This window comes from Sminthopsis crassicaudata, chromosome 1 (assembly GCF_048593235.1).
Source record: "Sminthopsis crassicaudata isolate SCR6 chromosome 1, ASM4859323v1, whole genome shotgun sequence".
NCBI lineage: Eukaryota > Metazoa > Chordata > Mammalia > Dasyuromorphia > Dasyuridae > Sminthopsis > Sminthopsis crassicaudata.
Window position 1 is genome coordinate 710,844,846 of NC_133617.1, and position 72,089 is coordinate 710,916,934.

The window sequence follows — 72,089 nt, forward strand, 5'->3', positions numbered from 1 at the left end:
ACATTTTCTAACTATATTTTAAAACAAAAATGATGAGCAAGATGGTTTCAGAAAGCTTTGAAAGATTTCTGTGAACTGATGTAAAGTGAAGTGAGAAGCCAAGAAAAACAATGTTCACAATAACAAAAATAGTGTAGTGATAATCAAGTGTCAAATACTTAGCACTCTGGCCAAGATAATGATCCTATATAATTCTAAAGAATCCATAATAAAAAAAAATTCTAGACTCTTTTGGAGAGAGAGATGATGAATTCTGGGTTCCGATTAAATTTTTGTTGTGTTTTATTGTTCTTGCTTTTTCTTGTTGTGACTTGTTTTGTTTTGGTTTCTTTTTTTGTGTGATATGGCCAAGATGGAAAAATGTTTTGAATTACTTCAAGTGTATAATTGATATAGGATAGCTTCCCTTCTCAGTGGTTGAGGAAGGTGCCAATGGGAGTAAGATCATTTGTTAGCAAAAACAAATAAATGGTTAAAAAAACATAATTTATTGAAAGGGTTACGAAAAAAGCATAATATTGGATTTCTAATATTTCATTTTCTGATAAGCATTTTGAATGTATATACTTTCTGCATAGAAAAAAATAAATAGAATACTTCAGATAATTTATTAGCTGAAACAAGTCCTTTAAATGAAAACAAATATTAGCATTTAACTAATGAGAAGTTCTTATTTTCCCATTCTCTTACAGTAGGTATATATGTGTTTTCCATTATGTTGCTTTGTCTCTAATTTTCATTGTTATTTCTATGCAAATATTTCCTAGATCTATTTATCTAGCATTATTTTTTCTTTTAAGATTCAGTCCTGATAGTGGAGCCAAGATGGCAGAAAGAATACAAGTCTTCCTAAGCTCTCCTTTACCCTCAAGTTATTTTAAGAAATTCAGCCTCTGAATTAGTGCTTGACTATTAGAACCCATGACTATTGGGAGTACAACATGTTACAAACTGATGATAATCTTGAAATTCACCAGAAAAGGGCTGTTTTGCTTAAGCACGGAGATAGAACGGGTCTAGGACAGGTGCAGCGTCAGGCACATAGGCAGTGAGAGCACAGGAAACAGATCACACTAAGCAGACCCAAGCAGTGAAGGGTGTGGTCTTTGCTGATGGAAAACCTGCTGGGAGAACTCTACCACAGCACTGGCTACTCTGCCCTGTCAGCAAGCCAATAAATCAGCACAGAAGCTATAAACACAAAGAGTAAAGACTATAATCCCAGAATGTTAGAGTCTCTTGAGACTTGGCCACACCTTCACAACACAAGGAGTAACTCAGTGTGGTCCAAGGGCAGTCCCAGTTGCAGTTTCCAAGCTCAGCTGCAGTCACTGTTCCCAGCACAGTCCTAGTTGCTGTTCCCAGTGCAGATACTGCCTTTCTGCTGCTTCTGATTCCATCACAATTGTTAATCCCAGCACTGCCTATGGGTGCTATCTCACTGCCCCTTCACTGATACTTCCTGTTGTCTGTAGAGGCAGCTTGGAAATATGCACTGCCCTCCATAACCAGACTGGAGCTTTAAAAAATGAGCAAAAAGGCAAAGTGGGCTCTAACTGTAGATAGATTTTATACTGAAAGAGAGCATATTTCAAACCCTGAGGAGACTAAAAACACTTTGTCTATAAATCCAAAGGTGGATATGATCTAGTCCCTACCACACAAGGCTCTCATAGAAGAAATTAAAAAAGAATCTTAAAAGAGAGCTAAAAGAAAAATGGAAAAAGGAAAGGAAAGCTTTGCATATAACTTACTAAAAGAGCGGTTCTCAAACTACGGCCTGTGGGCCAGGTGCCGCCCACTGAGGACATTTATGAGGCCCACTGGGTTATGGCAAATGGGCTGAGGGGTGGAGACAGAGTGTGAGTTTTTGTTTTTACTATAGTCCGGCCCTCCAACAGTCTGAGGGACAGTGAACTGGTCCCCTATTTAAAAAGTTTGAGGACCACTGCCTTAAAAGATAGAGTGGAAAAAAAGTTTGTACATAGCTGTTCTTGAGTGTGCTAACAGATTTTTTTTTATTTATTTTTCCAAATTATCCCCTCCCTCCCTCCACTCCCTCCCCCCATGACAGGTAATCCCATACATTTTACATGTGTTACAATATAACCTAGATACAATATATGTGTGTAAATACCATTTTCTTGTTGCACATTAATTATTAGCTTCCAAAGGTATAAGTAACCTGGGTAGATAGTAGTGCTAAAAATTTACATTCACTTCCCAGTGTTCCTTCTCTGGGTGTAGCTACCTCTGTCCATCATTGATCAACTGGAAGTGAGTTGGATCTTCTTTATGTTGAAGATTTCCACTTCCATCAGAATACATCCTCATACAGTGTTGTTGTTGAAGTGTTATAGTGATCTTCTGGTTCTGCTCATTTCACTCAGCAACAGTTGATGTAAGTCTCTCCAAGCCTCTCTGTATTCCTCCTGCTGGTCATTTCTTACAAAGCAATAATATTCCATAACCTTCATATACCATAATTTACACAACCATTCTCCAATTGATGGGCATCCATTCAACTTCCAGTTTCTAGCTACAACAAAAAGAGCTACCACAAACATTTTGGCACATACAGGTCCCTTTCCGCTCCTTAGTATTCCTTTGGGATATAATCGTAATAACAGCAATGCTGGGTCAAAGGGTATGCACAGTTTGATACCATTTTGGGCATAGTTCCAAATTGCTCTCCAGAATGGCTGGATTCTTTCACAACTCCACCAACAATGTACCAGTGTCCCAGGTTTCCCACATCCCCTCCAACATTCATCATTATTTGTTCCTGTCATCTTAGCCAATCTGACAGGTGTGTAGTGGTATCTCAGAATTGTCTTAATTTGCATTTCTCTGATCAGTAGTGATTTGGAACACTCTTTCATATGAGTGGAAATAGTTTCAATTTCATCATCTGAGAATTGTCTGTTCATATCCTTTGACCATTTATCAATTGGAGAATGGTTTGGTTTCTTATAAATCGGGGTCAGTTCTCTATATATTTTGGAAATGAGACCTTTGTCAGAACCTTTACTTTTAAAAATATTTCCCAATTTGTTACTTCCCTTCTAATCTTGTTTGTATTAGTATTGTTTGTACAGAAAATTTTTAGTTTGATATAATCAAAATCTTCTATTTTGTGATCAATAATGATCTCTAGTTCTTCTCTGATCATAAATTCCTTCCTCCTCCACAGGTGTGAGAGGTAGACTATTCTCTGTTCCTCTAATCTATTTATGATCTCATTCTTTATGCCTAAATCATGAACCCATTTTGATCTTACCTTGGTATATGGTGTTAAGTGTGGATCCATATCTAATTTCTGCCATACTAATTTCCAGTTTTCCCAAAATTTTTTTTCCGAATAATGAATTTTTGTACCTAATGTTGGTATCCTTGGGTTTGTCAAAGATTAGATTGCTATAGATGTACCCTTTTTTGTCCTTTGTATCTAATCTGTTCCACTGATCTACCGTTCTATTTCTTAGCCAGTACCAAATAGTTTTGGTGACTGCTGCTATATAATATACCTTTAGATCAGGTACACTTAGACGACCTTCCTCTGACTTTTTTTTCATTAGTTCCCTTGCAATTCTCGACCTCTTATTCTTCCATATGAATTTTGTTGTTATTTTTTCTAGGTCATTAAAATAGTTTCTTGGGAGTCTGATTGGTATAGCACTAAATAAATAGATTAGTTTGGGGAGTATTGTCATCTTTATTATATTCGCTCGGCCTATCCAAGAGCACTGAATGTCTTTCCAATTATGTAAATCTGACTTTATTTTTGTGGCAAGTGTTTTATAATTTTTCTCATATAATTCCTGACTATTCTTTGGTAGATGGATTCCCAAATACTTTATACTCTCAACATTTGTTTGGAATGGAATTTCTCTTTGTATCTCTTACTGTTGCATTTTATTGGTGATATATAAGAATGCTGAGGATTTATGTGGATTTATTTTGTATCCTGCCATTTTGCTAAAATTCTGAATTATTTCTTTTTTTTTTTTTTTCCAACTTTAAAAAAAAATTTTAATAACCTTCTGCCGTAATTAAAATTTTTTTTTAGTTTGGGGACTTTGACCACCCTCTACTCTCAACCCTATCCCTTAGGGCTACACTCTAACTTTAGAGATATTCTAAAGTATAGTATGCATGAATGTGACTGATACAGGTTAAATTTTTGGTTCTGATGCTATTTCCAGGCTCAAATAAAGTGTCTGATGGTCAGTTTTACCAACATCATTAGCCACTCAGAGATGTGTTTCCTTTACATGCTTCAAGGTGGTTAGCACTTCCCCCCCCCCTTTTTTTTTTTTTATTTTATATATATATATATATATATATATATATATATATATATATATATATATATATATATATATATATATATATATTTTTTTTTTTTTTATAATATTATCCCTTGTATTCATTTTTCCAATTTACCCCCCCTCCCTCTATTCCCTCCCCCCGACGACAGGCAATACCATACATTTTACATGTGTTACAATATAGTCTAGGTACAATACATGTGTGCGAATATCATTTTCTTGTTGCACAATAAACATTAGAATCCGAAGGTACATGCAACCTGGGCAGACAGATATTAGTGCTAACAATTTTCATTCCCCTCCCAGTGTTTCTTCTCTGGGTGCAGCTACCTCTGTCCGTCATTGATCAACTGGAAGTGAGTTGGATCTTCTTTATGTTGAAGATTTCCACTTCCATCAGAATACATCCTCATACAGTATTGTTGTTGAAGTGTACAGTGATCTTCTGGTTCTGCTCATTTCACTCAGCATCAGTTGATTTAAGTCTCTCCAGGCCTCTCTATATTCCTCCTGCTGGTCATTTCTTACCGAGCAATAATATTCCATAACCTTCATATACCACAATTTACCCAACCATTCTCCAACTGATGGACATCCATTCATCCTCCAGTTTCTAGCTACAACAAAAAGAGCTGCCACAAACATTTTGGCACATATATGTCTCTTTCCGCTCTTTAGTATTTCTTTGGGATATAATCCCAGTAGTAGCGCTGCTGGGTCAAAGGGTATGCACAGTTTGATAACTTTTTGGGCATAATTCCAGATTGCTCTCCAGAATGGCTGGATTCTTTCACAACTCCACCAGCAATGTATTAGTGTCCCAGTTTCCCCACATCCCCTCCAACATTTGTCATTATTTGTTCCTGTCATCTTAGCCAATCTGACAGGTGTGTAGTGGTATCTCAGAGTGGTCTTAATTTGCATTTCTCTGATCAGTAGTGATTTGGAACACTCTTTCATGTGAGTGGATATAGTTTCAATTTCTTCCTCTGAGAATTGTCTGTTCATATCCTTTGACCATTTATCAATTGGAGAATGGTTCGGTTTCTTATAAATTAGGGTCAGTTCTCTATATATTTTGGAAATGAGACCTTTGTCAGAACCTTTGTTTTTAAAAATATTTTCCCAATTTGTTACTTCCCTTCTAATCTTGTTTGCATTAGTATTATTTGTACAGAAACTTTTTAGTTTGATGTAATCAAAATCTTCTATTTTGTGATCAATAATGATCTCTAGTTCTCCTCTGGTCATAAATTCCTTCCTCCTCCACAAGTCTGAGAGGTAGATTATCCTCTGTTCCTCTAATCTATTTATTATCTCCCTCTTTATGCCTAAATCATGGACCCATTTTGATCTTATCTTGGTATATGGTGTTAAGTGTGGATCCATATCTAATTTCTGCCATACTAATTTCCAGTTTTCCCAACAGTTTTTTCCGAATAATGAATTTTTATCCCTAATGTTGGAATCTTTGGGTTTGTCAAAGATTAGATTGCTATAGATGTACCCTTTTTTGTCCTTTGTATCTAATCTGTTCCACTGATCTACCGGTCTATTTCGTAGCCAATACCAAATGGTTTTGGTGACTGCTGCTATATAATATAGCTTTAGATCAGGTACACTTAGACCACCTTCCTCTGAGTTTTTTTTCATTAGTTCCCTTGCAATTCTCGACCTTTTATTCTTCCATATCAATTTTGTTGTTATTTTTTCTAGGTCATTGAAATAGTTTCTTGGGAGTCTGATTGGTATAGCACTAAATAAATAGATTAGTTTGGGGAGTATTGTCATCTTTATTATATTCGCTCGGCCTATCCAAGAGCACTGAATGTCTTTCCAATTATGTAAATCTGATTTTATTTTTGTGGCAAGTGTTTTGTAATTTTTCTCATATAATTCCTGACTTTTCTTTGGTAGATGGATTCCCAAATATTTTATACTCTCAACATTTGTTTGGAATGGAATTTCTCTTTGTATCTCTTGCTGTTGCATTTTGTTAGTGATATATAAAAATGCCGAGGATTTATGTGGATTTATTTTGTATCCTGCCACTTTGCTGAAATTTTGAATTATTTCTAGTAGCTTTTTAGCAGAGTCTTTGGGGTTCTCTAAGTATACCATCATGTCATCTGCAAAAAGTGATAGTTTGATTTCCTCATTTCCTACTCTAATTCCTTGAATCTCTTTCTCGGCTCTTATTGCCGAGGCTAGCGTTTCTAGTACTATATTGAATAGTAATGGTGATAGTGGGCAACCTTGTTTCACTCCTGATCTTACTGGGAAAGGTTGCAGTTTATTTCTATTGCATATTATGCTTACTGAAGGTCTTAAATATATACTCCTGATTATTCTAAGGAATAATCCATTTATTCCTATACTCTCAAGAGTTTTTAGTAGGAATGGATGTTGGATTTTGTCAAATGCTTTTTCTGCATCTATTGAGATGATCATATGGTTCTTATTAATTTGATTATTAATATGGTCAATTATATTAATAGTTTTCCTAATATTAAACCAGCCCTGCATTCCTGGAATAAATCCTACTTGATCATAGTGTATTATCTTGGAGATGATTTTCTGAAGTCTTTTTGCTAATATCTTATTTAAGATTTTAGCATCAATATTCATTAAGGAGATTGGTCTATAATTTTCTTTCTCAGTTTTCGATCTACCAGGTTTAGGTATCAGTACCATGTCATAAAAGGAGTTTGGTAGGACTCCTTCATCCCCTATTTTTTCAAATAATTTATATAACATTGGGGCTAATTGTTCTTTAAATGTTTGGTAGAATTCACATGTGAATCCATCTGGCCCTGGGGATTTTTTCCTGGGGAGTTGATTAATAGCTTGTTCTATTTCTTTTTCTGAAATGGGACTATTTAAGCAATTTATCTCCTCCTCTGTTAATCTAGGGAGCCTATATTTTTGGAGAAAGTCATCCATTTCACTTAAGTTATCAAATTTATTGGCATAAAGTTGGGCAAAGTAACTCCTTATTATTTCTCTAATTTCCTCTTCATTGGTGGAAAGATCCCCCTTTTCATTTGTAAGACTATCAATTTGATTTTCCTCTTTCTTTTTTCTTATCAGATTTACCAAAGGTTTATCTATTTTATTGGCTTTTTCATAAAACCAACTCTTGGTTTTATTTATTAATTCAATAGTTTTTTTTACTTTCAATTTTATTGATTTCTCCTTTTAATTTTTGTATTTCGAGTTTAATTTTTGGTTGGGGGTTTATAATTTGGTCTTTTTCTAGCCTTTTAAGTTGTAAGCCCAATTCGTTAATCTTCTCTTTCTCAATTTTCTTCAAATAAGCCTCTAAAGATATAAAATTTCCCCTTATTACTGCTTTAGCTGCATCCCAAAGATTTTGATATGATGTCTCATCATTATCATTATCTTGGGTGAAATTGTTAATTGTTTCTATAATTTGCTCTTTCACCCAGTCATTCTTTAAGATGAGATTATTCAGTTTCCAATTACTTTTTGGTCTATTTACCCCTAACTTTTTACTGAATGTAGCTTTTATTGCATTGTGATCTGAGAAGAAGGCATTTATTATTTCTGCCTTCCTACATTTAATTTTGAGATCTTTATGTCCTAATATATGGTCAATTTTTGTATAGGATCCATGAACTGCTGAGAAGAAAGTATATTCCTTCCTATTGCCATTCAGTTTTCTCCAAAGGTCTATCATACCTAGTTTTTCTAATGTTCTATTTACTTTTTTAATTTCTTTCTTGTTTGTTTTGTGGTTTGATTTGTCTAAATCTGAGAGTGCAAGGTTGAGATCTCCCACTATTATAGTTTTACTGTCTATTTCTTCTTGCAACTCTCTTAACTTTTCCTTTAGAAAGTTAGATGCTGTACCACTTGGTGCATATATGTTTAGTATTGATATGGCTTCATTATTTATGCTACCTTTCAGCAGGATATAGTTTCCTTCCTTATCTTTTTTAACGAGATCTACTTCTGCTTTTGCTTGATCTGAGATAAGGATAGCTACCCCTGCTTTTTTGGCTTTACCTGAAGCATAATAGGCTCTGTTCCAACCTTTTACCTTTACTCTGTATGTATCTCCCTGCTTTAAGTGTGTTTCCTGTAGACAACATATTGTAGGGTTCTGCTTTTTGATCCAATCTGCTATCCGTCTCCGTTTGATGGGATCGTTCATCCCATTTACATTTACAGTTAAAATTACTAATTCTGTATTTCCTGCCATTGTATTATCCCCAGATTATACTTTTTTCCCTTGACCCCCCTGATCCCCCTCCCCGATATTTAATTTACAGACCCCCCTTGTGACGCGCAACCCTCCCTCTTTTTTTTTTTTTTTTTTAGGATCCCTCCCCCCTCCCTCCTAGTCCCTTCACTTATTCTCCTTTTCCTTTCCCCTTTTCCTCTCCCCCCTTTTAATGAGGTGAGAGAAAATTCTCTGAAAAACAAATATGTTAATTATTTACTCTTTGAGCCTCTTCTCATGAGAGTAAGATTCACACAATGATTCTCCCCCTCACTAAGTTCCCTCAGATATGGTGTATTTTCTATGTCTCTTCCTGGGATGTAGTTTCCCTCTTTTTATCACTCCTTCCCCTTTTTCTGAACCGACCTCCTTCCCTTTACCACACCCCCCTTTTTTTCTTTTATATCAGTAAAATCAAATTATCCTTGAGTATTTTTTATATACCCACAACAGAGTTACAGTTCTCAAGGGTTCTGTGTACCTTTTTCTGTTTCTCTTCAGTCTTGTGGATGTAGATCAAATTTTTTGTTTAAGTCTGTTTTTTTTCTTAGAAACATATAGAATTCCTCTGTTTCATTGAATGACCATCTTCTTCCATGGAAAAAGATGCTAAACTTAGCTGGGTAGTTCATTCTTGGTTGCAGTCCTTGATCTTTTGCCTTATGGAATATCAGGTTCCAGGCCCTTCTATCTTTTAATGTGGAGGCAGCCAGATCTTGGGTGACCCTTATTGTGGCACCTTGGTATTTAAATTGTTTTTTTCTAGCTGCTTGCAGGATTTTCTCCTTTGTGTGGTAATTCTGCAGCTTAGCCACAATATTCCGTGGTGTTCTTTTTTTAGGGTCTATTTCAGAAGGAGTTCGATGAATTCTTTCCACATCTACTTTCCCTTCTGTTTCTATTATCTCTGGACAGTTCTCTTTGATAATTTCCTGTAAAATAGAATCTAGGCTCTTTTTTTGGTCATAGTTTTCTGGAAGTCCAATAATCCGCAGATTATCTCTCCTAGATCTATTTTCCAGGTCTATAGATTTTTCCAGTAAGTATTTGACGTTGTTCTCCAGCTTCTCATTTTTTTTGTTTTGTTTGACTGATTCTTGGGTTCTCTGTGAATCATTCATTTCTATTTGTTCCATCCTGACTTTTAAGGAGTTATTTTCTTCATTCACAGTTTTTAGTTCTTTTTGTAAATGCCCAATTTCGTTTTTAAATGAATTATTTTGCTCTATTGAGTTTTTTTCCATTTCCCTAATTTTTTTTTTGAGAATTATTTTCTTTTTCCAATTCAGAAATTCTATTTTCTTGAGACTTTTTTATCTTTTCCAATTCAGAAATCCTACTTTCCTGTGTTTTTTTAACCTTTTCTAATTCACTAATTTTGTTTCCCTGCATCTCCTGTGAATTCTTTATTTTTTCCAACTCCAATTTCAGGACGTTGTTATTCTCTATCATAACTTCCCTTTCTTTTCCCCATTTTTCTTCGATCTCCCTCAATTTTTTAAGAGCTTCTTCTAGCAGAGAGTTATGTGATGGGGGGCAGGAATCGTTCCCCTTTAGGTTGTTATCTGATTCTCTGCTGTCAACTTCCTCGGGGTTGGACACCCGCTCTTTCTCTGTATAGAAGGAATCTATGGTTTTTCTAGCTTTTTTGCTCATACTTAAAAAAAATCTTTTGGGGTCTGTCTCTGGGGTAGGAAATTATTTACTTCTTTACCAGCTTCCTCCAAGACCGGATGGATGCAGCGGCTCCTGAGCCTGAGCTAAGAGAGAGCTCTGGGAGAGAGTTCCCCACCCCCTCCCTGGAAGTGCTTCAGAGGTGATTAGCACTACTGTGCTTCTGAGGGCGTAGAATAGTGAAGACAGCAAGAAGCCCAGCCTATGTGTCCGGGTGGGGAGTGGATGTCTGCAGCAGGTGACGTGAGAAGCCCCTGCGCTCAAACTGGAAGTGTCTGCCAGAAACCGCGGTCCCTAGTTCAAAGGTTCCGCTTCTCTGGGACTTCCTGGAGCTGAGTTCCACTCCCTCCAGCTAAGCTAGGCAGTGTGTGTTGCCTTGGGCCATATCCACCCACTTGTCAATCTCTTAACTATTCTCAGGAGGTAGCTGAGGCCACACCCCCTGGTGCCGAGATCTGTGCCTGAGTCACCCCCAGGGTCCGGGGAAAATCTAATCTGAGTTTTAAAATATTTTGGCTTTCTCTTCTGAACTGCTAAATAATTAGCAGAGAAGAGCTAACAGCCTGTGCCAGATTCCTTTACCTCAGTGGCTTCTCTGATCCCAGAGCCCTTCCCAGCGCAATGGGCGCAGTGTGCCCCTACCCCACCGTCTGTGCTGGTCTTTCTTATTCCTCCCCTGAGAACTGACCTTTCCTGTTGAAACTCCAGATTCTCTTCAGCTGGTAAGTCGTGCTTCCAGTCCTTGTGGTATCTATCAGTCCTGAGCTAATTTTGAGACTTAATTTATCTAATTGGTTGTGAGGGAGTGAGGACGTTCACTGAGTCGTGTGTTTCTTCTCCGCCATCTTGGCTCCGCCCTGAATTATTTCTAATAGCTTTTTAGCAGAGTGTTTGGGGTTCTCTAAATATACCATCATGTCATCTGCAAAGAATGATAGTTTGATTTCCTCATTTCCTACTCTAATTCCTTGAATCTCTTTCTCGGCTTTTATTGCCCAGACTACCGTTTCTGGTATTATATTGAATAGTAATGGTGATAGTGGGCAAACTTGTTTCACTCCTGATCTTACTGGGAAAGGTTGCAGTTTATTTCTATTGTATATTATGCTTACTGATGGTCTTAAATATATGCTCCTGATTATTCTAAGGAATAATCCATTTATTCCTATACTGTCAAGAGTTTTTAGTAGGAATGGATGTTGGATTTTTTCAAATGCTTTTTCTGCATCTATTGAGATGATCATACGGTTTTTATTAATTTGATTATTAATATGGTCAATTATACTAATAGTTTTCCTAATATTAAACCAGCCCTGCATTCCTGGAATAAATCCTACTTGATCGTAGTGTATTATCCTGCGGATGATTTTCTGAAGTCTTTTTGCTAATATCTTATTTAAGATTTTAGCATCAATATTCATTAAGGAAATTGGTCTATAATTTTCTTTCTCAGTTTTTGATCGACCTGGTTTAGGTATCAGTACCATGTCTGTGTCATAAAAGGAGTTTGGTAGGACTCCTTCATCCCCTATTTTTTTCAAATAGTTTATATAGCATTGGGGCTAATTGTTCTTTAAATGTTTGGTAGAATTCACAAGTAAATCTATCTGGTCCAGGCAATTTTTTCCCTGGGGAGTTGATTAATAGCTTGTTCTATTTCTTTTTCTGAAATGGGACTATTTAAGCAATTTATTTCCTCCTCTGTTAATCTAGGAAGTCTATATTTTTGGAGGAAGTCATCCATTTCACTTAAGTTATCAAATTTATTGGCATAAAGTTGGGCAAAGTAACTCCTTATTATATATCTAATTTCCTCTTCATTGGTGGAAAGATGCCCCTTTTCATTTGTAAGACTAACAATTTGATTTTTCTCTTTCTTTTTTATTATCAGATTTACCAAAGGTTTATCTATTTTATTGGCTTTTTCATAAAACCAACTCTTGGTTTTATTTATTAATTCAATAGTTTTTTTTACTTTCAACATTATTGATTTCTGCTTTTAATTTTTGTATTTCAAGTTTAATTTTTGGTTGGGGGTTTTTCATTTGGTCTTTTTCTAGCCTTTTAAGTTGCAAGCCCAATTCGTTAATCTTCTCTTTCTCAATTTTCTTCAAATAAGCCTCTAAAGATATAAAATTTCCCCTTATTACTGCTTTAGCTGCATCCCACAGATTTTGGTATGATGTCTCATCATTGTCATTATCTTGAATGAAATTATTAATTGTTTCTATAATTTGCTGTTTCACCCAGTCATTCTTTAAGATGAGATTCTTCATTTTCCAATTACTTTTTGCTCTATTTACCCCTAACTTTTTACTGAAAATAGCTTTTATTGCATTGTGGTCTGAGAAGAAGGCATTTATTATTTCTGCCTTCCTACATTTAATTTTGAGATCTTTATGTCCTAATATATGGTCAATTTTTGTATAGGATCCATGAAATGCTGAGAAGAAAGTATATTCCTTTCTATTGCCATTCAGTTTTCTCCAAATGTCTATCATACCTAGTTTTTCTAATGTTCTATTTAGTTTTTTAATTTCTTTCTTGTTTGTTTTGTGGTTTGATTTGTCTAAATCTGAGAGTGCAAGGTTGAGATCTCCCACTATTATAGTTTTACTGTCTATTTCTTCTTGCAACTCTCTTAACTTTTCCTTTAGAAAGTTAGATGCTGTACCACTTGGTGCATATATGTTTAGTATTGATATGGATTCATTATTTATGCTACCTTTCAGCAGGATATAGTTTCCTTCCTTATCTCTTTTAATTAGATCAACTTCTGCTTTTGCTTGATCTGAGATAAGGATAGCTACCCCTGCTTTTTTGGCTTTACCTGAAGCATAATAATTTCTGCTCCAACCTTTTACCTTTACTCTGTATGTATCTCCCTGCTTTAAGTGTGTTTCCTGTAGACAACATATTGTAGGGTTCTGCTTTTTGATCCAGTCTGCTATCCGTCTCCCTTTGATGGGAGCGTTCATCCCATTCACATTTACAGTTAAAATTACTAATTCTGTATTTCCTGCCATCATATGGTCCCCAGATTATGCTTTTTCCCTTGACCCCCCTGAATCCCTTCCCCAATATTTAATTTATAGACCCCCCTTGTGACACACAGCCCTTCCTTTTTTTTTTTTTAGTATCCCTCCCCCCTCCCTCCACATCCCTTTCCTTATTCTCCTTTTCCTTTTCCCTTTTCCTCTCCCCCCTTTTAATGAGGCATTAGAGAATTCTCTGAAAATCAAATATGACAATTATTTACTCTTTGAGCCTCTTCTGATGAGAGTAAGATTTACACAATGATTCTCCCCCTCTCTAAATTCCCTCAGATATGGTGTATTTTCTATGCCTCTTCCTGGAATGTAGTTTCCCTCTTTTTATCACTCCCTCCCCTTTTTCTAATACTACCCCCTTCCCTTTACTACACCCCCTCCTCTTTTTTTCTTTTATATCAGTAAAATCAAATAATCCATGCATACTTTCTATATACCCACAACAGAGATATAGTTCTCAAGGGCTCGGTGTACCTTTTTCTTTTTCTCTTCAGTCTTGTGGATGTAGATCAACTTTTTTGTTTAAGTCTGTTTTTTTTCTTAGAAACATATAGAATTCCTCTATTTCATTGAATGACCATCTTCTTCCATGGAAAAAGATGCTAAACTTAGCTGGGTAGTTCATTCTTGGTTGCAGTCCTTGATCTTTTGCCTTACGGAATATCAGGTTCCAGGCTCTTCTATCTTTTAATTTGGAGGCAGCCAGATCTTGAGTGACCCTTATTGTGGCACCTTGGTATTTAAATTGTTTTTTTTCTAGCTGCTTGCAAGATTTTCTCCTTTGTGTGGTAATTCTGCAGCTTAGTCACAATATTCCGTGGTGTTCTTTTTTTAGGGTCTATTTCAGAAGGAGTTTGATGAATTCTTTCGACATCTACTTTCCCTTCTGTTTCTATTATCTCTGGACAGTTCTCTTTGATAATTTCTTGTAAAATAGAATCTAGGGTCTTTTTTTGGTTGTAGTTTTCAGGAAGTCCAATGATCTGCAGATTATCTCTCCTAGATCTATTTTCCAGGTCTATAGATTTTCCCAGTAAGTATTTGACGTTATTCTCCAGCTTTTCATTTTTTTTTTTTTTTGTTTGACTGATTCTTGGGTTCTCTGTGAATGATTCATTTCTATTTGTTCCATCCTGAATTTTAAGGAGTTATTTTCTTCTTTCACAGTTTTTAGTTCTTTTCGTAAATGCCCAATTTCGTTTTTAAATGAATTATTTTGCTCTATTGAATTTTTTTCCATTTCCCTAATTTTTTTTTTGAGAATTATTTTCTTTTTCCAATTCAGAAATTCTATTTTCTTGAGACTTTTTTATCTTTTCCAATTCAGAAATCCTACTTTCCTGTGATTTTTTAACCTTTTCTAATTCACAAATTTTGTTTCCCTGCTTCTCCTGTGTATTCTTTATTTTTTCCAACTCCAATTTCAGAACGTTGTTATTCTCTATCATAGCTTCCCTTTCCTTTCCCCATTTTTCTTCAAACTCTCTTAGATTTTTAATAGTCTCTTCAAGGAGAGAGTTATGTGATGGGGGGCAGGTATCATTCCCCTTTAGGTTGTTATCTGCTGACTCTCTGCTGTTAACTTCCTCGGGGTTGGATACCTGCTCTTTCTCTGTGTAGAATGAGTCAATAGTTCCTTTTGGCTTCTTACTCATGATTAAAAAATCTTTTGGGGTCTGTCCCTGGGGTAGGAAATTATTTATTTATTTCTTTACCAGATTCCTCCCAGACTGGATGGATGCAGCGGCTCCTGCGCCTGAAATAAAAGAGAGAGCTCTGGGAGAGAGTTCCCCACCCCCTCCCTGGAAGTGCCTCAGAGGTGACTAGCACTGCTGTGCTTTGAGGGCGCTGTGGTCTAACGGCTTCCCTGAGGTTTGAGACTGAACAGTAAAGGCGACTCAAAGCCTAGCCTATGCGTCCCGGTGGGGCGTGGATGTCAGCAGCAGGTGACGTGAAAACCCCTGCGCTCAAACTGGAAGTGTCTGTCAGAAACTGTGGTCCCTAGTTCAAAGGTTCCACTTCTCTGGGACTACCTGGGGCTGAGTTCCACAGCCTCCAGCTGAGCCAGGTACTATGTGTTGCCTTGGGCAGTATCAGCCCCCTTCTCAATCTCTTAGCTACTCACAGGTGACAGCTAGGACTGCCTATTATGGCCGCACCCACAGTGCCGAGATCTGCTGAGTCACCTCCGCGATTGGGAAGATCCAGTCACTGGCTTTAAATTTTTTTTTTTTTAAATTGGCTTAGATTTCTCTTCTGAACTGCTGTTTTCTAAGCAGAGAAGAGCTAACAGCCTGTGCCAGATTCTTCTATCTCAGTGTTTTCTCTGATCCCAGAGCCCTCCCCAGCGTGATTGGCTCAGTGTGCCAGCACCCAACCGTCTGCGCTGGCCTCTCTTCTTCCTCCCTGGGAACTGACCTTTCCTGTTGAAACTCCCGATTCTCTTCAGCTGGTCAGTCGTGCTTCCAGTCCTTGTGGATTCTATCAGTCCAGCGCTATTTCTGAGGCTGATTATATCTAGTTGGTGGTGAGGGAAGAAAGGAGCTTACACTGTCCCGTGTATCTTCTCCGCCATCTTGGCCGTGCTAACAGTTTTTAAACTACGTTTGTGAAATCATAGCCAGAGACTTCTGAAGACCTCAGAATGAGGTAAGTGAGGTAAAGTTGGTTTATACACTGCAAAGATCAGTGACCAGAGGATTCTCTGAAGCCCTGGGAATTAGGAGAGACTGGCAAAGTAAAGAGCTGCAGAATAGGACTAGGGCATTTGCAAATGAAGTGACTGCCCAGGGTTAAGGGATTCTGTTCTTTACATCTAGGAGCCATAATAAGAATCACTCAAGATTTAGCAGCATCTACATTAAAGGATCGAAGTACCTGAAATCTGATATTCTGAAAGGCAGAAGAATTTGGTATTTGGCAAGAATAACTTACCCAGCCAAACTGAACAGTTTCATCCAGGGAAGAAGATGGACCTTCAATGAAATAGGTAAATTACATTTATTTCTGACAAAAAACCCAAAGCTAAACAAAAGTTTGACTTCCAAATATAGTAGTCAAGAGAAGCATAAAAAGGTAAAAAGAACTCTTGAGAACTGTATTTCTATTATGGATATACATAAAGACTTCATGTATAATTTGGTTTTACTGTTACAATATAAAAAGAAACTAGAGGTGGAAAGGAAATTGTACCAGAAAAAGGGAAAAGTGGAGGTAAAAAGAGGAAACTATTATCTCATGAAGAAACTAAGGAAAATTATATCTGAGGGAAAGAAGGGAGGGGAATGAACATAGTGTGAATGAATCTTACTCTCATTAAAATTGGCTCAGAGAAAATATTAGACATATCTGGTTAACATAGAAACTTCTCCCATCTCATTGAAAAGTGTAAGGGGAAAAACAAAAAGGAAAGGGGTAGGCTAAATAGAAGGGAATACAGAAATAGAAAGGAAAAGGTTTAAGAAAGGGGAGGGACTTTAAGGGGAAGGGAAGGATTCTAAAGAGCCAGTGCTGCCTGAGACAAGTGGTGCTCTTAAGTGCAATGCTGAGGAGAGGGGAAATGGGGAAAACAAAAAGAGAAAAGCATAATTTGGAGATAAGTTGGCAGGAAATACAGAATTAGTAGTCTTAACAATAAATGTGAATGGGGTAACCTCCTCCATAAAGTGGAGGTGGATAGCAGATTGGATTAAAAGACATAATCCTACAATATGTTGTTTACAGGAAACACACTTGAAGCAGGGCTATACATGTAGAGTAAAGGTAAAAGGCTGGACCAGAATTTACTATGTTTCAAATTGAAGTAAAAAAAAAAAAAAAAAAAGCAGGGGTAGACATCCTGATTTCAGATCAAGCAAAAGCAAAAATTGATCTAATTAAAAGAGATAAGTAAGGGCACTATATCTTTCTAAAGGATAGCATAGATAATGATGCAATATCAAAATTAAACATATATGCAACAAGTGGTATAGTATCTAAATTCCTAAAGAAGTTAAGAGAGTTGCTAGAAGAAATAGGCAGCAAAACTATAATAGTAGGAGATCTCAATCTTGCACTCTCAGAATTAGATAAATCAAACCACAAAATAAATAAGAAAAAAGTTTAAAAGGTAAATAGAACTCTAGAAAAGTTAGGTATGATAGATCTTTGGAGAAAACTGAATGGAGACAGAAAGGAGTGCAGTTTCTTCTCAGCTGTTCATGGAACCTCTACAAAAACTGATCATATATTAGGGGAGAAAGACCTCAAATTCAAATGAAGAAAGGTAGACATAGTAAATGCATTATTTTTCAGATCTCAAAGCAATAAAAATTGCATTCAATAAAAAGCCAGGGGAAAATAGACCAAAAAGTAATTGGAAACTAAATAATCTCATCCTAAAGAATGAATGGGTGAAAAAGAAAATCAGAAAGAGAATTAATAATTTCATCCAAGAGAATGACAATAATGAGACATCATACCAAAATGTGTAGGATGCAGCCAAAGCAGTAATAAGGGGAAATTTTATATCTTTAGAGGCTTATTTGAATACAATAAAGAATAAGAAAATAGTGAATTGGGCTTAAAACTTAAAAAGCTAGAAAAAGAGCAAATTAAAAACCCCCAATCAAACACTAAACCTGAAATTCTAAAAATAAAAGGACAGATTAATAAAATTGAAAGTAAAAATCTATTGAATTAATAAATAAAACTAAGAGTTGGTTTTATGAAAAAATAGATAAAATCCTTGGTAAATTTGATTAGAAAAAGGAAAGAGGAAAATCAAATTGTTAGTCTTAAAATTGAAAAGGTAGAACTTTCCACTAATGAAGAGGAAATTAGAGTAATAATTAGGAGTTACTTTGCCTAACTTTATGCCGATAAATTTGATAACATAAATGAAATAAATGAATAAGTATAAAAATATCGGTTGCCCAGATTAATAAAAAAGGAAGTAAATTGATTCTATAGTCCCATTTTAAAAAAAGAAATAGAACAAGCTATGAATCAACTCCCTATTTATTTAACAAAAACTGCTGGGAAAATTGGAAATTAGTATGGTAGAAATTAGGCATTGCCCCACACTTAACACTGTACACAAGATAAGATTAAAATGTGTTCATGATCTAGGCATAAAGAATGAGATTATAAATAAATTAGAAGAACATAGGATAGTTTACCTCTCAGACCTGTGGAGGAGCAAGGCATTTGTGACCAAAGAAGAACTAGAGATCATTATTGATCAGAAAATAGAAAATTTTGATTATATTAAGTTAAAAACTTTTGTACAAACAAAACGAATATGGACAGGATTAGAAGTGAAACAATAAATTGGGAAAATGTTTTTACATCTAAAAATTGTGATAAAGGCCTCCCCTTTAAAATATATAGAGAATTGACATTAATTTATAAGACATCAAGCCATTTTCCAATTGATAACAATTTTCAGATGAAGAAATTGAAACTATTTCCACTCATATAAAAGAGTGTCCCAAATCTTTATTGATCAGAGAAATGCAAATTAAGACAACTCTGAGATACCACTACACACCTCTCAGATTTGCTAAAATGAGAGAAAAAGATAATGATGAATGTTAAGAGAGGATGTGGGAAAACTGGGGCACTGATGCATTGTTGGTGGAGATGTGAACGGAATCAACCATCCTGGAACTATGTTTGGAACTATGAACCAATTTGGAACTATGTTCAAAAAGTGATCAAACTGTGCATAGCTTTTGATGTGGCAGTGTTGCTACTAGTTTTATATCCTTAAGAAATACTAAAGAAGAGAAAGGGACCTGTATCTGTCAAAATGTTTTGGCAGCCCTTTTTCATAGTGGCTGGAAACTGGAAATTGAATGGATGCCCATCATTTGGAGAATGGCTGAATAAATTGTGGTGTATGAATGTTATATAATATTATTGTTTATACAGAGAGACTTGGAGAGACTTACATGAACTGATACTGAGTGAAATGAGCAGAACCAGGAGATCATTATATACTTCAACAGTAATACTATATGATGATCATAGCATTTCCACTCTTTCTGTTATTGTTTGCTTGCATTTTTGTTTTTTCTTCTCAAGTTAATTTTACCTTCTTTCTAAATCAGATCTTTCTTGTGCAGCAAGATAACCATAAATATGTACACATATATTGTATTTAACATATATTTTAACATATTTAACATGTATGGAACTACCTGTCATGTAGGGGAGGGGTGGAGGAAAGGAGAGGAAATGCTGAAACAAGTTTTTGCAAGGAAGATCAGTGTTGAAAATTGCCTATGCATATGTTTTGTATATAAAAAGCTATAATAAAAAAATGTAAGAAAAAAAAGTTGTATATCAGATCTAACATCTTTCCCCCATCTCACTGCCTTCCAAATTTTCCTATTAATATTAAGGTCACTATTAATCCTATCAGTCACACAGGATTACAAATTAAACCTCATCTTCAATTTCCTTCTTCAACTCAGCCCACATATCCAATCAATTAATAAATCTGTTACTTTCCTTTCCTATAACATTTCTCCCAGAAGTTTCCTCTACATGGCCATAGTTCAGGCTCTTAGGGACTTCTAATATCCCTCCAGTCTATCCCCATCTAACTTATCCTTCATATTCTTATCAAAAGGTTGTGGGGTTTTTTTTGTTTTGTTTTTTTCTCTAGAGGGCTTAATGGACTATGTCACCCTGTATTGATATCCTATTATCTCAAGGATTAAATATTCACTTTTCTGTTTAGTATTTAAAACTCTGTAAAACCTGACTCCAATCTCTCTTTCTAGTTTTTTTTTAACTTATCCTGCTCCAGTAGGAATACAGAAAGGCTTGGAGAGACTTATATCAACTGATGCTGAATGAAATGAATAGAACCAGAAGATCGCTGTACACTTCAATGCTGTATGAAGAGGTATTCTGATGGAAGTGGATTTCTTCAACATAAAGAAGATCCAATTTACTTCCAGTTGATCAATGGAGGACAGAAATAACTACACCCAGAGAAGGAACACTGGGAAGTGAATGTAAATTGTTAGCACTACTGTCTATCTACCAGGTTACTTATACCTTCGGAATCTAATACTTAATGTGCAACAAAAAAATGGTATTTACACACACATATTGTATCTAGGTTATATTGTAACACATGTAAAATTTATGGGATTGCCTGTCATCAGGGGGAGGGAGTGGAGGGAGGGGGGGATAATTTGGAAAAATGAATACAAGGGATAATATTATAAAAAAAAAAATACTCATGCATATATACTGTGGAAAAAAATTCTAAATTAAAAAAAAAACTTATCCTGCTCCTCCTCATCCCCCAAAACATATGGAAACTCCATGATCCAGCCAAACTGCTCTCCTTTTATTTCTCAAACATCCATCTCCATTTCTATGTTTTTGTATTGCCTTTCCCCACTGCCTGCTATATTCTATGTTCTTTCTGTTTCTTTCTCAGCTAAAACAGCACTACTTCTCTTAGGAGAACTGTTCCTTTTCTCCTTAATACAGATCTCTCAAAGACTCCCTTCCAACTCATGGAATAATTTATATTTGCATGTTTATTTTCCTCAATTAGAAAAGTAGTGTATTGAGATGGAGCACTAATTTTGCATTTTCTTGGTAGTCTTATTATTTAGCATAGTATCTAGCATATAATAAATGTTTAATAAAGTTTTGTCAATTAATTAATTGGATTCATGACAATAAAAACTTGATGTAGTAATATTAGTCAGTATTAGTAGATAGCCAAATATGTAGATGTGGTCTTGCATGAAGAGAAACACAACTTTGAGGTCAAAAGTACATTCCAACTTTGGTCAAACTATATCCAAGGCTCTCTGTTCTGCTCTGAAGATCCTGTTTTAGGAAGGTCATTGGCAAGCTGGGCATATCCAAAGGAAGGCAACCAGAAGAATGAAAAGTCTAAAGCACCTTACATAAAAGACCACTTGGAAGAAATGTGTATTCTTAACCTCCAGAAATAACAAGAGAAACTATCTAGTTCTTCCTCCCTTCATTACTTTACAACTGAGAAAACTGAAGCTTAGGACAACTCAAGGACTTATTAGATAAATTGTAGATGTGATAACTATACCAGGTTTAATGGTTCCCTTAATTCTGAAAATTTGTAATTCTGCCACTTAATATCCCTTAAGACGTCCCTAAAAGAGTTATTTTTAAGACTAGCTCTTTTAATTTTTGTCTGCTAAATTCAGATACACTTGCAGATAACACTAGAATTATGTTAATAGTTTTAGTAGTTTTCTAAAAGGTAAGTTCCCTTTAAATTTCTTAGTCTGATGCCCACATTTTATGATGAGGAAACAGACTCATGTTAAGGAAAGAAATTTCTGAGCCATTTGAAAACTACTTCCTCTGATTCCAGGTGTTGAGTTCTTTCCATTGTACCCTATATACTTTAGGGACATTGTTAGCATGTGTTTTATGTGTACATTTGTTTGTGTGTGAATATATAAACACTATATATGTGTGTCATATGTGTATGTATATGTCATACACATGTACATGTGTCAATCAAGCAGTAAACACATGGTAATCTGCAACAAATATTTTTGTAGCTCTTGAATATACAGAGACATTAAAATATATATGATGAGTTTAGGTGTGGGTTTGGGTGTGTTTGTGAGAAAGAGAGAGAGAAAGATAGGAGACAAAGAGAGAGACAGAGACAGAGAGAAACTGAGAGAGAGAGAGAGAGACAGAGAGAGAGAGAGGGAAACAGAGAGAGGAGAGGAAAGGAGAGGAGAGAGAGAGAGAGAGTTCTCAAGGAGTTTCCATTCTGTTTGGGAGATATTATTTACATATCTAAGTATTTAAAAATGAATTAAAAAGAACAGGAGAGGGGGATTAGGAAAGACATGATATGGGCAGCTAGGTGGCACAGGGGATAGAGCACCAGCCTTGAATTCAGGAGGACCTGAGTTCAAATTTGATCTCAGACACTTAACACTTCCTAGCTGTGTGACCTTGGGCAAGCCACTTAACCCCAGCCTCAGGAGGGGGAAAAAAATTATTCTATCTAGGTTATATTGTAACACATGTAAAATGTATGGGATTGCCTGTCATCTAGGGGAGGGAGTAGAGGGAGGGAGGGGATAATTTGGAAAAATGAATACAAGGGATAATGTTATTTAAAAAAAATTACTCATGCATATATACTGTCAAAAAATTTATAATAATAATAATAATAATTAGGAAAGACATGATATAAGAAATGCCACATTTGAGCTGGGCATTTACAAAAATTATGGATTGTAATAGGTGAAAGCAAGGAGGAATTTTTGCATCCTAGGCAAGGAGTATTGTCAGTGCAACAATCTAGAGTTAGGAGATGCAATGTTTTGTGTGACATAACAGGAAAATCATATTCACTAGACAAAAATTTTCACTAAGAAAATACATAATTAATTGATAATGTTAATATATAATAAGACAGTTTTGAGCTGGAGAGTAAAGGATGTTAAATAGTAATATAAGAATTACAAATCCAGTAGTTCTGCAGTGAGAACTAGGTTCCCCCAGATTCCTGGAGAAACTCCCAAGGAAAGGATGTGGTGGAGGTTTGGAGTGTGAAGGAGGGCAGAAATATGTTTATGAGGATTGAATTTGAGTCACTGATTGAGCTAAACAACTGGCCAAAATGAGTCATTCCCCCTGATTCTGTTATGCTTTTAAGTGGCTATGTCTTGATGCAGAGGAACATAACAATCTGAAATGGTCTAAAGGGAAAACTGAGCTAAGGCTGCCTTACCCTCTCTTGCTCTGAAAGCAGGACAGATGTCACTGAAGACTGTCTGACAATAATCAAAAAGGCACTTAAAGGCAGGATGCCTCCTCCACATAAACTATCTAGCTGTTATTCTCCATAGTGAAGTCCTGGCTGAGGGAAATTGAGAGAATATAAGAGACAGGGGTAAAATATCTGTCCCTTTCAGGTTTTCTGGAAAGAAAATGAAAATTCTGCCTATGTTTCATCCAATTCTGAGGGTGGCACCATCTGTGAAAAGAGATAGCCATACTCCACTAGCCAGCAGGGCCTGAATGGACTGTAGCCTATATTTATAACACAGGAATAATTCTGACTTCAGGACTGAACATTTTGTCCAAATAAAGCCATCCTTTTTATTTTTATTTTTTTTTAACTGGAACATGTTTTTCCTCCCAGATCCTTCAACATCTGAATCTTCACATTCCATATATAATTTCATAAGGCTATGAAAGAACACTAATCTGACTTCTAATTTCTTGAAATTGCTCAATTTAAAACATATGTCAGAAGCATATTTGGAGAGTATAAGGTGACACTTTCCCTGTTCACCTACAATTGTTGAGTCCAATAAATATAGGTATGAATGATTCAACCCATTTTGAATGACAACCAAAGTCATTTTAAGGCATTTTATATTAATGTAACTCCCCCTAAAAATTTTATGGCCCACATGAATTAGAGAATTAACTGAGAAATGATAGGAAGAACATCCAGATGCAAGAACCCTCAGATTCATTAATAATCATCAAATTTAATTCAAGAAAATTTTAAAATTAAGAAACTTTTAAAATTAACTAGTATATGGAAGGACTACTGGATGTTAGGAACTGAGAAAGAGACCCTGTCCTCAAGGAGCATACAATGTACTGGCTGGATTCAACAGATGCAAAGATAAGTTAATGCAATGTAATTTAAGGCATGTGGGCCTAGCAACTTGTTTAATGTTGGACAGAAATCATGAAAAGCTTCCTATACAAAGTGGCACTTGAATTGTCTTAAAGGAAGATAATGACACAAAGAACATCCATGTGTGGCAAAAATTTTGGTTTTGACTCATTATAATTTTACTTTGTCCACCAGATTTTGGAGGTTGGGGAATAAAGTGGCTTTGCCATTGGGGTAAATTCTATTTGAACCAAAATATATCATTTAAAAATATGTCTCCAGAAACTTACTTTGATTGAGGGGAAACACTTGGGATCATCTGTTTAACCTTTTCTTTTTACAATTGAATATATAGACACTCACTGTGTGACTCAGGCAAATCACTTATTCCTTTTTGTTTTAGTTTCCTCAAGTGGAAAATGAACTGGAGAAGTAAATGGCAAAGCACTTCAGTATCTTTGCCAAGAAAACCCCAAAAGGGAGCCATAACCAAGATGGGAGAGTGAAGAGAGAGACTTGATTGAGCTCCACTCATAACCCTTCCAAATAGTTTAAATGATTCTATGTTTAGAATTTGTTAAATTTAGAATGGCAGAAATCGCAAAAAATAGAAACAAATTCCCAGTGTAATGCAACTTAAAAGATTGACAGGAATGACGTGTTGCACCAAAGTGAGAATGAACAACAGTACAGTCCAATACATACCTTGCCAGCACAGCTCCAACCCCAACAAACCAAGAGCAGACCTTGGAAGGCATTGAATTATCAGCAACAGCAGCTATTTTCAGAGTTTTCATCCCCAAAATGGTGAGGGAGTCAAACAACTCATCAGAAGGAGATTACAGGTGTCTTTTTGCCAGGACCGAAGTGGGACTCAGTTGTTTTGCCCATAGTTGAATCCAAGTTACAGTGGTGGGTAGCAGCAAGTGAGGATGAACAGCATCATTATACAAGAGCTTATAGCCATAGTAGAACAGGGGCACTCCTCATAATTCTAGGGCAGAAACAAAGTACTCATAGACTGCAGCACAGGTTGAGAGTAGTAAACATCTCTTCTTATTCATACCACCTTAAAAGAACAGAATACTTACAAGACCCTAGACTTATCTCTGAAAACATCTTTCAAAACTACTAAAGTTTGGGACAATGCACACTTCACCTAGGAAGCAGAGCCAGACTGTTATAAAGAGTTAAAAAACATGTAATAGGCTAGGAAAATGAGCAAACAGAAAACAATTATGACCATAGAAAGTTACCATGGTGACAAGGAAGACCAAAACACACACTCAAAAGAAGGTTAACAAAGTCAAAGCTCCTACATCCAAAGTCTCCAATAAAAAGTTTAATAGGTTTTAAGGCATGGAAGAACTCAAAAAGGATCTTGAATATCAAGTAAGAGAGGTAGAGGAAAAATTGGTGAGAGAAATCAGAGCAATGCAAGAAAATAATGAAAAACAAGTTAACTGTATCCATGGACAGAGAACATAGACATGAGATGAATCATAAGGAAAGTTTATATGTATATATGTATGTGTGTGTATGTGTGTGTATGGAAAAGGGAAAGATATAATGAGATACATTATTTCACTTAAAAAATGAATTAAAAGTCTTTACAGTGAAGAGGAACCAGGGGAAAGGGGAGTGAGAATGATTGAACTGTACTCTCATCATCATTGGCTCACAAAGGGAATAACATACACACCTATTTGGTTAGAGAAATCTTTCTTACTCTACAGAGCAGTAGGAAGAGAAGGGGATTAGAGAAAGGGTGGTGATAGAAGGGAAAGCAAATTGTGGGAGTGGCATAGTCAGAAACAAACCCCTTTTGAATTGAGACAGGTGAAAGAAGACAGAATAGAATAAATTGGGGAGAGGGATCCACTGGTAGTAGGAATTTCAACAACAACAACAACAATGAAGCCAATAACTCTCGTAAAGGCCTTCTTTATCACATACATAAAGAATGGTTAAATTTATAAAAAATTGAATCATTATCCAATTGATCAATGATCAAAAGGTAAGAACAGTTTCCACATGAAATAATGAAAGCTATCTATAGCCATATGAAAATATATGTGTTATATGCATCTCTATTGACCCAATCAATATCATTACAAGGTCTATATTCCAAAAGAGATTTTAAAAATAAAAAGGAAAAGGCTACAGGTACAAAAACATTTATAGCAGCTCAATTTACAGGAAATTAAGGGAATGAATGCCCACTAATTGGGAAATGGCTGAACAGATTGTGGAATGTGATTATGATTGAATACTATTGTGATATATATAAGAAATGATGAGTACAATGCTCTCAGAAAAAAGACCTCCATGAGCTGATATAAAGTGAAATGTACTGTGGGCTAATAACAGCAATATTGTAAGATGATCGGTTTTGGATGGCTTTCGTGTTCTCAGGAATACAACGATCCAAAACTACTCTGAAGGAGTTATGAAAAATGTTATCTATAACCAGAGAAAGAATTGGTGGTGTCCAGATACAGATTGAAACATATATTTTAAATAAATTCTTTACTTTTCTTGAGGGTCTTTTTCATCTATTTTTTTTTCTTTCACAATGTAACTTTTATGGAAATATTTTTCATGACTACATATATCTAACCAATATCAATTGCTAAGCTTCTCAATGAGGTGGGGTAGAGAGGAAGGAAGAGAGATTTTCTGAAATTCAAAGATTTAAAAATTAATTTTAAATTGTTTTTAAATATAACTGTGGAAAATAAAATACTGAATTTGTTTTAAAAAAAGAGAGAAAAAATAAATCTCAAATGGACTCACAGAGTCAGATGTTATTGAAACAACTGAATAAGAACATGAGACTTGGAATGTTTCAATGGCTTGCCCAATTCATCAATTTCTTCCTATAGGAAACCTTTTTCTGATCCTCTCAGATGGTCTTTTTATGAATTACTTCTAATTAACTGTACACATAGTTTGTTATTCATCTCATGCATGTCATTCCCTACTCCTCTCTGAGAATATAAGCTCCTTGAAGTAGAAAACTATTTTCTTTTGGAACAGATAGAAAAAGTATTGTGGGGAGTTTGAGTTTCTGGATTCCAGTCTCATATCTATTATTTGCTAATGTATGAATTTTAGCAGGTTAGAGAGCTTCTCTGGGCCTCAATTTTCTTGCCTATAAAATGAGGGATTTAAAATATTTGGCTTCTGATGTCACTTCCAGTTTTAGAGCTATGATACTATGACCTATGCAACTCATAGGAACTTTAGGGGTTCCTTATTTCAATTCTCACTTAAACAGATAAGTTGAGCCCTCCAAAGCAAGGACTACATTTCCCCCACTATAGGTTCTAGGCACAGTGGTTCTCAAACTTTTAAAATAGGAGGCCAGTTCACTGTCCCTCAGACTACTGGAGGGCCAGACTATAGTAAAAATAAAAGCTCACACTCTATCTCTGCCCCTCAGCCCATTTTCCATAACCCAGCAGGCTGCATAAATGTCCTCAGTGGACCACATGTGGCCCACAGGCCATAGTTTGAGAACCCCTGTGACTAGGGTAATAAGAAGGGGAAAGGAGTTCTCATCCTATCATTCTGAGCCCCTATTTTGGTACATTATTTCCAACATCATTAGGCAATCATCAGTGTCACTGTCTCATTTTCCCAATTAAGATCAATGAGCTTTTAGAAATGGATATTTACTGGGAAGCCATAAGCAGAGAAAAAGCATAAATATTTCCTCCAATAGTCAGAGTCTCAGCATCTCCCCTACACTAACTACAACCCTAGGGAAAATGAACATAAACTTAAAGCAGTTGCTGGTAACATTTATCTCTACAAAGTCCACTTCCAGTTATGATATAACCAAAGAATGAATTGCTTCTTCTTGGCTGCCTTTGATCCATGGGCATATAAATTCAAACAGGTCTCTTGAGGCCTCATGTACTCATTTACTTATGATTCCATGTCAATTCAGTGGGAAAAGTAAGGTGCTGGAATTAACTCCCCTTACCAACTGGAGGTTTATAACATATCATTGCCTCTTTACTCAAAAGTAGTGAGTAATAAAGAGAGCAGGATCAATATATTGGGGGCTTTTTATGTTATACTCAATCCAGAGCTGACATCTTTTGAAATGTCTTTATTCTACACTTTGTTAATGGACTGAAAATAATTACTGAATATCTGAATGCTTTGAAGTGCACATGAGGTGACATCTCACCAAACATTCTGCAGATATTTATCTAAGGACTGGCCAGTTTACTGTTACATTTAATTGACATTGGATACAATGCCTCCTCTATTAGAGTATGTATTCTTTGTGTAAAAGGACTATTTTGATAAAACCTAGAACATAGGAAGCAGTTTAATAAGTTCTTATTGGCTTATTGATAGATTAACTAGGGCTATTGGGTAACTATAATGTTCTATTTTCTGGAGATCCTTGATCTATATTCAGATACTATCTAGTCCAATATTCTCATGATACACATGAACTAAATGAAGTCTCTGGAGATTTAAAAAAAAAGTTGTACAGGGTCACCTAAATAGTAAGCAACAGAGTCAGATTTTGTATTCCATTTCAATGATTCCAAACCCAACACACTTTTCATTTTAATCTATTTCCTTTGACTTAGAATTTCTAAAATATTACACATTCTTTCCTGGCCTATAATTATTTCACATAGATGATATAAATGATGAAAAAATCAAAATTATTAGATAATCTAAAGCTCATTTAAACCCGAGTCAGCCCTACATTTTCTAATATAAATAAAGGGTTTAAAAGTTATGGGTCACATTCTCTGGAGATAACCCTGACTGGGCAACTTCCAAAGAGGAAGATGGCCCAGAGCTAAATCTCAAGGAAAATCAAGCTATTGTTCAAAAAGGTTTCTACTAAATGGATAATCTACTCATGGATAATTGAGAGTCAACTGCATACATTATTTAGTACAACAGGAGATTCAAACATGGGCTCTTAGAATCCAATGTGTGCCCAGTTAAAAGGCTGAGGTTAAAATTTTCTCTAAGAGGTATAATTTTAGTTACAAAGAGATAGAGGAGAGGAAATGCACACCATTTAATTTTTCATGCTCATTGGCTCTCTAAAAATCCCTTTAGTTGCTTCCCTTCCAGTAATTTCTTTAAAAAAAATAAATTTATATAATCAACCTTCAAGATATTAAAAAAATACTAATTAAATATCCATCAAATAAACTTCTGATTTACACACTTGGAGCCCACCAATTATGAGGTGGTACACAAATGATAGCACATGTAATTTAACACTCTGCCCCCCATGTTGTAAACTAAAGATGGGTTATTTGAATATATTGCTGTTTCTGAAGTTTTAAAAGGCTTATTAACATTTTATGTAGTTCCCAGTCAACTAAAGTAACAGACCAATTATTTATACAGCGTGAAGTCTTTAAAATGATTCATATCCACACTGACTGCTTTAAGATCATACTAAAAAAACAACACTGCAATCCTTTGACACTAATGCTTTCCTCGTAATGTTCCCTATGGCACTCAGATGACTTCACCTCAACATCCTTTAACCCAATGCACTAAATCTAGTTTTATGTTTCAAACAATCTTTCTGATACTGAAAAGGACCATTAAGTGAGGCGCCATTCTCCTCTTCTCCGCCTTATTTTATTTTATACCATAACTCAACTCTGACTAGAGAACCAATTTTTCCCAGGGTGCAAGAAACTTCACATAAACCATAGGAATGATTTTAGATCATTCTTTTACCATATAGGCAACTAATGTGCTAACTTGCAGAAAAGGTCCACATGTGTTTAAGATTAACAGCTTCTTAATATTCACAACCAAGGATTGTTTGGGGCAACATAATGCTTTGCCCAAAGATGGTACATTGAATGTAGCTCAATTAATATTCATTCATTTAAAGAGGTGGTGTGGTATATTGTTGGAAACAATAATGGTATAATAAATATAAAATTGCCCTTAAAGTCAGGGAGATCTGAATTCAAGTCTCTGAGAAAAATAATTAAACTTTTCAGCACACCCAGGCAACTCTATATAAACAAATTGTAGGACACATATTTATCTGAATTAATAAAGGGAATTTGCTTTGTTTGTTTTTTTTTTTTCCAAGAGTTTTTCCCCGAGATATTTAGAGCTTCCTTTGCTGTTTACATAAAATGTAGGTTACATTAATTATGGGGTAAAAGATCATCTTCTCATCCCCTAAATTGTACCATACTTTGAAGATCATTCAACTGCTTCATTTTACATACAATGATGATACTGAAAAGGAATTTTGTCTTGTCTAAAGTCACATAGCTACACAGAAAGTGGCAAAGTCAAAAAATTTGAACCCAAATCCTCTGCATTACATTCCATTAATATTTCTATAATTACACATTGATTTTGCTCATAGCAACATTATGACATAAGTAGTAGATTTAATATTATTCCTATTTTACAGGCCTGGAAACTAAGACTCAGAGAGTTGGATAACTTTTCTATAGCTTTGTGGATAGTAAATGTCAGTGCTGGTATTCAAATTCACATTTAAAACTCTTCTCATTTCACCATATTGGTTCTCATTAAACATCTAAGCCTATTATTATTATTATTATTATTAATTTGAGTGGTTTAGTATTTCAAATTTAGATCAACCTATCTTTTCCTTATATTTTCCTTCCCACATTTATGGAAATACTGGATATATTAGTAAACTTTGGCCCAGAGATTTCCTGGAGTCAAGTAATGTCAGCTTGGGGGAGGTGATTGTTAAATTTTCAGGGAAATCATTTGCATCTCAGAAATTAAGCACTCAAAAAAATGAAAGTTTCATTTATTGATTTTCTAAGGTTACAAAAGTGATGAGAAAATATTAATAATATACATTAAACTAAAGTCATGTCGTGAGCTTAATTTTCTTTCTCTTTCACAGAAATAAATATTTGCCAGAACATCCCTGCTTATCCCATTTGTTGGGTGACATTGTAATACAAATATTACAAATGTAAATTGAGTCACTTCAACAAAAAGAGAAAGGAAAAGGAAACATTCCAATGATAAAGGAAAGTGACTCTGAAGTTATTAATCACTGTTTGGGATTATTCATAATCCTATTACCCTTCTGTTAACATTGATCATTGAGAGTTGGCTATACTCTTGAAAGTAGGCAATATATATATATATATATATATATATATATATATATATGTATATATATATATATATATATATATATATATATATATATTCTTTGGTGGCATGTTAAAATTGCTACCACATAGTCACCTGATGTATTTCCCATACACCACATTTACCCACCTGTATTATTCCTTTTTCACTAGTTGTTTTCATTCCAACAGTATAGGAGAGTGAAGGAAGTATGAAAGAACAGAGATCCTCATTCAGCTCTAATGTCAGCAATTCCATTCATCATTGAGATGCTCATATCCATTTACTAAAAAAAAAAAAAAAAAAAAAAAAAAAAAAAATAGAACAATGACTCACTCAGGATTTTATAATGCTCACTGGACACATTTTTGAAATTTCAACCAAACACTTCTTTTGACTGACTCAAGAAAAGAAAAGAGTGCTTTAGCTTAGATATTAAGAGAGAAGAAAGGCAGATGATGTAGTAATAATGAAGAGAACTATTTGCATTTAGAATTTGTTTTTGTGATGTTTCAGGTATGGGATTTGGTCCTGGAAAGAAAGCCCTAAACTAGTACTATAAGCTTGACTTTTGTATGTCCTCACAGAATTAGGAGTTTATTAGTGGAGCAACAGTCTATGTGAGATTAAGCTGAGGGCCAATGCTGATTGGATCACTTGGAAAGAGAATGGTACTAACAAAAGTGAAATTCATGATTTTAGTTTCTCTAGAGATTATCTAACTTAAAGGCAGTATGGTACTACTGGAAGTTAGGGGTATGGATTCAAATTCCAGATTTGTTGCTTACTATAAGGTTAAGGGACTAAATCAGGGATACACAGTAAGTATCAAGGGCCCAACTGGAACTTAGGTCCTCCTGTTTTTAAAGCCAGTATTCTACCCAATGTGCCACCTACATTGTTTTGATAATTATATAAAGAATAGATAGAAGTGATGCTTGAGTTCAAATCTGACCTCAGACACTTATCTGTGTGACTGGGCTAGGCAATTAATCCTGATTGCCTGGGGGGGGGGAGAATGGATAGAGAGAGCAAGATAGAGTGAATAAAGATTTGATTTTTAATTCATTAAGAAAATCAGACTGAATTTGAACTTGGGCTTTTCCTGACTCTAGGCCTTATACTGGATCCATTGTGCCACTGTTCTATGACAGAAAGGGAGACACAGGGCTATACCTTGGGTCCACCAATAGGGAGTACAACATAGATGACAATCCAGATGAAGAAGAAAAGGTAAACAAGTGAGGTCATTTATTAAATACCTGCTATTTACCAAGTACTGTTATAAGTATTTTTCAAATATGATCTTTTCAAATTTTAACTCATTTAATGCTCACAACAACTTCTGGAGGTAAGTGCTGTCATTATCCTCATTTTAACAGTGGAGAAAACTGAGTCAGAGAGAGATTAAATAATTTAATCAGTCATATAATTAATAAATATCTGAGACCAGAGTTAAATTTAAGTTTTCCTAACTGAAGGAATGCCTTAAGTTATCTTATTCTGACAATTCTCCTCTACCTGATTCTGGCCAAGTTACTTAAAATTCTATGTGTCTTCTAAGGCAACCCCAATAAATTTTGTATAGAAAATGCCATCTGTATCCAGAAAAAAAAATTATGGAGGTTGAATGTAAATCAGCACATGCTGTGTTCACTTCTTTTTTTGTGATTTTTTTCTCTCTTTCTTGATTTTCCCTTTTGTTCTGATTTTTCTCTTCCAATATGATTCATAAAGAAATCTATATTTAAAAGTTAATATGCATGTATAATAAAAAAAAAAGTTAAAAACTCTGTGTGTCTTAAGCTTCTCCCTGGAACTTACCCACTAAGTCATATATGGTTATAAAAAGAGTTCTATTGGAAACCTTGACTCTTCCAAACTGATGAAATCCAAATCATTAGTATATTTTAGATTAGAGAAGGAAAAGACAAAGAGTGAGAAGATTAAGAGGGAATTTATTAAATATGGTCATAAGACCATGAATGAGGATGGTGGTTCTTCTGAGTGAAGAGACAGAGACTACTAGACACAGATAGAATTGGTAGGATTTAACAACTGATGTGGATTTCAAAAGTAAATATGAGAAAATAGTCAAGGATAACTCCCAAAGTGTGAGCCTACTTGACTAGAAGAATGCCCTCAACAGAATGAAGGAAATTTGGAGAGGATGTAGGCTTAAATATCTTCATGATTATGATCACCAAACCCATTTTTTTCCTAAATTTTATACTAAAATATGCCTCAGAAGGAGAATGCATGATAGGATATACCCATCTATCTTTCATTAAGCCCCTCGGATAATAATAATAGCGAATATTAATATAGTATTTATGTTCTAGACACTTTTGTCGTTTGATCCTCATAACAGCCCTGAAAGGTAAGTACTATTAGTATTATAATGTTTATTTTACAGATAGGGAAACTGAGGCAAATAGTAAAGTGACTTATCTAGAATCACAAAGCCAGTCTGCAAGCACAGATTTGGATTTCTTGATTCCAGGACCACCACTGCATCAATATCACCAATTAACTTTCAAGGATATTTATATATACAAAAAGGACCCAACAACTTTGCCTGTTAAATGGTTAGCAAGCAACTTTTGGTGGTCTTATACTGGAAACTGTGGGTAAATAAATAGGCAAAGAGACATGTGATCGCTTCACCATCCTGTGGAAGAGAGGAAAAACCTGAGAATTTTGGGAATGCTTATAGCACCAATTGCTCAACCCTAACCAGTGGCACCGCCTTCAAGTTGGGTTGAGTTGTTTGGGAAAAGAGTCACTACCTTTGGGAATGGCTTTGCTTAAACATATCAATAAAAATCCATAGGGGATTAACGGCCTGAAAATTGCAGTTTTACCAGAAGATAGACAATGTAAAGGTAAGTCAGAAGAAAGGAAACAACCTGTCTTTTTTGATCTCACAATGGTTTCTGCAAACATCCCCATTTTTTGTTTATTTTCTTTATTTTTGCCTTTATTGACTTCTCTGAAACATTTTATATTGTTGAGGATCCTCTTCTCTTGGATACTCTGACTTTAGTTTTACTGGGGCTCCTGTCTTAGTTTTCCTCATAAATTCATTCTCTTCTTCTCTTTGGCTTTATTATATGCTATGTTGGAATCCCCAATGATTAGTAGATTCCAAGGCACTTTCTCATGCCCCTTTTTCTGTCCTACATAGGTTCTGGAATCAGGAAGATCTAAATTCGCATCCAGCCTTAAATATGTTTCATCTATGTGACTCTGTGCAACTCACTTGGCTCTATCTACCTCAGTTTCCTTAACTGTAAAGTGTGATATTGATAACACATAATTCCCAGAGTTATTGTAAGGATCAAATCATATATTTATAAAGCACTTAATCCAATATCTGGCATTTTGCCCTCCCGCAAAATTTTTCCCCAAAATTTCTTTACTCCCTTGCTTAATATAGTACATGTTTAATGTATCATATATATATATATATATATATATATATATATATATATATATGCATATACATATATATATATAATATGCACTCACAATAGATTTAATATATTATTTTTAAGGGCTTGTTAGCCTCTTAAAATTTCTAGTTCAGCATCAGAACCAGTTGCACATCTCTAATTGCTTTTTGAACATTTTGAACTGGTTGTCCCGTAGACATTTCAAATGAAAATACATTATTTTCTCCCTCAAACTTTTCCTCTTATGCACTTCTCTAATTTTGTCAACAGCACCCACAAATCTACTCACTTAGATTTGAAAGCTCAGTGTCATTCTCAATTTCCCATTCTCTCTTATCCTCATATACAATCAGCTGCCAAATCTTGCCTTTTATATCTCTACATCTGCCACATAGATACTGGTTCACACCCTTAGCACCTCTCAGCTGGACTTCTCCAAAAGACTCCTAATTGATCTTTCCAAATTGCTTCCCTCCCCTCTCTAATCCACCTTCTACACAGCTGCCAAAGTAATTTTTTTTTTCCTGAAAGCTCATCTTCGTATCATCTCTCTGCTCAATAAACCACAGTCACTCCTGTACCATTTCTAGAATCAAATATAAACTTGCCATTTTAAAACTCTTGGTCTTTTCTGTATATCTATCAAATCCATTAAACTATCTCTATCTATACATACATATATGTGTTTATGTGTATATATACATATATATTATTGTATATATGTCTTACATGTCTATCTATATATATATATAGGTATAGATATAGATAGATAGTAGATGTAGTTTATTTTTCATCCTTAAAGAATGAATCAGGGAGATGATTCTATGACAGGCAAGTGAATTGAATTTAAGTGAGGGAGGGCTGGGCAATATGTCACTAGCCTCACTCTTTCTTCCAGAGCTATCTGGGTTCAGCAGTAGGATTTACATCCGAATGACTAGAAATGGCCCAGGATACAGTGGGAGACTTTGGCCTTTTCAAATTAAGGTCCCTAACAGGTCTCAGGTTGATTGAAGCATTGTCCACTTACATAAACACAGCACTCTAGCTCAAAGATTTATGAATTATCACCATACTCCCCAATCCAAATCCATCAACCCCTGTATTTGTATAACTTATGAATTAAGAATGGTTTTTACTTTTAAATTTTTTATTGCATGAAACTGTTTCTTAGCTCATAAACCATAAAAATTATATGGGATAGATGAGGCTTGAGGGCCACAGTTTGATGACCTTTGTCCAGAGAAATTAGTCTTTCTGTTCCTCAGACTTGTGTCTGAACAATTAAATTTCCATGCCTTCACACTGGCAACTCCCCAAACCTTGATTTCTTAGAATCAGTTAATCAATAAGCATTTGTTTAACACCTCTTGTGTTCCAGGCATTGTGTTAAGCACTTGGGATACAAAGAAAGACACAAGATAATCTGTGCTGCTCAGGAGCTTGCAGATTTTTTTCTCTCTGTTAAGAGATATTAGAATCATACCTCTGAACAATGCATTTCCTGATCTCTATTTTTTTATTTCCCCCTTGTTATACCTTTTATCTGGTATATGTGGGTGCATGTGTGTGCTTACATTATTTTGTCCATTGTATATTCATCAGTGAAAAAACGTGTATCCCCTTTTATTCTTGATGCCTCACCCAGCACCAGGAGCATAAAGGCCTCTGAATTAATATCATTTATTGACTGATTAATGTGTTGGTTAACTCCTCCACCAAAGCAGCACCGCAATTATGCAACAGTTTATAGTCTATAGTCTTTGTAAAGGTTAAGATCACGTTCATGGTTACAGACAGCAAGTAGATGTCAGAGATGGAACTTGAACACAGATCTTGTGTTCATTATGCCATAATGTCTCTCCATCACAGAGCAAGCACTAAAACTGAAGTTAGAAAGACCAGAGTTCAAAATGCAGCTTCACAGATGTACTAGCTATAGGATCTTGGGCAAGTTTTGGACCACTGTCTGCCCCAGTTTCCTCAAATTAAAAATTGGGGTTAATAACAGCACCTATCTCCCTGGGTTGTTGTGAAGATCAAATGAGATAATTATAAAGCACTTTGCAAAGTGCCTCATATATAATAATAAGCACTAATAAATGTTATTCCTCCTTTACCCACAATATGTGCATTTCAAAACAATCAGGACAAAACAAAATTGTGCCATCAATGATACAATTTGACCTGCTGTAGGGAGATGGTGAGATGACTTTTTGAAGTTTATCCCTCTCCTGTGAGATCTGTACCTTAAGTGCCTTGGTCAGCTCTTTACACAAGTCCACTGTTCAGACATTATTTATGCTATCTAGAAAAGATAGAGATATAAAGTCCCCTGTGTCTTTATTCTTTTGAGGGGGACAGACCAGTGACTCTACTACTTGAGAGTGTTTTAAGATGTTTGGTAAATCTATACCAGGTCTAAAATTTAAGGACTCCAGGCTGACTGAGAAACCACCACATTTTGAGCTGAATAGGATTTGGATGCTCCAGATTTTATCCTCTATGACATAGATGGTTGATCAAGTTCAGTGCACATTAGCACACCCTCCCACTGAATAAAACCAGGGCAGTGGTGAATGAGCAAAAGCCAGAATGGTATGTCCTCATTAAGAGAGGGAGCAGGCAGCAAGAAAACCTATTACTGATGCCTGAAGTCTCCACGCAGGTATAGGGAACCAGTGACTGCCAGCCACTTTTGCCTCAGGGCATCAGATAATAACTTTAGAATCATGACTTGGACAGCCAGGCTAGTGTCTGACTTCACTATGCTAGGACATAAAAGGCAATGCTTTTCAAAACAGCAGAAAATCCAGAGCACAGAAGAATGAGTTGGGGGTACTTAATAGGTATGTCCTTCTAGTAGGTGGATGTCAAGGAAAAACCGCCCTTAGTTGCTCATTAAGTAAAAGGAAAGGTGAAGCAGAGACAGCAAATAGATGACCTGGTAAAGTTGCTTTTTCTCAGGCAAAAGGTTAGGATTTTTATTTTCAAAAGCATCTAATGACTTGCCAATAATTTAAAAGTTGTTCAATCTATTTGACTAATTAAGGACTAGAAATAGACACAAAATAAAGAAAATAGAGATGAACATATGCAAGTTATGTCTTTAGTGGGCATTGAGAGAAAACTAGTGTCATTTGTTAACACAAGTGTTAGCATATATATGAGCATCATATGAACAATGAATTGTAGAGTAAGAAGGGACTTTAAGAAAAAACATCCATTATAAGCCATATATAAAGGATGAATCCCTTCCTTAAAGTCCCTAGGGCTCTAAATATTTCCAATGATGGGATTCTCATCTTTAAAAAATAGATCTTTATTTAAGAATTTGGGACCAAAAAGAAACCCTCTAAATTGAAGAGAGACAATAATGTAAAAGAATCACAAATTTGTAGCCTCTGTGATCATCCTTAGAGAGCAGTTGGGATTCTTCTCCATCTCATAAAATACTTTTTCTTTGTTGTTTCTTCTTTGAAATACATTTTTTCTTTCAAGAAACACTTACTTTCCCCTTAGAGCCTAGAGAAGAGAGACATGTTCATCCAATCATTTCACCATCTTTTTAATGATTCTTTAGAAGAAAGGAAAATTTGCATCTGGGATATTCAGAGGAGCAACTTAATGCTGATAGTAATGGAAACATTATGAACATCAAAACATCATTGAAAATTCAATTTCTTATCACTATTGGTTTCAAGTAAGGTTTCAGCCCTTTGTAGTTCACTTGACTAATTGCTGTGATAAAATACCTATTTGTGTTCAAGATTAAATTTATTTAAGGTAGATTGTTCTTCCTTCTTCCATGATGGGATGATATTTTGTTTCCTTTTTGTTTTCTCCTCAAATTCTTTCTATTGGAAGGTTAGCACAACCTTATCATACACTATTTCATTTATCCACATATTTTTTTTGGTTGTGTCCAACTCCATTTGGGGTTTTCTTGGCATATACTTTGAAATGTTTTGTCATTTCCTTCAGCTCAATTTACACATAAGGAAACTGAAGCAAACAAGGTTAAATGGTTTGCCCAGAATCATATAGCTAGTAAATGTCTAAGACCAGATATGAACTCAGGAAGATGAAGTGTTCTGATTTCAGGCCTGACGCTCTATCAGGTGCGCACCTAGTTGCCCAGAAACCAGTTCAGAAGAAGACCCCCCAATCATCTGCTGCAAGCTAATCAATTTCTTTGTTTCTTCTTAATCTCCAGATGTCCTCTGGAATTTCAAAAACATCTTCATTTTCTATGATAATAATTCGAATTGTATACCAAGTTTTGGGCTGCTTAGAAAACTACTAATTTCCCCCTTGAACAACTAGAAACTTCACAGGCTTGTTCTGTAAAACGTTTAATAATCATGTTCTGGGAGGGAGGAAGAGCAAGATTGGGGGAGGAAATTTTAGCATACTTTTAAGTTAAATATGGAGCAATTTTTTTTCTAATTATAGACAATCTATAAAACAAGAAATCCATCTCTGATTTATAGTCATTGTAGATTTCTTTGGTGTAATAGCTTACACTGAAATTTTAACAATCTGTTTTCACAAGCTAGTTAAAGCTACACATCCCAGAATCTGGGTGACTATTGGAAATGGTATCAAATTCAGATAGAAACAATAGCAACTAATATATTCATAAGAATCTCTGAGAGCTAAGTGCTGACTTAGTTTTAAAATGTAAAACTATTTGTTTGATAGTATTTTAAAATATTTCTTAATTAGATTTTATTTCATTTTGGGCAGCAATGTGAAGAATTGTTGGCTGCATGGGGCAGGGCAGAGGGGAGGACAACAGTGTAGCTTGTTTAAATATATGGAATAGCTTATGTCAGAATTCTTAAATACACATGTTTGTATAATCTTTATTTTCCTCTGGAGTATCGAAAATACACCCTAAAAGAAGGGAAGAAAGGAGAGAAAGAAAGAGGAAGGAAAGGATGGAGAGAAAGAGAGAGAGAAATCCAGAATTGTTGTCAATGATATATGAGTCCTTTTAAGACTGAAGGAAATAAAAATAAAGATTTAGAGAGTGCATAGACTTCATCTTAGTGATTTCTAAACAAAGCGATCAATAAAGTATTATCAAATGCATACATAATATATAAAAATTTATTTTACACTCCTAGAATATGCTATGATTTTTTTCAGAGAATGGGAAGGGATATAAAACACTAAAAAACAGAATGAAAATTAAGAGAAATTTTTGGAGATGGAAAACTATATTACTAGATGGTAGTGTTCTCTAGTTCTGTTTTCTTGGGGTTTCTGGGAGCAGCCTTCTTTTCAGGAGAGTAATCACCACAAAAGTAGCCAGGGATTAAAGTCCAAATACTTTATTATCTCCTTCAAAGTATTGTCTCCTTTTCTGGGGCCCGGTTAGCTTTCTTATAGGCCTATCTATCCTTGTTTCCAAGAACTTGAGTTCCCACCTATCTTCTCTGCCCTCTGAATCTCTCCAAATGAATCCTGGCTAAGGGTCCTAGCTTATATGCTCTACACTGAGTATAAACCAATCATTATATCACTAGGAAGCTATTATTTGTTGTAGGATTAAATCAATCATACTGAACCATGCTAAACTAGATAACCATTGTCTCCTCAATTCCACTTAGTACCTTGTAAGCATCCTTGTTTCAAGTACAGACTTCTGACCCTAAACAACTAGATTTCAACAATACAATTTCTATTCCATCCAATTGTAAGGTCCTGTAAAGCAAGGATCATCTTTTTGCCTTACTTTGATTTTCTGTGATTAATACAGTGCCTGGTACCTAGTAATTGTTTAATAAATCTTTATTGAATGACTCATTATCTGTCTCATACTATTTTTTTTGGAAAAGATGGAGAAGATGTTAGCTGGATCAGTAGTGCTAACCTTAAAATAGAAATGGGAACCACTAAACCATACATAAGGATCCTTGCAGGAGACATATTGATTTAGACATGTTTATATGTTCTTTTAAAAATAATATTTAAATATATTAAAATCAGATTGGAACTACATTTTAATCTTATTTGGCCATATTCAGTAAAGTTGTGATCAACGGGACACTTAAATGACATTTCTGGGAAAGAAAATTATAAAATAAGAGAAATTAAAAAGTAGTTTGAAGGTCTAACTCTAATGAAATCATTCTTAATGGATCAATGTCAACCTAGAGAAAAATCTCGGGTGGAGTACCCCAGAGATTTGACTTTGACCTATTATGTTTCTATCTTTTAATTGACAGATTTGAAATGAGAGAGAAGCCATTCACATTAAATTTACAAATAAGAATCTAAAAACATTTGAAATTTTAGAACAGATCATTGAATTTGAGATGAAATTTAATGTTCAGTTATTTGCAGCTCTTTGTGAACTCATTTGAATTATCTTGGCAAAGATGTTGAACTAGTTTATCATCTTTTTCTCCAGCTCATTTTCAGAAGAACTGAGGCAATTAGGGATAAGTGACTTGTCCAGGATCACATAACTAAGTGTCTGAGATTTGAAATGCTGGAAGTTGAGTCTTCTTGAATTCAGGCTTGGCAATATGTGCATTGTGCTGCTTAGCTGCCCCAGAAGTTAATGAAGATAAATATAAAGTTCTATAATTGAGTTCAAAAAATCAATTTCATAAATATAGGATGAAAGAAGAAGAGAAGAGAAGAAGATATACACTTCTTACTCAAATACTAGGGTTTTCATAGAATATACAGTCAATATATGTCAACAGTGGGAGTGGTAACAAAAACAGTTAATATGATTCTAGGTTACATGAAGAGAAAAACATTATGTCAAGAATATAGAAATTGTTAGTATTATTGATGAATTTTATCTTGGTTAAATCACATTTGAAGTACCATGCTCAATTATGATGACTGTGTAAACACATGTGTATACAAAGATATATATACATACATAGATACATATATACATACACATACACAGACAGGTGTAGGATATATTCAAGGAAGGTGGGTAGCTCAGGTGAGGGCTGTGGAACTCTTTACAAGGCTGCTTTCCATCTATGGTGTCCACTTGATTAACCCAACTCTCACCTGTGGCTCCAAAAAGCTGTAGCAGTCACACCTTGGTAAGCAGATGGGCTAAACCAGGTAGAGGTAATCAATGGGGTAAAATACTTTATAATGAATTACTGGGTTGTCTACCCAAGCATGTAAAAACTCCCCCTGGTAGAATGAGCAGACAAAAACAATTTGTTCCAATGTTCATGAAGGCAGGTGAGGGAAATATTTTGAAGTGCTAAGGGCTTGGTCAGATATTAAAGACACCAAAGTCATCCACTGCATCTCAAATCATTACAACTCTTGACTGCCCTGCCACTCACTGGATAGTGACGATTCTGGAAGAGAAAGTAAGATTCAAGATTTTGTGTAAGTCTGCCTCAAATGCAATTTATGCATGAATCAAAGACATCTTCATACCATTTTACCATTTCTATCTATCTCAATGTCCTCTGCAATGGGTAAGTGATGAAGCAGCAGATGCAGATATATTGGGAGCTGTAGTCACAACCCTGTCCACAGGTAGCCCGGGCCATAGGGTCAACTTTTTATTAAATGTACCAGTGGTATTTGGCTGCCCCCTAAGTGGATCACAATGCTCACCTGCAGGTGTGAGGAAGGACTAGAAAAATGGCCTAAAATTGTCTGCTTAACCAACCTTGCCCTGGATCCCACACCAGACAGCCATCCCAATCTATGGTCAAAGCACTAAATGTGTATAAAAACTTCTGCAAAGTTGATTCTGCTCACCATTAGTACATAGAATGTGCATATACTTACAGACACACAAAATGTTGTTTCTTTTCATGAGACAACTCAACAGATATTGCATTGAAATAGTAACCCTGTGTGAAATAAAGTTGGCAAATGAAGGCCATCTTATTGAAGTCACATCTGTACACAGTTTTATAGAGTGAGCACATTGAAGGGGAGAAGTGTGAAGGCAGTGTAGGTTTTGCAATCAAAACTAATTTAGTAAAGAAGCTTGCATGCCTTCCAAAAGGAGTGAATAACAGGCTCATGAAAGTTGATCGCCACTTGCAGGAAAATGCCATGCCAACATTAGTACCTATGTTTCCATCAGGATAAACCCTGATGATGTCAAAGAAAAATTTATGAAGCATGGAGACCCTTATCATCAATGTGACAAAAGAAAACAAGTTATAATTCTGGGTGACTTTAATGCAAGAATAGATTCAGACTACCTGACAAGACATGCGAGGGATAAAGATGGAAACAATAGTAATGATCACTTAATTTTGAAGACTTGTGCAGTTCATGACCTTCTCATCACCAACACTGTATTCCATTTGCCTAAATTCAACAGAACTTCATGAACATATCTCCACAGTAAATACTGACATTTAAAAGACTGTATGATTGTAAGGAGAAGAGATCGACAGGATGTAAGAATGACAAGGGCAATGTTTGTCTCAGTATGAGGGACTGAGCACAGTCTTACATTGATTGGAGACCTCTGGCCAATATTTATGCATTACACATGATTTGAGTCAAGTAATCTATATACATTCATAAACAGCATCCCTAGAACGTGGTTAGTATAGTTGCTTCATAAAGGTCCAACAAATGGTAAATATGGGGTTACCTGATAATTTCAGAAAAAAATGCAAGGATCAGAACAGAGGTCTATACGTAACATTTGTAGATCTGACCAAGGCCTTGATACTTTAAGTCAGGAGGGCTTAGAGAGAATTATTCCAAATTTTGATTGATGGAAGTAGTTTATTAGTATTATACATCAATTTCATGATGTCATACTTGCCCAATTATGGACAACAGACACTATTTTTGAGTTTTCCCAGTAACCAATGGAGTGAAACAAATTTGTGTACTCACTCCCATATTTTTAGCATGATGTTTTCAGTCATGTTGTCAAATGTTTTCAATGAAGACAAAACTGTCATCAAAGTCAGTTACCATACTGATGGGGAATTCTTCAACTTGAAAAGTCTTCAAGTCAAAATTATAGTGGAGGGAGTGTTGTTATGTGATTTTTTTTTTGTTTGCAGATGATTGTATATTCAATGCATCCTCCAAAACTGAGATGCAACAAGGTATGGACTAATTTTCTGCTGCTTGTACTAATTTTGGCCCAACAATTAACACTAAAAAAACACAGGTATTCCATCAGCCAGTTTTGAATGTTGTAGATAAAATCAGTTACCTGGACAGTGTACTTTCCATTCATTATTCTTGATAATTAGGTTTGTGAACACATTGATAGAATTATTTCAATATTTGGGAGGATAAGAAGTGTGGAATGATGAGGTATCAGACTATCAAAATTTTGCATCTGATTACTTCCTTCCTCAATATGTTCTCTGTTCTATCATACACATTCCCTTCTTTTATCCTATTCCTCTCCTGCTTTCATATAAGGTAAGAAATTTCTATTCCCAACTGGCTGTGTATGATATTCCCTTTTTGAGCCATTTCTGATGAGCGTAAAACTTATTCTCTCTCCCTCACTTCCATCCCCTTTACCTAGCCTATAAAAGCTTTTCCTTGCCTCTTTTATGTGAGATAATTCACCCATTCTACTTCTCCCTTTCCTTTGAGCTCCATATATACCACTCTCGCCCTTTAATTTTATTTATTAAATATCATTCACTCATATTCAACTCACACCTTTGCTCTCTTCCTATATATACACCATAATAATATATAATATATAATCATCCTAATAATAACAAATGTATTATGAATTAGAATTGCAAATGGTTTAATCTTGTTTTCCTTGTTTGTCTCTTCATGCTTCTCTTGAGGCTTGTATATATTGATTTTTGAATTGTTTTTAATAATAGCTTTTTATTTTCAAAATGTATGCAAAGATAGTTTTAAACATTTACCCTTGCAAAATTTTACATTCCAATTTTTTCTTCCTCCTTTCTCTACCCCCTCCCCAGACAGCAAGTAATCCAACATATGTTAAACATATACAATTCTACTGTACATTTTCACCTTTATCATGCGGCACACACACAAAAAAAAATCAGAAAAAAAAGGAAAAAATGAGAAAGAAAACAAAAAGCAAGCCAATAACAACAAAAAGTGGAAAAAATATGTTATGATCCATATTCAGTCCCCCACATTTAATTATGGCCGTATTAACCTTATTGATGAAAAGAGCCAAGTCCTTCAGAATTAATCACCACATAATCTTTTTGTTGCTGTATACATACAATGTTTTCTTGGTTCTACTCACTTCACTTAACATCATTTCATGTAAGATTAATCAGACCTTTCTGAAATCATCTTGCTGATAGTTTCTTATAGAAAATAATATCCCATAATATTCATATAACATAAATCATTCAGCCATTTCTTAACTGATAGGCATTTGCTCAATTTCCAGTTTCTTTCCATTTCAAAAGGGGCTGCTACAAATATTTTTGTACATGTGGGTCATTGTTGCTTTTGATAATTTCTTTGGGATACAGGCCTAGAAAAGGCATTGCTGGATCAAATGACATGCAAAGCTTATTTATCAATATCTTTTTCTGTCACCTTAGCCAATCTGATAGGTATTTAGTGGTACCTCAGACTTGTCTTAGTTTGCACTTCTCTGATCAATAATGATTTAGAGCACTTTTTCATATGTCTAGAAATGGTTTTAGTTTCTTCATCTGAACATTGCCTGTGTATATCCTTTGATCACTTACCATTTAGAAAATGGCTTGAATTCTTATAAATCTGAGTCAGTTCTCTATATATTTTAGAAATGAGGCCTTTATCAGCAATCTTTTTTGTACAGATTTTCACCAGTTTTCTGCTTAGTTTCTAATCTAGTCTGCATTGGTTTTGGTTGTACAAAACTTTTAAAGTTAATATAATAAAAATTATGCATTTTGCATTTCATATTGTACTCTAGTTCTTCTGTGGCCATAAATTTCTTCTTTCTCCTCAAATCTGAGAAGTAGACTATCCTGTATTGTTCTATTTTGCTTATAGTATCACTTTTTATGTCTAAATCTGAACCCATTTTGACCTTATCTTGATATAAGATGTTAGGTTTTGGTCAATATCTATTTTATAATATACTATTTCCCAATTTTCTCAGCAATTTTAATCAAATGGTGAGTTCTTATCCCAGAACCTGGGGTTGTTGGATTATCAAACACTAGATAATTATATTCATTGACTATTGTGCCCTGTGAACCTAATTTATTCCTGAGCCAGTACCAAATGGTTTAATGACCACTGCTTTATAATATAGTTTTAGGTCTGGTACAACTAGACCATATTCATTTGCATTTTTTCATTAATTCCTTTGAAAGTCTTGACCTTTTTTTCTTCCCAATGAACTTTATTTTATTATTATTATTATTATTATTATTATTATTATTATTATTATTATTATTATTATTATTATTTTGGCTGTGTAAAGTAGTTTCTTGGTAGTTTGATTGGTATGGCACTGAATAAGTAGGTTAATGTAGGTTGAATTGTCATTTTTATTACATTAGTTCAGCCTAGCAATGAGCCCTTGATATTCTTTCAGTTGTTTAAATCTGACTTTATTTGTGTGGAAAATGTTTTGTAATTGTGTTCATATAGTTCCTGACTTTATTGGCAGGTAAACTCCCAAATATTTTATATTATTTACAGTTATTTAATATAGAATTTCTTCTTGTATCTCTTGCTGCTAGACTTTTTGATAACCTACAGAAATGCTGATGATTTTTGTGAATTTATTTTGTATCCTGCAATTTTGCTAAAGCTGTGAATTGTTTTTGTAGTTATTTTAGTTGATTCTTTAGCATTTTAAAGTATATCATCATATTATCTGCAAAGAGTGATTATTTGTTATCCTCATAACCTATTCTAATTCCTTTAATTTATTTTTTCTTCTCATTGATAAAGCTAACATTTCTACTACAATATTGAATAATATTGGAGATAGAGGGCAATCGTGTTTCAACCCTGATCTTATTGGGAATGCTTCTAGTTTGTCCCTATACATATGGTGTTTTCATGATTTTAAGTAGATGATACTGATAATTTTAAGAAATACTCCATTTATTCCTATGTTCTCCATTTTTTTAAAAATAGGAATGTGTGTTGGATTTTATCAAATGCTTTTTCTGCATCTATTAAGATAATCATATCATTTCTTTTAGTTTGGTTATTGATAGTCAATTATGCTAATAATTTTCCTAATATTGAATAGGTCCTGAATTTCTGTTATAAATCTTCTGTGGTCATGGTGAATTGTCCTGGAGACAATATACTGCACCTGCAATAAGCTGCACCTGCACTAGATTGCAATACCCCTGTGCCATTGAAAGAGTTCTTTCCTTAAGCTCTTCAAAAATATCTTCTGCCAGAAATTTGTTACAGTACAGATACTTGTGGGTTCTGTCACTCCAAAACTCATTCAGAGGCTTGATCTGGTTTTTATCTGAGGAAGTCAAGAAGATTTCAGACAAAGACCTGTGTACCTTCTGCCATCTTGGCTTCTCCCACAAGTCTTGTATTTTAAAGTTGAATTTTCATTGAATTCTCATCAAGAATGGTTAAAAGTCTTTTATTTCACTAAACAACCATTTTTACCCTGAAGGGTTTTACATAGTTTTGTAAGGTAGGTGATTCTTGGTTGTAATCCCAGCTCCTTTGATCTAAGGAATATTAATCCTCCAATTCTTTAAAACAGAAGCTGCTAAATCTTGTGTTGTTCTGAATCTGCCTTCATGATACTTGAATTGCTTTGTTCTGGTTACTATCCAAATTTTCTCCTTAGAGCTCTGGAATTTGGTTATAGTATTCAGGGTTGCTTTTATTCTATCTCTTTCAGGAAAGTTTTCCTTGACAATTTTTTGATAGATGATAACTAGGTTCTTTCTTTTATCATGGATATTAGTAGTGCAATAATTTTTAAATTATCTCTCCTGGATCTATTTTCCAGGTCAGTTGTTTTGCTGATGAGATATTTTACATTGCCTTTTAATTTTTTCACCCTTTGGCTTTCTTTTTTTTTTTTTCTTAAAATTTCATAAAGTCATTTTCTTCCCTTTGTTCATTTCTAATTTTTTTTAGAAATTATTTTCTTCAGTTAGCTTTTATACATCCTTTTTTCAATTCTATTTCTAAAGAGTTTTTTTTTCCTTCTCTTAAGTAATTTTATGGGTGGAGTGGGTGGGTGGATGTGTGCTTCTCTTTATATTTGGCCATTTTCCCTTTTGGGGGGGCATTATTCTCCTCAATGATTTTTTTGTATCTTTTTTTTATCAGTCACTTTTTTTAAAGGTACTTTTTTCTCTTTTTTAAGGTACTCTTTCTCAGTATTTTTTGTGTCTCCTTTACCAAGTTATTGACCAATTTTTCATGATTTTCTTGCATCATTCTCATTTCTCTTCCCAATTTTTCCTTTTTTTTAATTTGATTTTCAATTTCCTTTTGATGTCTAACATGGCCTGAGATCAATTAAATTTTTGATTTTGGAGGTTTTGGATGTAGGAACTTTGACTTTGCTATGTTCTGAGTGTTTTCATCTTCTTTGTCACTATAATGGCTTTTTATGGCCAGAATTTTTTTTCTGTTGTTTGCTTATCTTCCCACCCTATTTCCTGACTTTTAAATCTTTTTTAAAGTAGAGCTCTGCTTTCTTTATAAAGGATGGTCTGTCCAAAGCTTCAGGTATTTTGTGCAGCTGTTTTCAGAGACACTTCTAGGGAACTAAAAGGAAGCTCTGCAGCTAACTAGGGTAGCATATTGACAAATGAAATCCCCGCTCAGATACACAACAAATTGTCACCCAACCTTTACTTGAAATCATCCAAGGAGAAAGCCACAATCTCTTTGGGTAGTTTATTCAATTTTTCTGCAATTCCAAATACTATGAAGTCTTTCCAGATATCTAGCCTAAATTTTACTTTTTCACATTTTGCCCATTGCTTCTCATTTTCCTTGGGGAATAAACAAAGCAAGTTTATCTGGAGTTAGGTGGCTTGAATTGAATTAAGTTCAGCTAAGAGTTCTCTTGCTAACCTTTTACTTATCTTAGGTATCAGCTTCCTCTAAGTTATTTTGCTCTGTAATTTCCACTGTAAAAGTTTCTTTTTTTTGTTAGTAAAAGAAAAAAAGTGACAAAGTCTGATGAAAAAAGTCTGTTTTCTTTTGGATGTCAGTTATCCTCATCTCTTACACTCCAAGAAAAGATTGCAAGAAAAGATTGGTTGATTGCCCTTTCAGTGTTTGAGAGTTTTAAAGGAAAGTATGGGAGAGGAGAGGTGAGGTATTAGGCTGCCTACCAAAATGAAGGTCTACAGAGTCATTGTGCTGACCTTATTGCTGCATGCTGTGAAACCTGGACAGTATGTCAGCAACATGCCAGAAAACTTAACTGATTCCATCTGAATTGTCATAGGAAGATTCTGAAGGTCACTAGGCAAAATAAGGTACTGAATATTGAAGTTCTTTCTTGAGATACATTTTCAGGCATTCAAACTGCAGAGAGTGTAACTCACATGGGCTGACCACATTGTTAAAATTTCAGACATACATTTGCCTAACAGACTATTTTATGAAGAACCCATATAAAAAAGTGTTCCCATGTAGTTCAAAAGAAATACAAGGATAATCTCAAGTTCTTTCTGAACAATGTTGGAAATGATTGTGAGATGTAAGATACACTGACAAAAGACCACTTAATGTGTATGCTCACATTAAAGAAGACCACGTATTCCATGAACAAAGCAGTACTGCAATAGTTCAAAAAATATGAGATGGAAATTTAGAAACATCTCCATGCAGTTCATGTGTACTATTTGTGCCTGACCATTGTTAGAGCCTTCTGAGGTGGTACTGATTTGACCGGTCAGAATCAGACATACCATACCCCAATTCCAACGTTCTAATGTCATTTTGATCTTCTTTGAGAACAAAGGACACCAACACTTTAGTGTGTGAAATCTAATTCTTCTTTCCACTAAACCATTAGAACTGCTTTCACCAAATCTAAAATGATGTCAGACTGTTTCCAGATTTCTCCTCCAACATAAACTCTAGGATCAAGTAGTCCGATGATTCCTGTCATTTTCACCTCAGCATCTAGTTCTTCTCTGTTAGGGACAGAATACAATATCTAGTTGATTTTTCTATCTCTTAAAGTATGAAATTACTTCTAAAGCAGACCAAAAAGTATTAGCTGTTTAGTTATTGACACAAAGTCCCAGCAGATACCCATATAACTCAATATTCCCATTACTATGACAGAATGTTCTAAAAGGCTCAATAAAGTTTTAAGCTATTAAAGCTATTAAGCTATTAAAGTTTAAACCACTCCTAAGATTTTTGTAATACTCTGTATATCATGCCTCTGTGCCAGTTTTGGTATCGATTTTTGAAAAGCCTCTTCTATTTCCTCTTTCTGTATAGATATAATAGATGTGATAAACTTATGTCCCAGGGGCTCAAGGAACTTCAAAATTCCCAGATTATAATTTAATTGGAAAATGTTCAATAAAATAAAATATAATACATCATAGCCAATGTGGATTTGTAATTTTCTAAGACAAGAAAAAGGTTATCTAACTGAGAGCCAGTGAGGCTTAGAAGGGGCTGAGAAATGGTTGATATGGTGTTTGTTTCTGGACAACTCCAGGAGAAATGCCAGGAGCAGAACAGAGGTTTGTATACAACATTTGCATTTTTGATACTTTCAGTCCTGAGGGCTTATGAAAAATCATTTCAAAATTTGTTGTCCAGAAAAGTTCATAATGTCAATTTCATGGTATCATGATTGTTTCTGGACCATGGACAATGCTCTCGAGCTTTCCCAATCACCAATGGAGTGAAACAAGGCTGTGTGCTTGCTCCATAGCATGACGTTTTCAGTCATGTTGTTAAACTTCTTCAATAAGTGTAAACATGCACCAAAAACTTCACTGATGATAATTTTTTCAACTGGAAAAGATTACAAGCCAAAACTATAGTGAAGGAAGTATTGGTACATAGTGATCTTTTTGTTTGAAGATGATTGTACATTAATTTGCCCTCCATAGTTGAATTGCAACAAAGTACAGATCAGTTCTCTGCTGTTTGTTCTAATTTTGGTCTAACAATTAACACCAAGAAAACAGGTATTACATCAGCCAGAACCATATCATCCATATGTGAAACTATTGGGGTAAGTTTTGAATGTGGTGGAAAGGTTCAATTACCTTGCCAATATGTTTTCCAGGGCTGTATACATGGATATTGAAGTTAATACATACAATATGAAAGCTAGCTCAGTGTTTGATAGACTCCAAAGGATATTGTGGGGGAGAAGAGGTAGTCAGTCTACCAAAATGAAGGTCTAAAAAGCCATTGTGCTGACATCATTGTTTATTACAAATCATTGTTTAAGTTGAAAACTTTTTTTCATAATATTCTCAAGATACGTGTGAAATATATATTCATCTGGCCCACCCATATTGCCTCTCTACCTAGCAATATGTTACACCTGTATTTAAACCACAGTCTAAAAACCAAATTCAATTCCCAGACAATGCATTCTTTTTTTTTTTTTTTTTTTTTTTTAATTTTAAATTTTTTTATTTTATTTTATAATTATAACATTTTTTGACATTACATATGCATGGGTAATTTTTTACAACATTATCCCTTGCACTTACTTCTATTCAGATTTTTTTCCCTTCCTCCCCCAACCCCCTCCCCCAGATGGCAAGCAGTCTTATATATGTTAAATATATTACAGTATAATTTAGATACAATATATGTGTGTAGAACCGAATTTTTTGTTGCACAGGAAGAATTGGATTCAGAAGGTAAAAATAACAGTTTACATTCATTTCCCAGTCCTTTTCTGGATGTAGCTGGTTCTGTCCATCATTAATCAATTGGAATTGGATTAGCTCTTCTCTATGTTGAAGAAATCCACTTCCATCAGCATACATCCTCGTACAGTATCATTGTTGAAGTGTATAATGATCTTCTGGTTCTGCTCGTTTCACTCAGCATCAGTTGATGTAAGTCTCTCCAAGCCTCTCTGTATTTCTCCTGTTGGTCATTTCTTATAGAACAGTAATATTCCATAACATTCATATACCATAGTTTACCCAACCATTCTCCAATTGATGGACATCCATTCATCTTCCAGCTTCTAGCCACTATGAAAAGGGCTGCCACAAACATTTTGGCACATACAGGACCCTTTCCCTTCTCTAGTAGTTCCTTGGGGTATAAGCCCAGTAGTAGTATGGCTGGGTCAAAGGGTATGCACATTTTGATAACTTTTTGGGCATAATTCCAGATTGCTCTCCAGAATGGTTGGATTCTTTCACAACTCCACCAACAATGCATCAGTGTCCCAGTTTTCCCACAACCCCTCCAACATTCATCATTATTTGTTCCTGTCATTTTAGCCAATCTGACAGGTGTGTAATGATACCTCAGAGTTGTCTTAATTTGCATTTCTCTGATCAATAGTGATTTGGAACACTCTTTCATATGAGTGGAAATAGTTTTAATTTCATCATCTGAAAGTTGTCTGTTCATATCCTTTGACCATTTATCAATTGGAGAATGGCTTGATTTCTTATAAATTAAAGTCAATTCTCTGTATATTTTGGAGATGAGGCCTTTATCAGAACCTTTAACTGTAAAAATTTTTTCCCAATTTGTTACTTCCCTTCTAATCTTGTTTGCATTAGTTTTGTTTGTGCAGAAACTTTTTAATTTGGTGTAATCAAAATGTTCTATTTTGTGATCAGTAATGGTCTCTAGTTCTCCCTTGGACACAAACTCCTTCCTCCTCCACAAGTCTGAGAGGTAAACCATCCCATGTTCCTCCAATTTATTTATGATTTCGTTCTTTATGCCTAAATCTTGGACCCATTTTGATCTAATCTTAGTATGTGGTGTTAAATGTGGGTCCATGCCTAGTTTCTGCCATACTAATTTCCAGTTTTCCCAGCAGTTTTTGTCAAATAATGAATTCTTATCCCAAAATTTGGGATCTTTGGGTTTGTCAAAGATTAGATTGCTATTTTTATTCACTATCTTGTCCTGTGAACCTAACCTATGCCACTGATCAACTAGTCTATTTCTTAGCCAATACCAAATGGTTTTGGTGACTGTTGCTTTATAATATAGCTTTAAATCAGGTACACTTAGACCACCTTCCTCTGACTTTTTTTTCATTAGTTCCCTTGCAATTCTCGACGTTTTATTCTTCCATATGAATTTTGTTGTTATTTTTTCTAGGTCATTAAAATAGTTTCTTGGGAGTCTGATTGGTATAGCACTAAATAAATAGATTAGTTTGGGGAGTATTGTCATCTTTATTATATTCGCTCGGCCTATCCAAGAACATTGAATGTCTTTCCAATTATTTAAATCTGACTTTATTTTTGTGGCAAGTGTTTTGTAATTTTGCTCATATAATTCCTGACTCTCCTTTGGTAGATATATTCCCAAATATTTGATACTATCGACTGTTATTTTGAATGGAATTTCTCTTTGTATCTCTTGCTGTTGGATTGTGTTGGTAATGTATAAAAATCCTGAGGATTTATGTGGATTTATTTTGTATCCTGCGACTTTGCTAAAATTCTGAATTATTTCTAATAGCTTTTTAGCAGAGTCTTTGGGGTTCTCTAAGTATACCATCATGTCATCTGCGAAAAGTGACAATTTGATTTCTTCATTTCCTACTCTAATTCCTTGGATCTCTTTCTCGGCTCTTATTGCCAAGGCTAGAGTTTCTAGTACTATATTGAATAGTAATGGTGATAGTGGGCAACCTTGTTTCACTCCTGATCTTACAGGGAAAGGTTCTAGTTTATCACCATTACATATGATGTTTACTGAAGGTTTTAAATATATGCTCCTTATTATTTTAAGGAATAGTCCATTTATTCCTATACTCTCAAGCGTTTTTAGTAGGAATGGATGTTGGATTTTATCAAATGCCTTTTCTGCATCTATTGAGATGATCATATGGTTTTTATTAATTTGATTATTAATATGGTCAATTATACTAATAGTTTTCCTAATATTAAACCAGCCCTGCATTCCTGGTATAAATCCCACTTGGTCATAGTGTATTATCCTGGGGATGATTTTCTGAAGTCTATTTGCTAATATCTTATTTAAGATTTTAGCATCAATATTCATTAAGGAAATTGGTCTATAGTTTTCTTTCTCTGTTTTCGATCTACCTGGTTTAGGTATCAGTACCATGTCTGTGTCATAGAAGGAATTTGGTAGGACTCCTTCAATCCCTATTTTTTCAAATAGTTTACATAGCATTGGAGTTAGTTGTTCTTTAAATGTTTGGTAGAATTCACCTGTAAATCCATCTGGTCCTGGGGACTTTTTCTTAGGAAGTTGGTTAATAGCTTGGTCTATTTCTTTTTCTGAGATGGGACTATTTAGACTACTTACTTCTTCCTCTGTTAATCTGGGCAAGCTATATTTTTGAAGGTATTCTTCCATTTCATTTAAGTTATCGAATTTATCGGCATAAAGTTGAGCAAAGTAGCTCCTAACTATTGTTCTAATTTCCTCTTCATTAGTGGTGAGTTCACCCTTTTCATTTTCAAGACTATCAATTTGCTTTTTCTCTTTCCTTTTTTTAATCAGGTTTACTAAGGGTTTGTCTATTTTGTTGGTTTTTTCATAAAACCAACTCTTAGTTTTATTAATTAATTCAATAGTTTTTTTACTTTCAATTTTATTAATCTCACCTTTTATTTTTTGAATTTCAAGTTTTGTGTTTGTCTGGGGGTTTTTAATTTGTTCCTTTTCTAGCAATTTTAGTTGTAAACCCAATTCGTTGGCCCTCTCTTTCTCTACTTTATGCAAGTAGGCCTGTAGAGATATAAAACTTCCCCTAATTACTGCTTTGGCTGTATCCCACACATTTTGGTATGATGTCTCATTATTGTCATTTTCTTGGGTGAAGTTATTAATTATGTCTATGATTTGCTGTTTTACCCAATCATTCTTTAGTATAAGATTATTTAGTTTCCAATTATTTTTTGGTCTATTTTCCCCTGGCTTTTTATTAAATGTTATTTTGATTGCATTATGGTCTGAAAAGGATGCATTTACTATTTCTGCCTTACTGCATTTGATTTTGAGGTTTTTATGCCCTAGTATATGATCAATTTTTGTATAGGTTCCATGAACTGCTGAGAAGAAAGTATATTCCTTTCTGTCTCCATTTAGCTTTCGCCAAAGATCTATCATATCAAACTTTTCTAGTATTCTATTTACCTCTTTGACTTCTTTCTTATTTATTTTGTGGTTTGATTTATCTAATTCTGAGAGTGCAAGGTTGAGATCTCCCGCTATTATAGTTTTGCTATCTATTTCCTCTTGCAGCTCTCTTAATTTCTCTTTTAAGAATTTAGATGCTGCACCACTTGGTGCATACATGTTTAATATTGATACTGCTTCACTATTGATGCTTCCCTTTAGCAGGATATAATGCCCTTCCTTATCTCTTTTAATTAGATCAATTTTTGTTTTTGCTTGATCTGAGATGAGGATGGCTACTCCTGCTTTTTTGGTTTTACCTGAAGCATAATAGATTCTGCTCCACCCTTTTACTTTTAGTTTGAATGTCTCATCCTGTTTCAGGTGTGTTTCCTGTAAACAACATATAGTAGGATTCTGACTTTTAATCCAGTCTGCTAACTGCTTCCTCTTTATGAGGCAGTTTGCCCCATTCACATTTATGGTTAGAAGGACTAATTCTATATTGCTTGCCATCCTATTAACCCCTGCTTATGCTTTTCCCCTTTCCTTCCCTTTTACCCTCCTATCCAGTATTCAACTGGTAAACACCACTTGCTTTTCACAGCCCTCCCTTTTTAGGATCCCTCCCCCACCTTAAAGATCCTCCCCTTATTTTATCCCTTTTCCTCGAAATTACTGTATTCCCTTCCCCTTAGCTTACTCCTTCCCTTTCACTTTTCAATGAAATGGAAGAAGTTTCACCATAAATCGAATATGTCTATTGATACACGCTATGTTCATCTCCCTCCTTTCTTTCTCTCAGATATAATAGGTTACCTTTGCCTCTTCATGAGATGTAGTACCACCACTTTATACTTTATGATATAATCTCCTTTCCATCTCTAGTTTCTAAGACAAATTGTACATATGTTCTTTACATATTTTTTTGACAGAAGTATAGTTCTCAAGATTTCTTTTTACCTTTTTTAGAAGTCTCTTGAGTTCTGTATTTGAAGATCAAACCTTTTATGTAGGTCTGGTTTTTTCATCAAAAATAGATGGAATTCATTTATTTCGTTAAATGTCCATCTTCTTCCCTGGAAAACGATGCTCATTCTTGCTGGGTAAGTTATTCTTGGCTGCATACCAAGTTCCTTAGCCTTTCGGAATATCATGTTCCAGGCCCTGCGTTCTTTTAATGTGGACGCTGCTAGATCCTGTGTTATCCTTATTGTGGATCCTCCATATCTGAATTGTTTTTTTCTAGCAGCTTCCAATATCTTTTCCTTTGTCTGATGGTTCTTGAACTTGGCCACTATATTTCTTGGCGTTTTGATTTTAGGGTCCCTTTCAGTAGGTGATCGATGAATTTTCTCAATGTCTATTTTACCCTCTGTTTCCAGAATGTCTGGGCAGTTCTCTTTGATAATTTCCTCGAAAATGGTGTCCAAGCTCTTTTTTTCCTCCCATTTTTCAGGGAGTCCGATTATTCTCAAATTGTCTCTCCTGGATCTGTTTTCCAGGTCTGTTGTCTTTCTGGTAAGGTACTTGACAGTCTTTTCAATTGTTTCATTTCTCTGGTTTTGCTTGACTCCCTCTTGGTTTCTCCTTGAGTCATTCATTTCTACTTGTTCCAGTCTAATTTTCAATGATGTATTTTCTTCACTCACTTTTTTTATATCTCTTTGTAATTGTCCAATTGAGTTTTTATCTTCTATGGAATTTTTTTCCATTTTATCCATTTTATTTTTTAGAGAGCTGATTTCTTTTTCCAGCTCTCTAATCCTGTTTTCCTTGGAGTTGTTTACCTTTTCCAGCTCACTAATCCTGTTTTCCTTGGAGTTGTTTACCTTTTCCAGCTCACTAATCTTGTTTCTCAATGATTTGATTTCTTTATCCATTCTGTCTTTGAATGCATGGGATGACCTCTCCAGGCTCTCTTGCCAAACCTCCCTTTCCTTTTCCCATTTCTCTTCCAGCTCTCTTGTGAGAGCCTTTTTGATTTCCTCTATGAGGTTCTTTTGTATTGAGGAGCAGCTTATATCCCTCCCAGGGGATACATCTGGGGACTTTCTGTTCCTAGTCTCTTCAGCATTTGAAGTTTGCTCCCTCTCCACACAGAAGCTGTCAATGGTTAGAGCCCTTTTGAATTTTTTGTTCATTTTGTCAGAGCAGGAATCAAAGAAAACAAACTGACAAGAGAAACAATTGGTCTGTTTTGGGGGGGATGGGGCTGGATGGTGTTAATGGGCTTCCTCTACAGACTGGGGGTAGGGCAGCAGAGAGCCACTAACAGAACAGCAATGACTGTACTGAGTCTGCGCTCTGAGGCTCTGAGAACGCACCGAGTCAGTCCAGGTGGGGGTTGGGGTTGGCCGGGTTCTGAGAGATGCTGGCTTTCTGGGGTTTTAATCTTCACCTCGGTGTTTACACCCTCTCCACCGCTCCTGGCTTGCTGCCAAGATGGAGCACCCACACTGGGGCAAAAGCCCTTTCACAGAAACGGCAGAGATCACACCCCTCCCCCTCTGGTCTGAGCTGTGTGAGCTGCCTGTCTTGCTCTGGCTGTCTGCCCTCAGTCTGCGCCCAGTCTGATTGACCCTCCCCCGAACAAACACAGACCTTTTCTGGCGACTTTCAAGGATGTCTTCTCTTGGTAATAATTTGTGGATTTCTTTCTGGGTCAAGCATTAAGTCAGAGGCTTGTCATGAAGTAAGTTCTGAGAGAAAACGAGGAGCTCAAGCAGCTGTCTGCCTCCACGCCGCCATCTTGGCCGGAAGTCCAGACAATGCATTCTTAATCCACTGTCAGTTCTCCAATCACTTATTCTCTTTTGTACCCTTTTCCTTCAGTGAGTAACAGAAAGATTTATGGCTACTCATTTCTCATTCAAGACTTCATAATCACTGGCAATATTTTTTCATATCTTCTCATATTGTCATTTGTGTCCATGTGCAGATCACTATGGTCTGTGTGGTTTTGAAGATTATCCATTTTGATAAATTCTATTTTATGCTTTATATATGTGCTTCATGAAAGTAATAGATCTTCTCTCTCTCTCTCCCTCTTCTCTTCGTTTCTCCCTCCATTTTTCCATCCCTCTCTGTCTTCCTTCCTCCCCTTTTTGCCTTCTCTTCATTTTTTCCTTCCACACATCCCTCCCTTCCTCCTTTTCTTTGTCTCTTCTCACCTTTCCTCTCTCTTTCCTTCCCTTCCTCTTTGTTTCCTCCCTGTCTTCTCTTCTCTTCTCTTCTCTTCTCCTTTCCCCCCCCTCTCTGCTTCTCTCTGTCTGTGTGTCTTTCTGTGTCTCTCAGGGCATCTCTGTCTATGTCTCTTTGTCTCTCTGTTTCTGTCCTCTTTCTTTCTCTCTGTTTCTGTCTCTGTCTCTCTCTACTCTTCAAGGTCAACAAATAGCTACATCTTTTGCTCTGAGAAAAGACTCATACATAACTATTTCTTTCTTCTCAGTCTTATGGATGGCATTTCACCTGATTTTGTGACTCTAGTAAATAATTTCTGAAACAAATGCAGTTTCTCCCTCTTCACTGTATTCAAGGTTTGTGTTTTTGTTTTTTCTCAGGAAGAGGGTCAATTGAGTAACTATTATTTTTCTGTTCCCTCTCTGTATAATCTTCCTTTAAATGCTAACATTTTGTCAAGGCTTGACTCTCCCCTTCTCTACACCAGATCTCTTTTTCCCACTATTGAATTAGGGATTACTTTTTGTTGTTATTGATTTATTTTGTTTTGGAATGATTTCATTTTCATTCTTCATTCTTCAGTTTCTAGTATAATAGCCATTCTTTGAGTGTCCTCATCTTTTCCTCAAGAGGGAGATGAACCTATTCTTGGAAGAGATTTAACATTCATTCAGTTGTCACAGAAATAGAATCAGCCTACAAGTATCATTTATAAAAGGAGAATTAGGGCTAAATTATCTTCAGTTTAGGGAAGTCACATTTTCTTTGGGCCTCAAATTCCTTATCTGTAAAATAAAATGGTGGGGCTAAATGACAACTGAGCTCCCCTAAGGCTCTAGTTCTATTATCTAATGATATTTTCCAGTTAAAAATGTTTAAAATGATACATCTCAAGTTGCAAGGATCATTTCAAAGGGTAGCCCCAGGTCCAGTCTATTCTGAGACACATGGATTATCATTTTTTTTATTAGACAGGACCAGGAAGCAGAATATATAAATTAATGGTTACATCAGATTTAGAGGCTGTAGATGAGCTTATAATTCTACTATCTGAGTGTCAACTAGCCAAGTGAATTAAAAGGTATATAACAAATAATATTAAATTTAATTTAATTTAAAAATAAATAAAAAAACAAAAATCAGGATGAGTAATATATGGATTAAGGTTTAAAATTTTTTATCTATAGGTGATTACCCACGTGGGATTTTTGAGTTTGCAACTACCAAATTTGCAAGGTAAATTCCAAAGACACAGTATAGATAAGTAAGGGTAGGATTGTATCATATATGTAGAAAGCGAAAGCAAAGGAAAACTATAAGAACCAAAGAAGGAAATCTTAGAACCAGTGATGGCAAAGCTGAGAGATAGTCTTTGAGTGAATAGAAGTGTAAGTGAAAAATAAGAATGACATCTTCCCAAAAGAAAAAGTCCCTGATTTGGTAGGGGGACAGGGATAAAAAGGAAAGGAATCCAGTGTAGGGGAGGAGAGAGTTGACTCTAGACAGGGTATTAGCATAATAGCAGCCAAACAAGGCTGTGTGCTTGCTCCATAGCATGACGTTTTCAGTCATGTTGTTAAACTTCTTCAATAAGTGTAAACATGCACCAAAAACAAAGACAAAAACAAAAACCTGTAATGCTGCAACCACACAGTTGGTTGAAAGGGATATAAAAAGCCAGTGTTGTACAATAAAAATCGTGCTGAACTTAGATTGGAAGACCTGCATTTGAATCCTGGCTTTGCCAAGTGTTTCCTTTGTAATGTATTGCAATAATTTACGTGATAATCTCTAGACATCCCTATTGTTCCTAGTCCAGACTCTTAGTGGGAGGAGTACCTTTCAGGGGTTCCTGCAATGTGTAATATTTAAAATCCCTTTCATATCTAGATCTCAGGTCTTAGAACCCTAAGAATGAGAGGTGGCATATTTTCTCCAATTTTTTATTTGAAAGTAAAAACATCAATCATCAAATATATGAGGTGCCTACTATATGTAAATCACTATCCTTAGCACTGAAGACTTGGCAGGGACCTTTCATTTACTCAGTGTGGAAACCTCTCCCTTCAGTTAAAAGCTCATCTACAATTGCTAATCTTAGTTGTTTTAGATTCAGAGGTTAGATAAATTACCCATAGATATGTAGTTTCTTATTATGAGAGCTAGGGTGTTATGTTAGGCTTACTAGACAATCCAACACTGTATCTAGTATATCTAGGTACTTTAAATATGAAGAAATATTTATCAATAAACACATATCCATTAAGCAACCATCAAGTGTCCAACAAGTGTATGAAGAATTTACCATCAGTGTGGTAGCTAACTTTGATGCCATGTTTGCCCTCACTGAAGACATTTACAATATGACTGAAAACATCATGTCAAAAAGCACGGGACCAAGCACAGTCTTATTTCACTCCATTGCTGATTGAGAAAACTCAAAAGCATTTTCCAATGTCCAGGCAAGCATGGCATCATGAAGCTGATGTCTGGCTTTCATTTGTCAACCTTGGTTCACTCAGGGTTGCTATCACTAGTAAAAATAATCACAAAATCAGTGCCATAGATAAAAAATAACACAAGACTACACATTTTTTCAATCTGCCACTTAAACAAACTAGGCGATTTTCAGGTAATCATGTTTTATTTTGTTTTTTGGAGAGGTTGCAATGGTGAAGAGCAACATGAAGCTGGAATAGATTTTGCAATAAAAAATAATCTGCTTAATAAGAATACATGGCTATCAAAAGGAGAGAATGACAGGATCATGTCAATGTGATTGCCATTGCAGGAAAGCACCATACCGCCATCACAAGTGTGTATGTTCCCACCACCATAAACCCTGATAAGATCAAAGAAAAATTTTATGAGGATCTATAGAACCTCATCAACCATTTAATGAAAGAGGGAGCAGCTAGGTGGCAGCTAGGTGGACCAGTGGATAAAGCACCAGTTTTGAAGTTAAGAGGACCTGAGTTCAAATCTGATCTCAGACACTTAACACTTCCTAGCTGTGTTACCCTGAGTAAGCAAAATAAATAAAATAAAATAAACGCATACTGAAAGAAGAAAAAATGTGTAATTATAGGTAACTTTAATGCTAGAATAGCCACAGACTTTATTTAACTTAATGGAATTTTATTTTTTACTTAACATGTAATCCTCTATATTCATCTGTGTAAAATTTTGAGTTCTATAATTTCCCCCTTCTCTCCCCACTACAGCAAACACTCTGATATAAATTATAAATATATAATAATTTAAATATATTTCCAAGTTAATCATGCTGTGAAAGAAAAATCAGAACAAAAAAGAAAAAAAAAACAAGAAAGAAAAAACCCTAAAAATTGAAAATAGTATGTTTCAATCAATTTTCATTCTCCATAGTTCTTTCTCTGAAGGCAGGTGGCATTTTGCATCCCAAGTCTATTGGAATTTTCTTGGTTCACCGTTTTTACTGAGAAGAGCTAAGTCTATCACAGTTGATCATCATACAATCCTGCAGTTATTGTGTACAATATTCTCCCTGTTCTGCTCATTTCATTCAGCATCAGTTAATGTAAGACTTTCCAGGTTTTTTCTGAAATAATAGGCAGAGATTTTTAGACAGTCAGTCCTTGGAAGTAAAGTCAGAAATATTAGTAACAGTCACTTATTACTGAAGACTTGTTCATCTCATGATCTTTTCATGACCAACACTATATTCATTTTAACAAAACACAATAAAACTTCATGGATGCACATTTGTAACAAACATTAAGATTTAATAGACTATGTAATTGTAAGGAGAAGAGACTAACACATTTTGAAAGTGATAAAGACAATATATGGTGCAGAATGCTGGATGGAACATAGACATTTTCTCCATGCTAAACTTTGGTATTCAACAAAAACAGCAAAGCAGCACACCCAAGAAAAGAAGACTCCCAAAAGACTTAATGTCAACAGATTAAAATGCTTTACCTTGAGTGTTAAATTACAGGAAAACTGAGCCAACACACAATTGGCAAAAGCGGAACAGAAAAGGAATGAACAGCATTCAGAGATTTGGTGTACAACACTGCATTTACTCATGTGGACCAGAACATTCACAAATGTCAAGATTAGTTTGATGATATGGGAAAATTAAATTTAGAAGCTGCTAAATGAAAAATGAAAACTTTTTTTATCACCCAACTGTGCCTAGCATATAGTAGGTACATAATAAAAATGTATTGTATTGTAGAATCCCCTCAGAATTCCCCTCAATACTTTTCTTACTTTACTCCAAATATCTGATCATTTGCCAAGTATTAAGTGATCCTAATTCTTTAATATCCTTCAGTTCCATCTTCTTCTAAGCACAGCAATGTCATCCCAATCCAGATTCCCATAACCTCTTACCTAGACTATAATAATAGTTTCAATCTAGTCTCCTCTTTAATAGTCTTTCTCCCAACCCACTGAATCTTCCAGAAAATTCCTTTATCTGAAACCTTTTAATGGGACCCTTATTTGAAAAAAAAATAGATACTCCTTATATGGCAATTTAAATCCTTTGGCAACCTTCCTTCTACACTTATAACATCTTATTTCCCACTACATATTCCAACCAGAGACATACTTATTGATCTTTGGGACTCCTGAGTTATACTTTTTCATAAAAATTACCTATCTCTAATTTTACCATTCTGTACAAAGGGCCCAGAAAATTTTGCCTCTCAGTTATGAATTCTTTCATTAATAAGAATTTATAGGAGAAAACATGTTTAGTCTAAAATATTTTAGGTCATCAGATCTGGACAATTTGTACTTCTAGGCTATTGATTCTGTTAACTTTAGCATTTTTCAAGACTCATTTAGGATGTTGTATCCTCTGCTTTGACATCTCCAATGAGCACTTTTCATTTCGCATTTGCCAGTCTTCAATTTGCAGCTCTCTTCACAGAATATATGCTCTATTAGTGCAGGTAGTGCTTCTTTGTTATTATATCTACAATACTTAGCAAGTTACCTTACAAATTTTGTTACTTAATCATTTCTGTTCTTTTTAGACCCATTGAAGAGTTTTCTTGAAAACAGTACTCTAGTAGTTTTCAGTTTTCTTCTCCAGCTCATTTTGCAGATGGGGAACCTGGGCAAGCAGGGTCAAGTGACTTGTGCAGGATCACATCGTTAGTGTCTGAGGCCAATTTAAATTCAGGAACTGAGTACTTCTGAGTGCAGGCCTGGCACTCTATCCACTTCACTATGTAGCTACCTGCTACTTGCAAAAAATGGGCATTTAATAAATGCATTATTTTGGTTGCATTAATCAAGTTTATTCTTCCCTTTCCACTTGAAAAGTATATTCCGTCTCAGAAATATGGACTAAAAATATAAATTGAGTATGCTTGTTACTCTGTCACCTGTTGATATATTGCCATTTTCGCCATGCATTTGACTCATTCCTTGTTTGCTATTTCTCATTCAAAAAAAAATATTCTAATCTTCAGCGTTCTCTACCAGAATCAAATCATTTGGACTTCAGTTTTCCTCCCATACTTCTGATGTTTCAGTACTATTATTTTTTTTCATAGTTGCATTGTATATGATTATTTCCTTTGAATACCTTCTACATGATTTTTTAAGCACAGTGAGTTCTGTCTGAAATCACTGAAAAGGTCAATTTGTAGCCACATTAGTCATTGTAGCTACCTGTTTCTTCTCTTCTTTAATGTAATGATTCACGATCTTATTGTCATAATTATTTTGGACATCTTTCAATTTTCTCTTTTAGAAAATTAATCCCTGTTGTAATATATATAAATTTTAGTACCTTCTGAAATCTGTTTTCCTAGAATCACAAAATTGTCTCTTATAAGTATAAACACATTTTTTCAAACCTCCCATTATTTCCATTTCACCAATAAATTGTTACTTGTTAGTCATAATGATGGCTAGTAATAGATCACAGTATTGATTTCCTCACTTTCTGAGAGTTGAAACTATGGGCAAGGCAAGTCAATAATGTATCAAATACTTTTCTTCTAGTAACTGTACTCAGCCTTATCTTGTCCAATTTTTTTTCTAAAAATTTGAATGAAGCACTACATCTTATACTTAGTAGGTAATCAATAATTTTTATTGAATTGAGAATAAAGGAATATATAACATGCCCATCAAATTCTCAGAGTGGAAAGAGACAGCAAATAGATTTTAATAGAAGAAATGGAAGATGAAGAAATTTTAAAAGGTTGTAAAATGATCCAAAATTAGCAAAAAAAAGTAATTTAATGGTGACAAATATGAAACTCCATGATTGGATTGAAAAAAATTCTTCATAAATGAAAGATAGTGAAATAATCTGCACAAATAACCACAATAAAGTAAATTCAAAGAACAACAAAAAATGCAATCACAATGTTGGGTAATTACAATGCCCAGAATTAATCATGAAAGGAGACATGAAAATATAACCTGCTTTCCTTCTTTGTGAAAGTGAAATGCTATGGAGCTAAAAAGTGGTTGGATTTGATATGTTGGGTATATAACACTCCCTTTGGGTTTATATTCTCCCAACTCCCACTAAAAATGACAAGCTGTATCCCAAGCTAGCAGCCAATTATCTCTCTCCTTGGGGTTTCAGAAGTAACACTGAAGACTGAAGATCCTAAAATTATAAGTTTCTGAGTCTCCATAAAATATACTTCCCATGATCATTCAGCCAGTAGAGCTTTATTAATTTTAGGTGGGAAATATATTTACTGAAAAAGTATAACAAATATGCTTATTACAAAATAGTCTCAATATCCTAGACCCCTGGAGAATGTGATCTCAAACATTAATTAAATTCAGTGAGATACATGTAGAAAGAACATATGAGTCCAAGGTTAGCTCCCAGTTTCTGGCAGAGGAAATGCATTTCTCCTTTTATGGAATCCTTTTAACATGTCTCTTGTGTATAACTCTTTTGAATTTGGAGGGCTAAGGCCTTTGTAGAGTCCATAGTCAACATTTCTTCTTGACTTTAAGTAAATACTGTCATTTCACATCCACATTTGGAGGTCCATGATTTTGTGCTTCTATGAACCACACTGTGACCTGCAGTACTGCAGGGTATCCTGAATGATACAGGAATAATCCAAACTGTGTGCCTTTATATAAGAAACTCTTTGGAAAATCAGTGCATTTTTAAAGTGGAACCATACTGCTTGTTTTATCTAAAAATCACTTAATCACAGCCTGTCATATTACTTTTATTGATTCCTTGTTGGGTGTTCTTCATAAAAAAATAAAGAGAAAAAAACTCATTTTCTCCTTTTTTCTCCCTGATCCCAGATTTTTAACTGTAAGAGTCTGTAACTCAAGGTCAAGGTTGTTTATTATGTTTAGACTGAAAAGTAATCAATGTAGTTTAGGCTAAAATAACCTAGACATGCAAATACACACACACACACACACACACACACACACACACACACACACATACACAATCATAGCATCAGTATATTTTGCTTTCCTGAGAACTGTGGCTTTGATCACAATGCACAATATTAAAAGATATTTGATGTTTGCTGAGCTTTCAAGATTTGGGATTAGCCTGTTTAAAAAATATTTTAACCTCAACAATGCAGTCAGAGCAATTATTATTCATTCTTCCCCCACCAAGTTTTCTGACTTGAGTATATTTCAAAATTTTCCTTCTTTTTCCAAGACCTTCTTAAAGTCAAAATCTGTTGTAGTCTTCTTCCCCCACTCCCCACATCAGGGAGGTTAACTGAATCATACATTGCATGACAAAAAAATATACTTATTTCCTCTCTACATCTTAAGAGTATCCAGAGATAGAAGTACACACACACTCACACACACACTCACACACACACACACCTGATCTCTTACTTTCTCAGTATTAATATACCTTGCTTTTCTACACAAAATAATTCCATAATGAATTAACAACTGACTATATATTCTTCCTGGAACCTAATACTCTATATTGCATTTCTGGAACTTTGTCCTGATCATTTGGCCATCCTAGAAAGGGCTTCTTCCTCACTGCTGCCTCTTAAAATTCCTGACTTCTTTTAAGACTCCAATACTGCTTTTCTTGCTCCCTCCCCAGTTACAAAGTTTTCATCTCTACAGTTACTGTTCTTCTGCTTTGTATATATTGCTTATGTGCCTATTTACATATTATTTCCACTTTTTAGATTTTAAGCCTCTTAAAGACAAAGCTTGTTTTTGTGTTTCTGTCCTCTCTTTGTAACCTTAATGCTTATTACAGTAACAGACACATATTTAGCTCTTAACAAGCTCTTGGATGCTTGAAACCTATATTATTTATGGTTATCAATATTAAGTCATTGGAAAACTAGAGATAAAAACAGACAAAATTAATATTTGTCTCAGCAGCTAGAAAGACTTCTTATAGGTAAATTCTCTCATTTTACAGAAGAGAAAAAGAAATTTTGTAGAAAAGAAATTACCTCCCAAAGGCACATGGCAAGTAAGTTATAAGTTCAGACTAGAACTCAAATCTCCTGGCTCTCATCCCAGTATTCTTTCAACTATACCATGCTCATTCAAAGAATGAACTCAAGTCCAACAATCAGATTATTTCAACGTAACAATAATTTTAAAATGATTTTATAACTTTATACAGTTCTATAATCCAGAAAAAAATCATATTTATACACCTAGATCATTTGATGGAAAAAATAACCCCATATATAATGATTGAAATATAACAAATTTTGAGGAAAGATAAAAGTCATATAGAGCAGCTACTATAGCTCTGGGAGAAAAGCATGAGGCTTAGAGTTAGGAAAATATTTCTTCCTAAATTCAAATCTGCCCTCAGCTTCTTTCTAGCCAGGTAAAACTAAACAAGACACTTGGCCCTGTTTATCTGGGTTTCCTTATTGGTTAAATAAGCTGGAGAAGGAAATGGCAATCCATTCCAGTATAATTTGTCAAGAAAATCCCATTTGGAGTTACAGAAAGTCATCTATGACTGAAAATGGCTGAAAAACAACAAGAGTAATATTGTGAAAGAAAGGCACTATAGAGTCAGAGAATCTGGGTTCAAATCCTGTCTCTGCAACTTTGGACCTATGTAACAACATGCAAGCCCAACATTCAGGATCTCGGATTCTAAATGGATAATATGAAGAGGTTGAAATAGATGATCTCTGAGGTTCCTTCTGCCTCAAGCAATTAAGGACATAAAATATAGTATTTAAAGGATGGGTTTGCTTAGCACTTTCTATAAGATACTTTTCTTAAGCACCTATTTATGCAAGTGATTTCTCTAAAATCATCTTGTATTTATTCATCTCAAAACAATGGTGTATTACTATAATAGAATAATTATGAATTCTTTGAGGGGAGAGATGTTTTTCTTTTTTTTTTAAACCATAGCTTCTTATTTTCAAAATATATGCAAATATAGTTTTGATCTTTCACCCTTGAAAATATGCTGTGTTCAAATTTTTTTCTCCCTTCCTTCCCCCACTCCCTCCCTTAGATAGCAAGTGGTTCAATGTATGTTAAACATGTGCAATTCTTCTATACTTATGTTCATATTTATCATGCTGAACAAGAAAAATTCAAATAAAAAAAGAAAAAAAATTAGGAAAAAAACTATAATTAAAAGGTGAAAATGCTATGTTGTGATCCACATTCAATTCCCACAGTCCTCTTTCTGGATCCAAATGGCTCTCTCCATCACAAATGAGTGTTTTTTCAAAGGCAGAATTGCATAGTAAACAGAAAATTAGTCTTACAGTAAAATCAACACAGTTGCAAGTCCTAGTTCTAATACAGACTATATGGGATTGCATAATTCACTTAACTTCAACATCAACTTCCTCCAACAGTGCACTTTCAGTTAAATGTGTAAAAATAACAAGTTACAGACTAATTAATCTGTGCTAATAGATGAAATGTCTGTTATGGAGTTTGATACATTGAAGGAAGGAAGGAAGAAAAATGGGCTGAGGAGAGGAACAAAGGGAGGTAAGAGAAAGGTGAAAGCAAGAGGGGGGGGAGAGAGAGAGAGAGAGAGAGAGAGAGAGAGAGAGAGAGAGAGAGAGAGAGAGAGAGAGAGAGAGAGAGAGAGAGAGAGAGAGAGAGAGAGAGAGAGAGAGAGAGAGAGAGAGAGAGAGGGAGGGAGGGAGAGAGAGGGAGAGGGGAAGGGAGGGAGGAAAGGAGGGAAGGAGGGAGGAAAGGAGAGAGAGAGAGGGAGAGAGAGACAGAGGGAGAGAGAAAGAGAGAGAGAGACAGAGAGAGAGAGACAGAGAGAGAGAGACAGAGAGAGACAGACAGAGAGAGAGAGAGAGAGAGAGAGAGAGAGAGAGAGAGAGAGAGAGAGAGAGAGAGAAAGAGAGAGAAAGGGCAAAAGGAAGAATAAAACAGAAAGGCATTATGATACATAGGTAGATAGAATGCACATAGAACAAAAGACAGTGATATTGATTGCAATAGAGATAAAGACAGACACTCAAGAAGCAGCACAGATTTTGAGGTGAACAATATGGAAACACTGTTAGTCATTTCAACTTTAGTGTAATGCATTATTGTCCAAATTAGAAGTCATAAAGATTTTTCAGAATAGTTATGGATTCCATGTAAATCAGAGCTTCAGAGCTCAGAATTGGCTGTTGAGAACCTACGAGACCCATAAATAAAGCCATGAGATCAAACTGAGGCAGACATTTTCACATCTACTATCTCCCCACTGTATTCATCCTTCTTTTGGGTTTAAAATCCTCTGCCAGATTTTTTATTTTGCTATGATCCTAGATGGGATGACCGTGCTGGCTTTCATTACTCACTTTTTTTTTATTAATGAAGAGTGATGATTGGAAAAGTAAAAAGCAAAACAAAAGAAAAGAAAACAGTCAATCACAGCATGAAAAATTTTGAATACCACAAAGTAATAACTTTCATGTTGACTCTGTCCTTACAGGTAAAGATTGCCTCTGAAGGAGAGCAAGATGAAAACTGAAAAAAAATTAGTCAAAATGGAATTTTCCAAATATGTGGATTTCAGCTGGATTTTTTACTATGATAAGGTGGGAGGTGATTTTTGCTTTTTTATTTTCTTTTGGAGTACCAAAAAGGTAGTCTAGGGAAAACGAAATACAAGGGCAATTAGCCAAAAAATTCTAACCCTATTGCTACTGGAAAGAAAAAGAATAAACTTTCTTACAGACTTCTAAAATTTACTAAGTACTTTCTTCATAACAACTCTGAGAGACAGGCAAGATAAATGTTATTTATCTTCATTTTACAGATGGGGAAATTGATATTCAGAGATGACACAAAATATTCCACGATAACTAAGGTAGTCAAAGATAGATACAAAAATTGAATCTTCTGGTTCAAAAATTCATATGATTTAGGATTGCAAGATTGGAGAGTATCCATTTGAGGCCTAACTTTTTACGGATAATAAAACTGAGTTATAGAAAGAAAGAAAGAAAGAAAGAAAAAAAGAAAGAAACAAGATAATTTCCTAAAGTTAGACAGTGAATGAGGGGAAGAGCTAGGACTCAAAACCAGAGCCCCTGAGAAGAAAACTCATGTTCCTGATATTGATGACATCTTATTTATTGAAATTTGTCCTTTTTTGTGAGATCATAATAAATCTCATTTTGGTTTTTGCCTTGAGAGTCATTACCTTGATTTTAATTTGTGTTAGGGACAATGTCCCATACAGTTTGGGGGGATGGTTCCAGGATATTTTCTATTTGTGAGGAATATCTTCCATTCTGAATACTTAGGCAGGTGTGGAGGGTCCTTGGACTTGACTTAGGCACTTCTGTCCCATTAGGTAAATTCCCAAAGAAAGACACTTGGATAAAGCAAAAATGGAAGTAGGCTAGTGTAGAAAGAGTATTAATTCAGCTCAGGAATAAGCCAGCTGAGGAAAGTTTGAAATCAGTCAGCTAAGTTGTGCACAAACCAGATAGGACAAGAAATTGATGAAGGAGGGAGACACTCTTAGCAGTTGGAGTTCATAAGAGGACTTTCCCTTTGACAAGAACTGGTGAACCACCTGGGTGACTGGGATTTAAACTCTTAGGATCTATAAAAGACTCCTATTTCCCTTTGATATTGGGAAATTTTAAGCAGTTAGAGTGCTTCCATTTTCTTTTGGTAAGATCAAGTAAATTTTCATCAAAGAGAACAAAATACTGTGTCTTGGGAAAAGAACAATCTAAGGTAGCTAGCTTTAAAATCTATGTAGTATTCTAGGAATAATTGGAATGAAGTGCCAAAATTTATAGGAATTAAATACTGTTGTTGTGTTTGGGCAGGTGCTTTGCTTGGAGGACTATCCATTACCTGAAGAAATTCAAAAGAAGCTTCTGTATCCAGGGCATTATCCTATTTTCTTCACCGCCAGAAATCTCCTCATCTCCTCCACCCCAAGTAGGGTACAAGAACTGGAGGTTGATTGATTTAGAAAAGCAGTTTGTGTGTGTGTGTGTGTGTGTGTGTGTGTGTGTGTGTGTGTGTGTGTGTGTGTATGTGTGTGTGTGTATGAGCCTATGTTGTGTCTTCCAGGTTTTTCTCAGTTAGCTGAATTACAAAGGAAAAAAATTGTGTATTTAGGACTAGTTCTGAGATAGGGAAAACTTTAACTGCTACACCAAAAAGAAAAGCAAAACTGACATATTTCAGTGAACCTAGAACTGATCAATTTTGGTCTGCAGAAATAGTTATTAAGGTGATAGAACTGCTAAAACATTTTAACAGATTCTGAGGTTTTTTGAGACTAAAAATCATTAAGTTGCTTGGCTTGGTCTCTCTATTAGCTAATTTGAGTTTATAGTACATTTAAATAGGCCTAATATACTATAAAAGAAAAAAAAATAAAATAGCCACTTTGGGATTTTCTATGCTTCTTTCCTTTGAAGAAACTTATGGAATCTGCCCTGGCTTGGCTAGTCTTGATTGGCTTGAATTCTTCTGGAGTTTGTGCTGGTGCCCCAATATCTTTGACATGGGGTCCTTAGAATTTATTGCATGAAAAATAGGCTACGCACTGAAATATAGACCTGCAGATGAATACCTGTGTTGAAGTTTCTCCAACCCTATTCCTTAGGGGACTAAAGACTGCCAGTTTCTTAAAGCCCTTCTTGCATGTTACCTTCCATTATAGACAGACTTGAAAGGGTACTTTTCTGCTACCTTAAATTTGGGGGCTGTATGTGTTTAAATTAGAATTCTGATTATGAAATTATTTTAGATAATTACTGTAAACTACTGCTTGCTGGAAATGTGAGTTTGTTTATTTTGGTAAAATATTTTAGAAATATGTCTGCATTAATATTGAAGTATTGTTACAAAGAGTTTAAATCTGCATTTGATTTGATTTTAATTTTAAAAATTTGGGAATTAAGACAAAATAATCTGACAATTTGCTTAAATATATCTCATGTTTATATCTCCTAATTAGATAATTTTCTAAATTTCGAAATAACTATTGGGTAATTTTAAAAAATATATGAGTTTTGTTTTGATATTTTGTCAGCCCTGCCAGATATGTGGTATAAATTTTGTGAAATTTGGTCCAAAGTTATTTAGCTATTACCTATATTCTGAAACTTAAGGTTCGGCTTGATTTCTCCCTTTAATAAAGAAGTAAAAGTAAGAAAATTTGGCATATTGTGATATGCATAATTGCAAAACAAATTGTATCTAAAAGGTGTGTAATAAAAGTAAACAAGAAGATATTGAGGTGTCCCTGTGGAAGGAGGCTCTAGAATATTCTCTGAAATGATTAGAGTGGACTATTTTATAGGATGGGGAGAAGCTCTCCCCTGAGCTCTGCTGTTTTAAAAGGGATTAGCAGAATAACATAGGAAAAAAATGTACCCAAGTATGGATATATAGATATCATTGGTTATTATAATGGAACATATTTTACTTCTAAGATTCTATAAGAAATAATGGGAATGGATTGAAAATTTGAGTGGCAATATCAAATATCTGTGTATCTACTCTCATCAGGGAAATTTGAAAAAAAATGAATCAGATTCTTTTTTTTTTAAACTTTTTATTTTCAAAAAATATGCATGCATTATTTTTTAACATTGACAGTTGCATAGCCTTGTGTTCCAAATT